The sequence below is a fragment of a genome, unplaced genomic scaffold (assembly GCF_019419815.1).
Source record: "Pyrus x bretschneideri cultivar Hongxiangsu unplaced genomic scaffold, Pyrus_bretschneideri_v1 Contig3, whole genome shotgun sequence".
In the NCBI taxonomy this organism is placed as follows: Eukaryota; Viridiplantae; Streptophyta; class Magnoliopsida; order Rosales; family Rosaceae; genus Pyrus; species Pyrus x bretschneideri.
In genome coordinates this window covers 2418457-2490545 of record NW_025999612.1, presented here as the reverse complement: position 1 = coordinate 2490545, position 72089 = coordinate 2418457, and the positions used below count along the sequence as shown (strand labels likewise).

Genomic DNA, 72089 nt, shown 5'->3' with positions numbered 1-72089 from the left:
CTGCCTCCAAGCTTTTGATATGGGACTCAAGTTCCTTTATGGTAGCCAACGAATTTGAAAAATCTTCAGACTGCTTCTTCAGTTCTGTTTCCAAATCCTCAACTTGGCATTCGAGTTCATTTATGCTAGCAGAGGGAGACGAGCATTCGTACTGCATCTTAAGTTGTTCTTGCAGTTGGCTTTGCTCTAGTTTATATGAGATGTCATGGTTTTCCTGTTTCAGTATCTCATAGTCCAGTGCAAGCTGCTCCATTTGCATCTCGAGCTCATCTTTGTCTCTCCTATAGATTTCTATTTCACCATAGAGTTCGGCAATCTGTTTCTCGAGCATGTGTGTTTTCTTGGCATTGCTGTGCTCCTGAACAAGATCCTCCAGCTCTAATTGCACCTCATCCTCACTTGTCCCACCTTTAGAGATGGTTGCCTTCAACCCGGCAGCTTCCCTGCAGGATTCTGGCCTGTTGGAAAGATTGGCTATTTCACTATTTTTCTGCTCCAAAATTTCTTCCAGGTCTCGTACTGCAAGAATTAAATCAGAATTTGATTCTTGCGTCTTCTGGAGCTGTAAACGGAGATTGAAACTCAGGTCCTTTTCATAACTCAATTCTTGTCTAATTTCATCAACAAGAGCCTGCAGATCCCCGCCTTCTAACTGGAACCTGTTTCTAATTTTTGCATCATCCATACGTTTCTGAAAGGACTTTAGTTTCTCACATTCCGCCTTGAAAGAATCTCGTTCCTCTTTCAAGCTAATGACTTCTCTTGAAAGATCCTGCCCCCTTTTGCTCTCCTTTACTATCTGCTTCCTTAATGTTTGTAATTCTAGCTCTGACATATCTGCCTGTCTAGCTAGAACAACAAGATCAGCCTTTAGCTTTTCAATATCGTCATCTGAAGACTGTTGAGACCGTTCTCTTGGAAGGGTGTCATGAGAACTCTTTGTTGAGCAATCAGTACTTACTCCATGTTCTGAACCTGCAGACCATGCCCATTGTGATCGCTGATTGTCATCATAGGTTGTTGTTCGGGTATAAACAGCATGTTGATGTTGTACTGAGGTGTGACTCAAAGACGACAAAAAGTTGGAAGGATCTCTTGATCCAAGTTCTCGCGGAGTATCAAGTCCAGAGCCGCTATCAGAACTTGACAACGTTATGTCAGATCCAATGGATGCTCTGCGGTTGAGCTCTGCAATTTGGGTGGTTCTATTAATCCCCTCATCCTGTGAATTGACATGAAAACTTTTTAAAAAGTAGAAAGAAGACGTTTGCATTAAACGAAAAATGAATTTTACTACCACCTATCCACCCAGCCTCCAACCATCTCAACGGAAAGAAGCAATAACTTTGAAAAACAATAACGAAATGAAAACTTTTCAACAGAAAAACAAATGACATTTGAAGCTTTAAGTGAAAACTCACAATCGAAACGCTTTCATCCGTATCCTTATTGCTTAAGAGGTTCTTGAAGCTTCTATCCGGGGATTTAGCATTTGCATCTTCGCCGCCTTCTACCTCTCTTCAAAATTTCTCCAACAAAACAAAATAAAAAATCAGATGACATAAAATGGAAAACTTCAACAAAAAATAAAGAACATAACCACAACATTTTGTATATACCTCGGATCAACATTTGCTTGCAACCTTTGAATGGTAACCTATTCGAAAACATAAACAAGAGTTCGATAAGAAACAGCAATCAAACGGTTGTCCAACATTCAACAATTTGACAAAGTGGGAGAGTACTAACATGCATAATTGCATTAGAATTTGAATTCTTGAGGGGGAGAGATACACAGGACGATTTAGTAGCCTCGGCATAGTCAGCAAAATCGACAGAAACCTCCCCAAGAACACTAGCCTTGGACGGTCCCTACACAAACAGAACACAACCAAATCAGATACTCATAAACAGAACCAAATGCTCACTACACAAAATCTAACAAAACAATTCATACAGCTGAGACAACAAAGTTGTAGACACTCTCTTTGATCTTCCCGGTTCTTGGCTCGCGGACGAATTTAACTGTTTCATAGACCGGATTCTCCCATCGACAATTCCCGTCACGAACTGTAGCTTTATCTGATTTCACAGTTGGCTTCCCCACATCCACAGGAACCACAGATACCAGCAATGCATCCACACCCAACTGTGTCACCTGAAATCACAAAACCAAACACTACCTTACATATAATCCTCCGGAAACCTCAATCACATTCACACACACACACACACACACACACACTCTTTAATTGCATATGAATTTTCCAACTTTTCTGTTTTTAGACACTCAATGGTAGAAAAATATTGTTTGTGTTTCATTTCCTGCATTTTCTCAGCCACCAAACAAACCCAATCGGGAAAAAACAATCAAAAAGCTTGAATTTCAATGGACATTGAGTTTAGACCAACCTGAGTTGCACGGAACTGCAGTTTGAAGACTTCTTTGATCCTGCTCTTGTCGGTTCTCCATCTCGCCGACTTGAACATTTTACACTAACTCAAAAACCCACAACAAGCCTCACCGGAACTCCAACACTCACCGGAGTTCCGGCACAATCCGCCGGAAAATCGCCATTTCTGCAGTAACCAACTCCCACTGAGAACCAAGCTCTGTGCTTTTCAAGTTCTAGCTCATTGGCTTAAAAAACAGAGTATGAAAACAGAGTGTGGTCGGTTGAGTTGACTCGGTTAGACCAGTGCGAGTTCGACTCGGTGGAATGGATTTCAGAGAAGCTTGGAGTCTTGGACTGTCCGTTTTGGGAAATGGGTTGGAAAATATGTAACAAAAGAGAAGAAAACGAAGCAGATCTGGAGAGCTTTTTCTTCTCTCTTTGTAACAATCTTTGGGAAAGAGATGACACATGTATTCTAACTTTTTCAAAACAAATATTGGGAAGAAAATATTATTTATAACTTATGTAAAAAAAAAAAATTGAAGGAGAAGCTTCACTGAGATAATTTATTAATTAATTCAAATATAAATTTAATTTGGTAAATGGTTTTTTATTTCTTAATTAATTTTAATAATGGTTCTGTATTGGGTTAAGGGAACAGTAAATATGAAACTTTGAATTTGACATACAGGCCCTTGTGCTTTTATGGTATTCTGTTTTCAGGAGGTATTTTAGTATTTTTCTTGGTCAAATTCCAACAAAGCACAGCACTTGAGATTTTATTTGGATTTGATTCAGATCTTCAAGTTTAACATTTTCCTTCATGTGTGTCCAGTTGTATCTAAATTTCCTATAAAAATTTGGAAAGTCATTGGTCATACATTAGGGTCCTTAATTCCGTTAGATTTATTCATTGTGATGATCATTAATATAGACGGGTGTGAGAAGCTAAAAGAATCTCCAAAGAAAATGTCAAATTTAAAACATCAAAATGATATTTGATGGCCTGTGTGGCAATTTGACATTTTATACAATTTTTTGTTCCACGGTGTGTTAAATAATAATATCATTCTATAATCTTTTTTATCTCTTTATGGAGTCCAATTATCTAGATAACCAATCAAATACTTGAAACAAACAATAACTTCTATAATATATTGCATCACATTCATTAAATAAATTTAGCATTTGCTGTCAAATTTGACAGCAGAAGGCCTTGCCTTCAAATGACTCAGCGCCACGTAAGAAACTGAAGCCTCGATTGGAAAGAGTTTGCTACCATTTTTTACAATTGTATGTTTATTGGGCACTTTAGACATTTCATTTGAAGATGCTTTAAAAAATATGTAAAAATCACGTCTCCTCTTGTTTATCTTTAAATTCCTTTTTTTTTTTTTTTTTTTTTTTTTTTTTTTTTGTCAATGTTTACCTTGAAATTCTTCATATTTAATAGTTTTTGACAAAGTCTCGTCCTCCTTTTACCAACTTGTCTATGTAAATTCTACAAATAAGTAACCAACTTAAAACGTGTAATTTCCAACTAAATGAATGTTTTTAACTGCTTTTACAACCTTATGCACTATGTGAGAGTGTAGTGTGGAATACTTTAATTCCTCGTAGATTATGAGCAAGTGAGTCGCGGATATTTTCCTTGTAACTTGTCGAAGAAGAAAAACATAACTATTTCGTTTTTTGTTATAAGAATTCACAACATTATCTCTTCGTGATAAACATTGTTTTAACTTATATTTTGTTTTCTTTAAGGGGAAAAAAGAACTAAAAAAACTCAAACTGGTTCTGTTACACTTCTCTGAAGTCCATTTAAGTTTGTATTACCTGAATGCTTAATCATAGGTCTATTATTAGCAAGACATTTTAGCTAAAATGGTTCTTGAAATTGGCATCACTTTTTATTTTGGTCTCTGAAATTTGAAATCGATAGAAACGACGCTTGAGTTTGTCCACTATCACTCATTTTAGTCCTTCGGTGAAATTTTTTTTGTTAAATAAGGAATAAAATAACAAAAATACCCTCAATTTCATAAGCGATGGGACAAAATGAATTGACAAAAATTGAGGGTATTTTTGTCATTTTATTCCTATTTAACGGATATTTTTCACAGAATGACCAAATGATTAATGGTGGATAAACTTACAGATCAGTTCTATCGATTTTAAATCTTAGGGACTAAAGTAAGGAGTTATATTATTCTCATGGACTATTTTAACTAAAAAAACTTATTATTAATCTAGGTAAGCTTGTATTTTCTCAAAAAACCTGAGCTTGTATATTTTGCCCCTATGGGATTATCATATTAAATCATTTAATTCTGTCACTATCATTCTAATTGAATTTTTTGTATGATAAGGACCCACATAAGCTTTACGTACATATTTTATCGTATATACCCAATCTTGGTCCAGTATTTTAATTTCGTCCGAAATAAAACAACTGGCCACTGCCCAATGGCCGTTGTCACTTGGCTGCCAGCCTTCCACAAATGCCCATCACAAACAGCAGAGCCTTCAGAATTTCAGATTCCCACCCAATGTACTTCATTTCTAAGGAGTAATACTAAAGGGATCAAATTTTTTAAACTAAACTTACAAATCAAATGTTATGATTATAGATGTTTGGATTATTACTTAAGTGTCAACGTTGTGGATGCAAATTTTCGCTTTCTCTTTCTTTGACAAAATTACACCTATAAAACAATCAACACCTTTGATTAAGACCAATAGCCTCACGTGCCCACGATAAATGGGGGAGGCTTTGGCCGAAGAACCTCCGATGCCAAAGTCAGAATTTAGAGAGAAAAGTGTTTAAAGAGTTTTTGAGAGTTTTTGAGAGTTTTGCAAGAGTGTGTCACTTAGTTTTTTAGAGAAAATGGGGTCCAATTTATAGAGCATGGCCGGCCCTTGAGGGTAATTTTGTCATTTTAACCCAAAAATCCACGTGTCGCCTCTTGATTATTTTTGACTCTAAAAACGTGTTTGCTTCTACTGGTGACACATCATTTGATTTAAAATTTTGGTCTTCCTAACATTATCTTTTTTGAAACATGCACCTCCAAAACCATTGAAATGCATTAAATTCCATTTCAGTCCCTCAGTTCTGCTGCTGGGTTTATAGCAGGTGACAAAGACATGAATTTGCACTTGCAGCATCTGGGTTTGTTGGGTTTTAATTTACCACAAGAGAATTTGAAGATTGTGATGTAAGGGATGTGGTTGCCTTTTTCTTAACTTTACTAGTGTCAATATTGTCATTTTAAGTGGGTGAGCAACCCTAAAGGGAAACACCAACGGTCGGTCAGCAAATGACTAATTAATTTCCATGATTATATTAATGGAAATAAATTCCTTGATTATATTAATCTTAAGAAAATGACATTTAACCAAATTGAATACTTTTTTTAGCCTAAAAGCAACAAATTATTATACATCTTTTTATAAAGGTTTCAATTATGGATACCACTTAATTTTCTGAAGGTTAACCGTTAATGCTACCAACACATGCCTGCCGACTTATACGAATGCATACATAAAATTCTCAAAAATTTATATAAGAAATAATTCACTTTAATTTCCCACTTAATTACAAGTCCGTCCGCGTGGTAGAGTCGCTAAATTTGTTTATCATATTATGTTTACACGTATTAATATCATACTTGTGTCTAGTAAATAAATTTTAAATTGAAGGATTGACTACCATATTTACATGTATTTAATTCAACTATCATTTCAACTATCAGATTGTGATTGTATTAAATACATATATATTCACATGAATATACAATGACCATCAGATGAAAATTATAATAATACATATAAAGTATTATAGTCAAATCTATATTTGTGCTGTAAATAAAATGAACCTCTATTTGAATTATTATATATTATAGATTTTTTTTTTCCTATTAAAAGAGTCTTAAATTTGAATTCCCATCCGCATTGATAAAAATAATATACATCAATAACATCAGCCTCTCATTTTAATATCAAATGTGGTGTTAGAAAAACTTGTTACAATTATATATAATGGTACGTTAAACATTTGACTCCTCCCCTGGGAATCCTTTAATCACTAACAATTACATATTAAATGATAGTTCACTGTGACGATCCGTCTTCAATTTTATGTATTTTTTTTTCTTCAAAGCTGTGAAATGATGAAAATGATCATGTTGGACAAAATAGAATCCTACGTGGACATATACGCTCACTTTGTATTTTGTCTCCTTTCTTGTTGTAATATTGTAGTAATCATCGCCTTAAATATGTGAGCACAAACGAACAAAATTTGAAGCTAAAATGAAAATTCTACGAAGCACAGAAAGTCAAAATATTTTGATAAATCGTTATGTACACTTTGTATTTTTGTTTGCATTGGTTTGCGTGCCAACAGGACCCACTTTTCCATTTTCCCGTTGCTTCTCTCCTCTCTGGCTTTTTAAGAGAAATTTTTAGTTGTGACAGGAACACGAGTGGTACATACTTGTTTTTATGTAAGTGGTAAGAAATTTTATTTTTTAAGTTCTTAACTTTTTAACACACATATCCTACCATTTTTATAACGACACGTAATGTACCACCTTATGTGACGGTCACACTGAAAAATCTCTCCTCACTCTATCTCATTCTCACTCCTCTCTTCCCGTAAATTTTCTCTTCTCTCTCTTTCTTCTCCGACGAAGACAAAACCAGAACCTCAAATTCTTCGACAAATCGAGCTCCCAAGATCACCATCGTCCTCCTTTTGTCATCACAAATTTAAGGGTAATGAACAAAAATATTTCCTCTAAATAATGGCAGTCCCATTGATGAAAAGCAGAACATAACCGATCGAGTGCAAAAGTACCATTACTGGTGACATTGAAGTTTCACCAATATGATATTTTAATTTGCTATTGAAACATCAGAGTAAGAGACAGTTTATATATTTAACTTGGAGCCATCTAATAATTATTTCGTAATATTAGTGACAAAACACTTGAATACCATAAAAATCGATTGAATACCTATATCCGTAGGCATGGTAATCTTGCTTTACTTTTGCAACGACTTGCATTGTGATTTTTTATTAAACAATGTTAGATTGATTCTCTTACAATGTTTGTTAATCATGTTAATTATCTATTTTTTTATTCGGTTGTTTAGGCACGACCGGACCAAGTTGTGCAAGCAGCCACAGCTAATCGGCATTGTTGTTTTTGGTCAAATCCCATTTCAAGTATCATAAGTTTATATATAGTTGTTAAACTATCATTTTATGGTTGTTGAAAAAAAAAAGTATCATTTTATTGAGCACTTAAAAATTACATGATTAATGCGAAACTTGTTAAAAGAATTAGGTAACTTAATTGTTGGATTGTTCTCGTGTATTTTATCAAGCGAATCACGTTTAGGTAACTCATAGCATCACGCATGTATATAAAAATGGAACTGCATGCAATATGACACTGCGTGTTAGGTAAGTTAGGGAACACAAGCCAGATTAAATTTAATTTTCCAAGAATCGTTTATCCCAAAATATATTGCTACTCAATTCCGAAACCATAAATTTCAACACATAAATATATGAGTAATGGTTACCGCAACTGTAAGGTATATGCTCACTCCTCAAACACAAATGCTATTGAGATTTTTTTTAAAAGCGAAATTCTCTATGGACTGTTTGTTACTTTATATTTTTGTCACAGTGTTTTATCATGTAAATACGAAAATTGATATTAAACTATGAAGTGACAGAGAATCTATTAAAAATTACACTTTGAGAGACTCTCCTTAACATTTCTCTAAATTTAAACATCTACTAGTGTCGTAATTTACAAATCAAATCATTACACTTATTCGAAGGTTACCCTAAACTCATGTATCAATGAGAAATAATGTAGAATTTGTTTCGTCGCCTGAAACGATTCTATCTTCTATACTTTCTAGGTTTTTCATAATCCCGATTAAAAAATAATTTAGCTGCAGCGCCCGATGCTTGCAGATTACTAAAAGGGCACAAAACTATTCCTGGTGGATCACAACACCTAATTTATTGTCCACATAAGCTATAACAGTTAAAAAAGATAGCCATTAATTGTTTCCAACCAAAATGCCAAATCCTATGTGGCATGACATGAAATGGCAGCAAAGAGGCTTGTTGTCGAATTTGACAGTAGCTTCAAAATTTTTTTACTAATTATTTAATGTATTTTATTAATATTTTAATGTCATTTATTAAAAAAAAAAAAAAAAAGCCAGACTAATTCCTTTATCTTAATCATTCCAGCAACCTTTCATCATAGAACAACACAAGATCAATGCCTCAAAATACGATCGATTTGTAAACATTTTTGATTTTTGATATTCCAATTCTCACCTAGAGAGAGAAAATTACACAATTCAGAAACAAACCCAGATGTAGAAACGAATTAGATGATCCAATTAAATCAACCACAACACACAATTCAATCCAATCTCAATTGATTGAAGGATAAAAACCCAATTTTGAACAGAACCCAATTAATAAAATCGAAAAAAGGGAAGCAAACCTTCGATAAAATAAGCAGAAGAAGGCCACCCTCTAATGGTGCTCATAGACATGGTCTCCTCCTCACTCAAAGGTTTGGCCAACTTATCGACCAGTTGAGCCAAGCCGTGCAATCTCGACCGTGGAGGAGGGACCCAGTAGGAGGCGTCGGGCAAAAGGGGGGCCAATCGGGCACGGATTGGCGGACGATGATCCAGTGGATGGCGTCCTCGAGCTTGCGCATAAGGGGATTAGAAGGCGAGTCGGCGGAGGAGAGCAAATGTAATAAAATAATAGTTTAATTTGATACATAGGGTGGAGAGAAAAATATAAAAATATGTTAAAATGCCACATAAGCTGTCAAATTTAAATTTTAGGTTCAAATTGCTTCAACTTTTCACTTAATTAGTATTAAACTTAATTATACAAAAGGGTTTAATTATTTGATATTAAAACAACTTTTTGCATGTGGTAGTGAATCTGAATTCTTGCTATAAAATGTGGTGGAAATAGTTCCTTTTAATATTTATAAAAATATACTTTGTCTCAGTCTATACAAAATTGCGATTCATTAAAAAAGATAAGAAGGAAGGGTAGATTGAAAGATACAGACGGATAATATTATATGGTCTAGGTGTGGGTTGGAAGAATGGAATGCTGCTGTTGTACACAGTAATGTGGTGTTGGTGGTACATGGAGGACAAAGGTGGTCAAAGCTTGTAAACGGGAGGAGGATAGGGGCGGTTGCTGTCCCTATTTTCTTTGCTTTAAAGCTGCCTCATCTCTCTGTCTCTGTCTCTCTCTCTCTCTTTCTTTTTTTTTTTTCTTTTTCCTGTTATCTTCCGTTAGGGCGTGAGAACTGAGCTAGCTTAACCACGGTAGTCAATAAGTAGTCTCTACTGACTCCACCACAGCTCCAAAGCGTGCGTCTGCAGCCACCACCAAACAGCTCCACCTCAATGCCTCCAATTACTTGTGTATTGTGTAATTTACAATTCGTATGGCGCTGTCTAATTCTAGGTTTCTGGATCATACTTGCTAAATATTATATTTTCACCTTTTTCTCTATGACTTTTAACTGCTAACCCAACTGCCCTTGCATGGGACCTATACCCAACCCCATGCATGTACATCTTTTGTTTTTGGCTCCCATCTGGTGGCTGTGTGGTCCTTCTGTGTTTGTAGATTCGTATATAAGTGTGTGTGTGTGTGTGTGTATTATAGAGACGTTCCATCTAAGTAAGCCCTACATCTAAGTATAGAAAATTTTGATGATACTCTCACTAACTAGCAACCGATTTCTTATTGAATGTGGCTTGATTTAACATAAGTTAAGTTATGGTCAGTTGTTTATCCACTCGTAAACAATTAACATTAGGAAAAGTTTTAATATTGATAATCATAAAAGTTTAACATCATTATATTTTAATTTTTAAATCACTTCTGCAAGAGGCTTATAGTTCAAGTGGTTAAGAACATTTATTTTTATAAGGGACATGTTAATATATAAAATCTCATCTTGTTAAATGTGTTCTAAGTTTCGCATTAATCATTTCATACTTTGTGATTCAACAGATTAGTGTGAATCTGTATGTACATTACCCATCGATTTTTGAGCGAATGAAATACAAGTTTAACAAGTGGGGGTGGGAAAAGAGTAAAGAGGAAGCTTCTGCTACAATGTCTTGCTCCACACGAAAACTTAGACCACACATCAGAACCAAAAAGAAAATGAATAAATAGAAAGCCACCCACATAAAAAACGTACTCCATGTGTCTTCTGAACATGTGTCTTCTGACAAACAACTCCATGTGTATTTGACCTAATAAGAGTGTGTGGCCAACTGTATTTGCATCATCCAAACTTACAGAATTCATTCCAAGTGCCAAGTGCGAGAACAGAACAGGGGTCCATTTACTTGAATGCAAAGGGCCATCGCCCATGTGTAAGAGTCTCGTTTTATTTTTCACCTAAATTCGTGGCCACTGAATTTTGAATTGATGTCAAAGCTTAAATTTAGAACATTAAAAACATACTCATCTCTATTCGTTATTCTCGATATCAGCAAATATGAGTGTGAGTGGCTATACATTCTGTGCTCACTTGATGAGCAAGAGAACATTTCTATCAAATTTGAATTTTCATCACACTGACATCCATTATTTTTTCTCTCATGTTTAAGTCTCTCACCTCTACTCGTACATGTGCATAGGAATCCTTGTGAAATCCATTCAATTTACATTCTCCAACCTTGTACAACTTTAGGTGAATATTTTAAATTTGTTGGTTTGCAAATGAAAGTAGAAAATGTGCCAATGAATAAAACGGTAGTGTGAAAATCGCGAGTTTGTTACTATGTACTTACATATGCAACTTTTTGCCCTAAATTACCTCACCAAGAGATTTTCTGTGTTCTTAACGAGGTTCCAAGCCTCTCTTAATTAAGAAATTTTCAGAAAAATATGACAAAGAAGAAGGTTTTGGTGGTAAGCCATGAATTAACAATTTGGAGAACGGCCTCTATCTGCGGAAAAGTAGAAAGGTGAGAAGTAAGAACTATAAAGATGTGAATTGATGCTTTAGGATAATGATATATTTCCAGATGAGATGTAATCAAGATTTGCTAGATGGTCCCTTTACCACCTTTCCAACTTATTATTTATGAGAGGGACCCTTAATCCACTTTGTTGGTTGAGATCGATCCTCCCCTTAAAGTTTGATATGTACATTACATTAATATATATAAGGTTTAACGCCTTGCAATATTAGGTTCACACATCTTAATTAAGTGTGTTTATGTCCACCAAATTAATTACATACAAAGTGGAAGACTTTTAGGGTTCATTATTAAGCTATCAGATTTTGAGAATCTTTGGGCGTTTCCAATCTAGTTTTATCCATTTAAGCATTTAGTTGCCTAGTTGCATATTGTCTAATTGAAACATTTACAAAATAATCTGCAGCAACCATGGGTTCAAAAGACACGAACCACCTTGCTCTATTCACTACGGACTCGTTTAGCGCTTAAGATCGGAGTGGATTGGATCAGTCATGGGATTCCAAACATGTAGAACGAAGAAGTGAAATTTTTTTGAGCAAGTTGAAGGTACAAGATCACTTTCAATCCCCATAACATGATATCTAGAATGTACTACGACGTATACTTATCCCCCTTTAATCTCTATTAATTAGAATGAAACATTCTTCATATCTACAATTCTACCGTCGTTTCTTGCTTCAAAATATCTTAAATCTTATTAGTTATCAAATTCCATCCAAACCATTCTAACTTCTGAGCACCAAACAAGCCTTCTTTGTTTTCTCTTTTAGTTTCTTCCCTCCTCCACCCCCACCACCCCCCCCCCCCCCCCCCCCCCCCCCAACCCCATCTTCCTCTCCTCTGAAATTTGAGTTTAAGCAAAAGTACAATGACAATGTACTCCACATCAACATTGGGGACCTAATAGTTAGGTAAACCTTACAGAAAATGTAGAAGGTACAGAAAATGTTAATGATCCCAAGACATTAAACTTTTCGATCCTCTAAGGTTAGTACTTATCAAATCATAAGCTAATTATTATAGAAGTAACATATTTATCAATAAAAATTATTCCCATTTAAAAACATATATTAAGTGGGTGGTGCTGTCCACACACTCTATTTTACGTTCTACACACACCTCTTAATGTTGATAGTCGAATTGAATGAATTGAAGATAATTAAATGACAGAAATTAACAACGATGTGTGAAGTAAAAGTAGGTGTGGAGATAGCACCATTCATATGAAATCAACTTATCCCACTTTCAAATGGCTTAAACCCTTCAGAAAATTGATAAACCAATAAATCTAGCTAACATAGTATACACATGATATATTGATATTGGTTTAACTCATGATTAAGATAACTAATAATCCCTCCATTACCCAAAAAAAAAACTAGCTTCTTCCATATCTTTTTCAGTAATGTGAGTTCACTTTATCTTTGTATCATGTGACATAAAATAAAAGACTAACATAGTGTGTGATTAGGCATTAGTTAGCATGTGAAAATAAAAAGATTCATATAAAGACAAGTTAATCTCTTTTATTTCATTTACTTTATCTTCGTATTCATAAGATCTTATTGCCATGATTGTCAAAAGTTTGGTTGGACAAGGACTAGGCTGAATCTCAACAAAGGAGATAGGAAATGATGAGACAATGTGCACACATGAGAGACAACAGAAGGTGCCCATGTGAAGGTGGTATCCACCAGAACATATGAAAGATTGGAAAAGATGAAGCACACCACCTAAAGCATAATCAAAGAGATCCCCTATTTGCTTCCTTGGAAGCACCTCAAATCTGTCTCTCTAGTGATTGTGTGTCTCTTGTTTTTTTACAAACGATACAATAATTATATTGAGTAATGATATATTTATCATATTTTTTAAACTAGGGAAACTAAATTTCTTAATTTTTTAAAGTCAAATGATGTGGACGTTAATGATTGGATTATTACTTAAATGTTAATTAAAGTGTGTATTTCCTAGTGACGCATCATTTGATTTGCAAATTTAATCTAAAAATTTGGTCTCCTTAGCATTACGTCCATCTTTATTAAAGAGGTGGTACAAATATGATATGCAAAATTATGATACGAGTAACATTTTTGAATTATATTATATTCATTTAAATGTCATGAAAAGGAATTCGAACATGGGTTTAGATGAATAAGATTGTTCATACCATATTTTATACCACATATTATGAATAGTGAAATACACTACTCTAACTAACTTGATTAAATCCATTCATGCACGCTAATGACTATGTTAGAGATACACCAATTTCATGTATCAAGTAAAAGGTGAAAAAAAAAAAATGAAAGTAAAAACATGAAAAATAAAGAAAATCACGTGCTACGACAGCCAGAAAGCAAGTAGATGTCACGTGATTGAATAAAAAAAGTCCCCAAGTCAGGGTGGAAGGGAGAAAAACTCTACGAGACTGTGGGAATGGGGGGACATTTGACTGGGACGGTGGGACCTAGCAACAAATTCGTGAATTTCTTTTCTTCTTTAGATAATTAGCAAACGCATGCGTCCAATTTAGAAGCAGCATCTTAGCTTTATGCAATGGGACATTTGGGAACAAAAGAAGAATCAAAAGATCTCGAGGGAAGGTGTGTTTGGTTAGTAAGAAAACAAAGAGGTCAAGATTGGGTAATAATACTTGCACAACACTTAGTACCACGATCTAATCATATTTTTGTTTATTTGTATATAAGAAGTTTTAGATTTGAATTTCATAAATAAATTCAATACCAATTTATTCTTCTACCATTAGTAACAAAAATAAAAGATTGGGTATAATACTTGAATAACACACTGTCCTTTGAAAGTACAAGTCCTCTATATCTGCCGGAGTAGGATTCTCTCCCATCCTATTCCTATCCTCTTTCCTCTTTTCCTCTCACATTTTGTTTTTATCTTATTGTCTTTATAAAAAATTAATATAATATGTTGATGTGGCTTAACCATAATCGTTCAAGTAGGATGAAAAAGAATGAAAGAGAGAGATTAAGAGGGAAGATAATTCTCCTTCATTTCTGCAATCACATATTATGCATGTGTATCGTAAGTTTTTCTTTTGTATTTTAACGATTTATGCATGTCAACTAGGATTGGTAGAAATTTAGAATTCCAACTTCCATTAAAGAAGTCAAGCAATATCCATTGCTCTCGGAGTTTCGGGCTATTGGATATGAATTGTCTGGCCCAAGTTTTAGGAAGGAACCAACACAAAAATGAGAAGTTCTATTGGGCTCAGGTTACGGGAAGGTATCCACATCAATACGAATTAGGGGTGCTGGGCGGATTGGACGAGTTAACTGGTCAACCTAATTCTAACTTAACATTCATAATTTGAGTTTGGATTGGTTTGAGTTCATGCATGTTTATTAAGGTCCGGTTTTAATTGAGCTTGAGTTTACTTGGGTTCAAGTTTGTCCAAATTTATTGAGTTCAATCTTATTTTGCAAACTTTAAATCAAACAACGTTAACACAAGTTAAAATTCAATTTTACACATCATCATACATACAAAAGTAACAAAACAATGTGGAGACAATTTCTAATGTTTCAACCATACGAAGTTGAAATAATATTACAAATGATTACCAAAGTTTCAACTAAAAGAAATGTAAAAGCAACATCGTCATTTATTCAACTAAAATAAAAGTAAAATCACAAAATCAAATACCGACAATATATCAATTGCTATTTCTACCAAGTGCAAAATCAAATACCATCGTCATTCTTTTGGCATTGCACTAAATTGGTGACGTTTTCTTCGATAAGGTTCTCTCGCACATTGTTTTTCACGATTGAGCGGTTAAAACTTTCGCCTTTTGTGTTTTGATGCGCAAGGGAGCACCACTCGCGCTCTAATAGCCATTGTTGGACGTGGGATTTTGCAGTTAAGGAAACTTCGCGTTTGGTCTTTTGGTAGGTACAGAAGACCTTTGATGAAGACAAGCCCAACTTTGAACTGGACTTGAGGAAGTACATGGCTCAATATGGCAAATGGCTTGGAGAAAGGTCAGAAATTTCAATATAGCTCCACTCTTTATTTCCATCTTTTCTTTTTAATTAATAGTCTCACCCTTTCAAAAATGGATTATTTTCCTTCGTAAATTGTTCAAAATGATCGTTTCCAAATCTCAATTTTCGAAATCATTAGGGTTTTTTTATTATTTTTTAATTTTTAATTTTTTTCTTTTGGAAACGAAATTATTAGTTTTTCAGTATGTTGTTGATATCTAGTTTTTTAGTGTGTTGTTGATATCTAGTTGCTTTGTTGCCGATTTCGAAATCATTAGTTTACAGTACAACGATGCTTGTGGTGAATATTAAACGTACTAATATCATGTTTTGGAGATATCTTAAATAGATATGCAGGTTCACTTTGAATTGGAACATGACTTGACACTCTTTGAAAAAGATATTTATTTGAGGCTTAACAACCTCTTTGTTATATTCCATTTTATATGGAGGAAACCAATTTTGTTTGAATCTATAATCGTGATATCCCCTTGTGGAAGAGATTAATGTGTTTGGTTTGAGATATCCTGCTATTTGTGGGAGAGACCACTATATTTAGTTTGAGATATCCCACCATTTGTGGAAGAAATTAGTTGGTTTTCATAGCTATGAGAGCTTAAGCTGAATGACTTATGCAATGTATTTGATATAATTATTTTGAGGTAAAAATCAGATCTAGCCTATCCTCCGACAAATCCACTAAGCTAAATGCTAATGATGATTATTACATTGAGGGGGATGAGACTTATGCCTATAAAATCGATGAAGAGTGATGGTAACCCAACCTATGTGAATGGAGATCCCAAGAAGTAGGTTCTATGGGTAAGAACAAGTCACTTGTTGATTAGGCGTGCATTATCAATTAATATGTAATATTATTATTGTTGAGAGTCTATCCCTATAATGTAGATAATGCAACTATTGCAGCGTCCAAGGTTGAACTTATGTTCTTAATGAATACCATAGCCTATATATGGGTGGTGTGCTTGACTGCAGTGCACACTTGATGGATTCACCTATTTGAGTGTATGAGTGGGGCTGCTTCCTATGAGAACTTAGGTAGGTTCTCTACTGCACTCATGAACATTCGAGTTGGCGCATGGCCTATTCGCGCCAACCCGCTAGAACATGCTCGATTCCAAGGATTCAATGTGGATGGGTAGTCCTATGATTCACGCAAAGAAATATTGGTTCATAGAAAATTTAATTTTCACCAAATTTCTGTGAGTTACGGCTAGCTTGTCCTAAGGTTGGTTTATAGTCCAAAAGGCACCAGTTCCGATGTGTTAGATTCTCACTTTCCTTTGGTATTTCCTTGTCCTCTTTAAACTTGTGCTACTCAAATTCCCTTTTAGTGATTCGATTTGTATTCTGAACTGTGTGGGGAATTGTTGAAATTTTGTAGGGTATTTCAAAATACAAACCATGCTCATTATCACAATTCATTTTCCTTCAAATCCATTGATTGATTAAATTGAAATTCTAGCCAATAACGCTGGCATTATTACTCATAATTTCAGAAGAAATGGGACGTTGGCAGTTTTGCAACCTTTCCTCTCTTTATTTGATTATTAATGTGACAATTAATTTCTTTGACTCTCAAAAATTATATACATAGTAAATGACCTACGTTGATCCTATATATATAGCTTTTCCTTCATAAAAACCTAAGCTAGTTGAAAGAAATTCCACCGTCCTCTCTTCTCTTAATCTCTTGTATTCTCTCAAATGCTATAATAATTTCCACCTCATACATGCCAAAGAAAAGAATTGAGTTGTTCACTAGATCAAAGTATTGCGAGTGTACACTTACGAGGATTATAGGTTGTTGGATCCTAGAGGTTGGGGCGTCATAACTTGCTACACAGAGACATTGTCTTAGAGGGGTGAATTCTACTCTTAAGGATAGTGATACTTGCCTCAACCTAAAATTTTGTTCTAATCAAGCATCGACAAAGAGCAGTTTCTAACATATAAAAGATAAGTATTTTATTGTATTTGTTTATTTTATCTAATTAATGTGCCAGTGTAAATTACTATGTACTAATATTTATCTTATGTGATTTGTTGTAGGAGAAGTGACATCCATATTGCCAATATTTCCAAATACTTAACATCTCTAAAATAATAGAATAGCAAACTATATACAATGTTTGTCACTATTTTGCATGTGTTTGATTTTGCAATTCAAAGTGTGAAAGCAAGCCCCTCCATTTGTTTTGGTGGTTGATTGATTATATAACCGCAGAATGCCCCCAACAACAATTTCTTTGGTGTATTTTCAGTCAAACAGACTTCGTAACTGTCTCCTCCACCTTGAGGGATTGCTCTCTTTTTTTTGCTTAAATGAAAGCTCTCATTTCTTCTCCTGCCTTGTGTATTTCCGCCACCTTGTTCTTCATTTTCTCAGCATACTCCGCCTTAACTGTTCTCAGTCGCCAAGGTGTACTACCATTGTTCAAAATGACATCAATGATAAGTTAAAAAATTCAACACACACCTCTTAAAATTATCACAAAGAGCAAGAGCTTTAGCAACTGAAATAGTACTTTCTTCAAGATTACGGGCTCCAACCACAATAGGTGAACAATTACAATTTCTTATGAAAAGTCTAGCAGCAACCTGAAAAGTCTAGGACCTAAGGCAGCAGCTTGCGGTCCAGGGTAACCAAATGAGATAGATCTTACACACCCTCCAGTTGTCCGGCATGCACTTCGATGCCATTGCCACCTGATTCATTGCTATCTCAACCACCATGATTTTCTAGACCCAAGACATGTGGCACCTTAGGTGGCAAGGAAGACTAGAATGCCCATAGCACGTGGTGTTTAGGTAAACAAGCAAAGAAGCCTTAGTCAGGTCGAACCAGCCCTAGTCAGATCAAACTAGCTTTAGTTAGACGAAGTTAGATAGCCGTAGTCAGATGGACTAGGCTTAAACTCATTAAAGATATTACTTGTCTCTTAAGTAAGGAAACCTTAATTAAAGTCAAATTAGAATATCTTAGGGATTAGGCAATATAGTCATAATTCTAGGAAGATTGGGTATCTCATCCTAGATTTCCTCCTAGATATTCTCTCGATTTGATGAAGATTACTTTCCTTACAAGAACTCTAAAGATCCCTATAAATATAGGTATTTATCAGGGACTTTTATCTCTCTCTTTCTCTCTCAGACCTACAAACAAAATATCTCTCTCCCTTTGACTTCTCTTTCTAAGTCTTATATTCTTTACTATATTCTTGGGATGCCTAATAGAAACCCTTACGCCACCGTCTACGGGTAGACACGTCCATAGAGAACTCATCTCCCAATGCCTCGCTATGGGTTATTCGTCAAAGATGGGTCACACTATTCTTTCATAGAAATACACTCGTAGTTTGATTTTCCTTCCAAGAGATATGTAGGTAGTCCTTTCTAGATTAAACCACACCCCTCCAATTAACCCTATTCTCCCCTCGTCAGTGATCATGGACTATTCCGACTGGATTTCGCCTTCATCTGCAGATGTGTGCGAATTTTGTTCCAACACCAGACACCCAACCAGTAGATTCCCAGCCGCCATTGTCATAGTAGCTACTTTGGATATTATAATATTTTATTTTGTTTGTAAATACACTTTTGTGACAGCCCATCCCGAATTATTTTTATCGATGGTTTGAAAAGACTAAATTGCCCTTGGACGTTTGTGGCGTTGTGTGGTTTAAGTTTTGGTTGTGGACCAATATGTTAAGTCCCTAATATTTTGGAACCAATTAGGAACATAGACTTAGGTTTGTTTTCTTGTTTTTGGTTGGTTGCAAACTGGACCACACAACACACACACACACAAATCCTTTTCCCCATTGACCTTTTCTCTCTTTCCTTCTCTCGGACTTCATCCATTTTCCGTACAAGTTGTACGGACACCACCCAAACCATTCCATTTCTTCATGGATCGACGTCGAGGAGGATGTTTTTATGTTCCTTGCAAGCTCAGGAACTCATCTACACTATTATCTGGACTTGAGCCTTCATTTTCCCGAGAAACCATAATCTCCGATTTAAGCACTGTTCATGCAATCGTAAATGTGAAGTTTTGAGGAGATTTTAATCTACTAGGAAGCTTTAGAACATCTTCACGAAGCTCGGAGAAGAAAAACGAAGTGTTTTGGATGTCGGGAAGTTGAGCTTGGTGAGTTTCAAGTTTGGCCGGATTATCGAGGCTTCTCCGGCGAGATCCCATGGATTTCAGGGCTTGAAATTAGTTTTGTTCTTCTCATTGTAAGCTTTAATTTGAGACAAATTTCATGGAATGTGGTTGAGAAATGGAAGAGATATGACAATTAGAAGTTTTTCCAGTTTCCGGCGACGCAGACTGCGGCTCCGGCAAGGATTACCGGAGAAGACGAAGTATATTCCGTCAACTTTGATGGAATATACTAATGGCATCAGGTATATTTAATGGTATATTCCATTTTTGGACGGAATATTCCCTAACGCCGTTAGGATTTCCATACTTGTGCTAGGCACGTGCCTGCACATGGCCGGCGCGTGAGTGGTCGGAAAATTATTTTTAAAATATGGGGATGGTCGTGGTATTGAGTAGATCACGTTGGTATATTCAAACACCCCATTTGAGTAATGTATGAGAAGTTATTAGTTAATTTTGTTTATGTGCTTTAATTTAACGTTTATATAGTTGTTTTGTATATATGTGAGACCTATCCTCAGGACGAGCGTAGTCAATCAAGGCTTGGGGCTACGACCCTTCCACACATTAGTGAGTGGGCTTTTGATTTTCCGTATATACCTATATACTTGAGATTTTTCCCAGAAAATCGATTTAAATGAAATTATGTTTGAAATGCCATACCTATTGATTTATGCTTAGACTATGAATTTGTATGATATGTGCACATTGTGATTTGACGCGGTGGACGTTCAGGTAAGTACTAGGTGAGTTGTAGATTGTTTATGTGAATTGATGATTATGTGAGATGTGTTGAGAGCTCATAAACCTAAACCTCGGTGTTAGTGCTCCCGCCCAGAGTTAGGGCACAGTCCTTCACATGATGTTCACCTCCCACACCATATGCTCATGTTGGATCCAAGTTAGGTGCACAGTCCTTCACATGATGTTCACCTCCCACACCATATGCTCATGTTGGATCCAAGTTAGGTGCACAGTCCTGTCGTACAGACCACTATAGGTGGTTCCGACTCGTAGGTGACCCGCGATTATTTGCACAGTCTTCATGTGATCGTAGCACTTGAGCGTATTTATTTACACCCAGTCCTGTCGTACAGACCACTTTAGGTGGTTCCGACTCGTGTGCAAGTATACTTGTTGAGATGTGGATTTGAGCCGTACAGGTCACGTTAGGTGACTCCAGTTAGATGGATGAGCTCTAGATTCAGCCTTAGGTGACTCCGGCTGATATATCATTTGCAGTGATATATATCACCTGGCTTACATATTTTTATGCTGAGATATTCGACATGGCATATTTGTGAATTTTGCTATTTTGAGCATGGATGTGGTATAGATATGTATTCTATTTACAGCGAGGGGTTACAATCTTTGATAAATGAAATGGCTTTGAAAAGCTTTGTTTTTGCCCACTCACACTTTCTATTTTGCGCCTCTCCAGGTTCTAGTTAGGAGTGCTTTTTTGGTGGCTTGCGAGGAATCCACGGCAGCTCTGACAAATTATCACCATTGTAAGATTACCTTTGGGGTTGTATAATTAGTATTCGTCCTGCTGGATTGCACTTAGACTACTTGTGCTCTGGTTGTGAATTCACACTTATTTTGTCTTGCACCTTATCTTATTTAGTGCTCTAGTTAGTTGGGTTTTTATTTATTTGCATTTCTTATATTATTATTGCTTAAGCACTGTGCACATGGCAACGTCACCCTTACGTGACGACCAGCACGCCTTGATTTCGGTCGGGATGTGTCGCTTCTATATAATATATTTAATTTGTTCATTTTTTTTCATTTTTTTGTATTTTAAATACCAAACTCTTAGATTAATTAAAATATCGAATTTAATTAAAAAATAATTATGTTATTACAAATACCCTAAAGTAAAATAATTATTAATTGGAAAAACTTTGCGTGATAAAATATTTTCTTCACCTAAAACATAAAGCTACGATATATTTTGTTGCATAAAGTTTTTTGAGAACGAAACCTTTTCATCGCCTATAGTTCCTCACGACGCAGATAATTCATAGCATCAAACTCTGAGTAACAAAATCATTTGTATCAAAAAATTTCGCGTGACAAATTCTTTTATCGCGTTTCTAACCTAGAGTCGCACAAACTTCTTGTGTGACGAATTATAAATGTTCGCCATGCAAACTGTGCGTCTCAAACTTTGGTCGATTAATTCAGCGTGATGAAGTTTTTTTCGTCCGAAGGTTTTAGCGACGAATAAATAATTTGCCCGACGAAATCTGTTTCGTTGACCAAACACTTTTTTGTAGTAGTGAAGTGGTATATTTAAGAATAGGTACATTTAAGACTAAAAAAATTGAAAAATTATATGAATGGGTATATTTATGATTAAAAAATTGAAAATCTTTTTATATAAAATTAATAAGTACAAACTTATTTTAATTTTCTTTTTGTATTTTAGAAATGTTTTAAAGTGAAAATGAGTTACAAGATTAATGATGGTATAAGTATTAAAACCCTAAATTAATTACCAATTTTTATTTAAAAAATTTATGTAGCTGACATGTAAACTCAAACATTAATGTTAGAGACTTTGATAAAGTCTAAAACCAATAAAGTATCAGTCAAATAACATTAACAATTAAGTACCGAATACTATTTCGTTTCTAATTTTTATCATACTAAAAAGCCCAAGCGAAATATAACTTACTTTTTTTGTAGCAAAATGAGGAGACGATTCAGGCTTTCTCATGTATCTGTAGTTACCCGATAGCACTAATTTATAAATTACCGTATTGAAAAGCCAAAGTAAATTCTAAACGGTTCCATCTATATTATTATTTAATACATTATGTATCTATTGTAAAAAAGGTTCCAGCACGAGCCCATTGCATGTAAATGACCCACTGGTCTCTTGTTTTGCATGTGACGATGCCTTAAATATATGGCCGAAACCGTGTTCTTCAGACATGAATGATGACTTTAAGAAAATGCATGTCAGTTGTTTCTCAGCTACACCACAGTAAAAGCTACAACTAAACTAAAAAAGGATCGGGTTTGGATCTCATCTGGATTCAAATTGTAGGAATTCTATAGATTTTCATATCTTAACCATTCATCGTGTATCGTGCGGTAAAAAATCATTTGACTTTTTTTTATTTAAAATTAAACATAAATAATATTTAACGAAAACTGATCACATGATAGATGATGAACAAAGAACCTCATAAAATGGATCAAGAGAAAAACCTCTTTCAAAAAGATCAAGAATTTTTTGTGTACACATTGGCAACTTTACAGTGGTTACTATATTATCTTCAACAAATCAGTAAAAAAAATATCAACCGACCACAAGATGGTTCGATGAGCTTGGAGAGTTGAATCTGCCTAATGCGAACAAAATCACATGCTTCATCAATAGTGACAAAACCCTTTCAGATTAACTTTAAAGTTTAACCAGATTTTTTCATTTTGGGTCACATTAAATTACTTCCATTAAATAAAAAGTATAAGGAAAAGTGAGTCCAAAAAACAGCCCATAACTTAAATGCAAGCCTAACAACAAATAAGAAAATACAGTAAATAAGCCTAAAAGTGGACAGCTGAACAAGAAAAAAACCTAAGGTTGGAATGGAAACTTGCAGCCATCAGATGAGCCTCCATTGCAAGGCCACCATCACCACCACCAAGAGAACGAACCAATGGAACAATTGGATCATCGAAAAATGGAGATGAGCGAGCCACCTGCGCAATGAATGCTACCATAATCCTACTAGATGGTGCTAAAAGCACCTTAAAGTTTAACAAGATAATGCTAGGAATCTTAGGGTGAGAAAAATAAATTCACACAAAAAATTATCTCGCTAAGATAGAAAGAATCATGAAAGTCCATGGTTCATCCTTCTTTGTTACATAGATGTTGACCCTAAAAACTACTTAGCTTAAGTGGCACACATGCCGAATAGCTAATGAACTAACTATGTCATTCAGTTGGATGCTGGGTGTGCCAACTCGACGATCGAGCTTGGTCAATGATTAAATGAATGTGGTGGTGGTGGTGTTGAACTCGTCGCTGACTTCTTATTCGAGCGATTGTAGCCAAGGAAGGAACTTGTCTCGGCCTTTAGGTTCTAAAGTCTGAAGACAAGGCTACTAATCACTGTGAAGTTTAAGAATCGTCCACACTGGGCTCAGCTGCTTCAACTATATTTGTGAAAATATAAATATATCGAATCGGTACTAGACTATATGGACACAAATACTCAAAAGAGATAAGTGTCTTGATTGTAAATATGGTTTGGCCGTTAGAGTGCCGAACTTTGAAATGCACTTATGAATATCCAATCATAAAATGAGTTCGCCATTTTCAATGTGCCGAACAACAGAACCTGGTAACACCTCACTCTCCGAGAAGCTGATGAAGTGACCTCTCTTAACAAAGGCTCAAAGATCCCTTGATAAAGACTTGGATAGATAGTCAACCGAACTTGGAGTAGACTAATTTCTACAAATTGCGAGGTGCTTTTCGATCAGTTGACTCTGCGACTTCAGAGCTATTTCTACAAATTGCAAGATTTCACCGGTTGGCAAACACAAAGTTATTTCTACAAATTGCAAGGTATGCTTGATGAAGTTAGGGAGGTCAGTGTTTTCTCAAAGATGAGAGGGTTTTGCGTAGAGTGAGAGTTTGTGCAGGGTAGATTTGTGTGTTGAGTTGAAGGTCATTTGAATATTGCAAACCCTCTTCTATTTATAGGAGTGATTCTCACTTGGTACCGAAGTAGAATCCTACTTGAATTGTATTTCCTCGACATATCTTGAACCAATAATAGGATTAGACTCGGCTACTCTCACTAGACTGAGGACTCTGAACATAATCCTTCCCTTGTACTTAATTCATTCCTTGTTCAAACCAAATTCACAACCAAATACTTGGAATATTACGAATCTTACTACGCAATCCTGATCTTTGATGACTCCTGACTAAATCAGGACTTAGCCAAATTCACTTTTGATCTTTAACAAATCCATCATTAATTCAAACTCGGCCAACCCACCTGGGTTGGGCTTCTATCTTAACAGACCTGGAATTTTGGAGTTTGTCTAACTTTGGGCCTAGCCTATAATTATACTCAGCCCAAATCCATTATTTTGGTTCCAAACAATAACACTAACAAAACTGTGTGCAGAAAATTTGTCAGAGCTGTCTAGAGTAGTTTTTTCCCTGATTTGTAACCGTTTTAAATTCTCATTTTAATTGCGGACAACCCAAATTATTTTGTGGATGTCTCTAGGCATTGAGCATGGCTTTGTCGCACAACAAACTATTTGGTGTACTTTTAGCAAGGCCTGACTAAAGACAAATGACGAATTGTAGAGACAAATTCACATCCTCCCATGAATAATTTTTGTACTCAGTGGATATAACCCACTTAAAGATTTCAAACTTATTCTTGCTAAAAATAGAAATTATTTGATTCTATTTTTAGTGGTTAAATTTCATCTCCCACATTTTTTGACCTAGGAAGAAATTACTGGTTGAGTTATCTCTCCATAATTTGTTTTTATTTCATTTTATTGTTTAGCACTTTTATTATGTTGATTTCAATTTTGTATATTATTATGAATTTGTTAATTCAATATCTTTTACTTGAGAAGCTCATACTTTCTCTTATGAGTTGTATCACATAACAATGCAAGTAGTGTACGCTTATATTGTCATGAACCAAAAGTTCATTGATCGAAATGCTTGCATGATTAACATGGCCATTCATGGTCCACAATGATGGGTTCAATTATTACAAAACTATATAGACATAATTTGAGACATCAATACATTGCATTGTGCATGTCCTTGCAAAGATTGCTCACATGGTAAATTGGTCTCAGACCATCTAAGTCAAAACTGACCCTGGATACCCATTTTCTTCTCAAGAATTTGAAGCGTATTAGTGAGCTTAATCAACATCTAACTGTGGACTACTTGACCAAGGTTTTAGAAAATTTATGTTATAAGCCCACTCACCCTTATTTTCCACCCCTCTAGGACCTAGAGATTGAGCTTGTTGGAGTATGAGGGAACTTGGTGGAATCTAGCTGACCTGAGCTACGATTGAAGTAGGTTACTTTCTGTAATAATAATTATCCTTTATGGATGAGACTACTTTATACTTTCTGCACTATGCTCTGAACTTTATGCTTTGCAATAAGGTTTGCACTCTGGTTTGTTTAATTAAAGTTTAAATTTATTAGCACCTTTACATGTCAACCGTATTTTGTGGCTTTGTCACTTTCAAGGTATCGACCAGCACATCACAATTCAGATGGACACTTGGACATTCCGGATAGGTATGTGTCAGTTTGGTATATTTTTTCCTACAAAAAACATGTCAAACTTGAACAAGTTAGACTTCACCGTTTAATATCTCTAGCACCAACTATCTTAAGTGGGCCTAAGATGTCAAGATGCACATCAGGGCGAGGAAGCTGTCTGAAGCCATCTTAGATGATGCTACCGATGAGTCCCAGAAAGTAAAGACCCTTATTTTCATTTGGAAGCACACGGCAGAAGCCTTGCAAATTGCATTTATGGTTGAGGAGGACCCAAAGTCCTTATGGGAAGCCCTAGTGGACCGCTTTGATCACAAGAAGCTGATTTTTTTGCCTTAAGCAAATAATGGTTAGAACATTCTCCGCTTCTAGGACTTTAAGACTGTCGATAAGTATGTCTTTGAAGTCTGCCGAATCCAATCAATTTTGAAGTTTTGTGGCAAGAACTCACTGATTTTGACCTGCTTGAGAAGACCTATTCCACTTTAGCGCCTTTAACATTGTGCTTTAACAACAATACAGAAAGTAGAACTATCTAAAGTTCTCAGACCTTACAAGAGTTCTCATTCTATCTTAGAACATCAACAACTTACTAATGCAAAACCATACTTTAGACTTCCTGGCTCTAAAGTTGTTTCGTTGCCAGAAGTCAATGAGAATGTTTCCAAGGGAAGGAAAATGAACTGAGTCATAGAGAAAGGTCAGTTGTCCTAAGGTCTAAAGAACAACAAGGGGAAAAACAAGCAAGGTTTGAACCAAGGGTCCCAACCTCACAAGAAGTCTAGGAACAACAGGGATAAGGCCATTTGTCTTGAACCAAAGAACAAGCTGAATATTTGCTTTTGTTGTGGTGGAACTGATCATTGGCTCACACCTATAGTGCACCTACCGATGTTGTTGATCGCTATCACAACCATCGTCAAAGAGAAGCCAACCTCATCGAGCATGACAACATGAAAATCGAAGATGTCTAGAATGGCACGGCTTTAGTCATTTCAAATTTCATGGAGCAAGAAGGCTACTAATAGATGTGATTGGCAAGTCGCCAACTTAATATTTTCCTTAATATTTTTTTGGATAATTTCTATATATATATATATATATATATATTTTTGGATTATTAGGCCCTTTTGGGCAAAATATCGGTTTCTTAAGCCTTTTATGGTTATTATTATTATTTTTTTGGAATTTTTTCTTTCGGATAATTTAAGTTATTAAAGTATACCTTGGAAAGGTTGTTGTAGGACTTAACTTAAATTTTCATAGGCATATGTACCATGAAGTTGATTGTGTTGCAGATAATGGTACCACACACATAGTTTTACGTAACCGCATTTATTTCCTCAACTTCACGCCTATTGAATCTTCACTGACAACAATCGTTGGCCTGACGCCATGGATAGAGGGGTATGGCAATTAGGGATGGGCAAATACCCATTGGTTATGGGTAACCACGGTTACCCACCCATTTAAATTAAACGGTTACGGTTATGGGTAATAGTTTAGATAAATAAATGGTTATGGGTATAACCGTTTACCTGCTAAATTTAAATGGACAATTATGGGTTTTAACCCCGGTTGTGAACGGGTAACCGTCTACCCATTTATTTTGTATATGTAAAATTAACACAAACCATGTTCTTGATCCAATAATACTTAGCACCCAATAAATTAGCAAGGAATTCATCGGTCATTCTCTCAATAACACTGCTACAGGAATGATGATTCTCATCATCAAGGAATTCGCTAAATTAATTTAAATTCCTTGCGGGTAACCGTGAAATTGACAGAAATGCTTTGATAGAAATGTCTTCTAAACAATTTTTGTAAACCAATAATACTTAGCAAATATTATATTTACCTTCATTGGTAATAGTTAAAAATATCGTCCGTAAACTATTATTTCAATTATTTGAATGGTATAAGGACTTAAAAAATTAAAATACGGAAATGTATGATGAATGTACCTATAACAGTGTTTAATTGTCAAAAAAAAAAAGAAAATTATGACAATTTTTTTTAAAATTTTCAAGTTGTAAAACATGTAGACGGGTGAAAAAGGAGTAATGGTAAAAAAAAAGAAAAAAGATAAACGGGTTAAAAAGGGTAAATGGGTAAACGGGTATTAAACGGTTATGGTTAAATGGGTATGGTTAACCGTTTATAAACGGTTATGGTTATGGGTATAACCGTTTAGACAATTACCCAATGGGTAAATGGTTATGCGGGTATGAGCATAAACGGTTATGGGTAAATAACCGCGGTTACCCGCCCGCCATAACCGTTGCCCATCCCTAATGGCAATACCCAACTGGTGTTACCCAATGGCACTCTTCTTACCATTAACCAACCATTATATTATCCTTGTTTCAGTCAAACGTTGTTGAGTGTTAAGGACATTCGAGCTAACAAATTTCATTGTGAAACCATAGAGGAAAATGACGTTGAATATCTTCGCATCACTTTCACTTCATGCTGCCAAAAACTCATTGAGAAGTTGACAACACTCTAGTCGGGTCTTTATAAGACATTATTGAACGATCAAGGCAAACCTAGTCATTCATTTGAAGCCATAAGGCGCCCTATTGTTCACAAGGAATTTTGCATTTGTAAGACTTCTTGCCCAAACCACTAAGTTGAGGGCACAATACCAGGATTATCCAATAAAATATATAAGATTGGATAATACACATAGTTTATATCGAAAAACTTTAAAAATTATTGCATGAGTTTGGGTATTGAAGTTGAACATCCAGTCGCATATGTTCACACCCAAAATAGCATAGAAGAAGCGTTCATCAAACGTATCTAAATGATAGCTAGAAGCTTGGTAATGAGGTCCAAGATTCCAATTTTTGCTGGGCTATGCAATAATGCACGCATCGAATTTGGTTAAATTGAGGCCCACTGCCACCCATCCCTTTTCTATGCAAGAATTGGAGATTGGATATGAGCCAGATGTCTCAAAATTATGCGTATTTGGGTGTGTTGTATATGTGTCAATTGCACCGTCATAACGTTCCAAAGTGGGCCTTTAACAGAGGAAAGAGATTTAGGTCGATTAAGTGTTCTCTTCCATCATTTGTTACTTGGAATCGTTGATGGGATTTCTATTTATTGCCTGGTTGGCAGATTGTGACTTTGATGAGTCAACTTTCCAGTTGTGAAGAGGAGAGGATCATACTCGTGTTCCCGAAAAAATGCCTGAATTGACGTGGCTTGCCATCACTTTGACTTATCTTGATCCTTGAATTGTAAAATGCAAAAGCAAAATGAGTAGAATCTTAGATTGAAGCCTTTAATATATGTTTTGAAACAATCTGGACGGATGTGGTACAAACTCCTAAGTGAGTACTTGATCGGAATGCGATATGAGAACAATGAATTATGCCCTTATGTGTTCGTTATGACCAAGTCCTATTTTGCAACAATTACAGTATATGTCGATGACATGAACATCATTGGAACACCAGAAGAGATCCAAATGATTGCTATGCACTTGATGAAGGAATTTGAGATGAAAGATCTAGGTAAGACTAAGTATTCTATCAGCTTATAGATTGAGCACTGTGAAAATAGGATCATAGTCCACCAATCGAACTACATTCACAAAGTGTTGTGTTGATTTAACTTCCTAAAAGTAAAGTCATCTAGTACATTTATGGTTGTTCGATCTTTTGATCCTAACACCATTTTAGTCCTAAAGAAGATGATGAAGAGATCATTGGACCATAATTCTCCTATCTTACTGCGATTGGAACTTTGTTATACTTAGCCCAGTGTACTAGACCAAACATCTCATTTGCTGTGAATCTCTTGGTTTCGTGCTAACACGCCGCCGATGGAATGACATTAAAGACATATTTAGATACCTTAAGGGTAATATGGAAATGGACCTATTTTGTACCTACCCATCTCAGAAGTCTGATGCATGCTTGTTGGATTTGCCGATATTGGGTACCTATTAAACCGCACAAAGTACTTTCCCAGACGGGTTATGTCTTTATCGTCGAAAGCAACGCTATATCCTGGAGGTCTACAAAACAGACTTTGGTTGCTACTTCGACTAACCATGTTGAACTCGTGGCCTAGGCTTATTATGAAGCTACCCGAGAGTGTAGTTGGCTATGAGTTATGATCAAGCATATTCGAAGTACGTGTAAGTTGACCTTTGCTATTGATGACATACTGATCATCTATGAGGACAACACTACATATATCAACAAGTTAAAGTTAGGCTTAATCAAGGGCGATGACACCAAACATTTTACACCTAAGTTTTTCTTCTCACACGACAGTTGCAAGAGAAGAAAATTGAGGTCCGTCATATTGGTTCCTAGTATAACGATGTTGGCTTATTTAAGAGCTCATTTTAGAGCACCATAGAGGTATTGGGTGACACAGGCTTTCGAAACTAGCGAAGGTATCTTGTCGATGCAGATGTGTGTTGGGTTACGCAGGCTTTCGAAGCTAGCGAAGATATCTTGTTGATGCATATGTTTAGAAGCACCTAGTCATGTACTAGTAACGCGTTGGCTCATCTACTTTTTTCTCATTCACTAAGTTTTTATCTCACTAGGTTTATCTTATTAAGGTTTTTAATGAGGCACCAGTTCTGGCCTTCTGACCAGACAGTAACGGTCATACGTCACTTGAGCCATGCTCGAAGTCATGGAAGTCCTCCTTAGGAGTTTTGCTATTCTCAGGGGGAGAAATCCCAGGAGTACGAAGCTTCTCCCACACTATCAGCATTTCTCCCTACTTGGGTTTTTTCGGATAGCCCCTGTAAAGAGCATACACTTCATTCTTAAGAGAGATAATGATGAGGCATTAACATGTAGTTCTCATGATTATCAAACTGAGCAATTTGTGAAAGTCCAAGAGGGAGTGTTGCATGACATTTATGTCCGTGCACTAATTGGTGATTGTTTGAATGAATACATCATTCATTCCTCAATTAATTGTTGTAACCGTTAAGGCCATTGATTCCTCAAATGAATAAGCCATTCATTTCTAATTGATTAGGCGATTGATTCTCCCTATTGAATTAGGAGATTTGTGTGATTTCCATGATAACCACACCACTCTATAAAGGTGATTATGCCTCACATTGTAACATATTACAACAAATTCTTGAATAAAATTCTCATATCTCTCAAATTATTTTCTTTTACAACACTTTTTATATTACAGTTTTTTTATATTTTTTTATAATTTTTTATATTTACACCCACACAGTGTGTGGGGCTTCATATAGTAAAATTAAAATTAAAAAAAATCCAACAGGACACAGAATCCCACAAATTTAGTCGGTTGCAAACAGTACTTGTCTGGAAGGGAAGCTTTACACATGCACCATCGCGAACGTTACGCACAAGCACATAGAAAGCCAAAACTTTACCATAACCGTCCATTTGTTTCCACCACCGTGGTGATTTGATTACAAGAAAGTATGGATTCGCTTTGTTGCCTGTTTGAATAAAAACATGGGTCCAATCCAACGCCCATGGTAATTGGCATCTCTCTCTACTTTCTCTTCCTCTATATGTACTTCCTCACCTGAACTTTAATTTCTGCAATTCCACTAAAAAAAAAATTTAGAAAGAAATGGATGTTTATATTTCAGAAGAGTATGTTATGAGGAGAAGGATGGAAAGAAAGGCTGCTGCTGGCAATGGCAATGGGAAAAGTTCAAAGATGGTGCTGCCTGAATCTGGAACGAGAAGGAGTGAGAAGAGGGAAGCTCGGCCAGTACCAGGTCAAGCATTGCGGCTTGAAAATAATAGTGGACTAAGTGACATTGTTTTTAGCTGCTTCTCAGCATAATTTACCACTTAATTAGGCTTGTATGTTTATAGCGTGTTTAATTTGTAATGTGTCTTGATTTAGACGTACATTGATCCCTCTATTTTTTATTTTTTATTTATTTTGTCAAACATTGATCCCTCTATTTCACTTCAGTAGTTTTGTAATCTTTACTGTTGGACGGAAGTGGCGAAATACCCCGGATTTATCATAACATTTTAATAATTATTGTGCATTAACCAGGGATTCAAAGTTCAATTTTACTTTGTTATGTGTACTGGAGCTCCACATGACATCCTTTAATCTTTCGGTCATGTAAAGTGTACTAGTGTTACTGCATCGCTACATTTCTGCACACCTTTATTAATTTTTGATTATTTAATTATTCTTTAATTTATTTAATATGATAGCCAAAAAAAAAAAAAAGGTATATAGAAGTGAAAAGAGTGCAAAAAAATCATTTTCCTTTTGAAATAATTGAACACACTTAAACAAAATTTCTGTCCAATTTATTATTTGATTGGCAAATATGTCTTCGAAACTCCCATGAGACATTATAAGAGTGCAAGGATTACAAGAAATTTTTTCCACGTGGTGTTACAAATTTACATATTCAATATAGCTTTTTATATGCGTAAGAAACTCTGAGTAAGGTGAAATTTTATTAAACTGAAAAAAAAAATACCACTTGAAACATTTATATACTATTATATATTGAAATGTATGTACACATACACACACTCTTGGGAATTTGTGATAGAGATGAACTATGACTTCTCCAATGTTTCAATTTCCACCGGTGTGATGTCTTCAGAACAGCACGACCCCGAAACCAAACTGACAAGAAAATCGAAGATATCAGTGGCGACGACAGCCGACGCTACATCGTCCTTGTGCACTGTCCTTCTCTTCCCTTCGAGGGTGGTCATCCAAGACCTCCGAGTGAGCTCCTCTATGAACATCTCACATGCCTTTGAGAACACAATCGGAGCCTCCCCAGATATCATCTTCACATCCTCCCCAGAGTTCTTCATGATCTTCTTGATCCTCGCCAACGGTAGCGAGTGGGGCCCTGTTCTCCCTGATATGCCACCACACATCGTCAATCCCGAATACCTTCCCGGTTGCCTCATTTCTACTAACAATTAAAACTCTCTGATCTCAGGTATAGAGGTAAATATTTCTTTTTACTAACAAAACGAAGTTTAAGTTGTTTACGACTTTTCAGTCTATAAGTAGAGGTGTGAGGAGAATGAATAATGCTGTGGGATATGAAGGTGCATATATAAGGAAGCAGCCGGCAGGCCTGGCCAGCCGGCTAATTAAACCTAATGACCAAGCATTAATTTGTTAATTAATGTATATGACTTCAATAACCATGTTTATTTTTCAAAGATTGCAATTAATAAGGATGAATTGTTAAAATGGTCAAGCTTATATATACGTGGGACGTCAGCTTAAAAGTGGCGACAAATTTCTCAATTGTGTGCTATAGCATGCAATTATGGACATATACAAATTGATCAAGGTTCATTTTTATTGTATTTTATTGAGCTTTGTATTGGTTTCTTATGTTTGGCTTTTGAAGCTCAATTAGAAAAGTGTTCGATCGGTTGGGATTTGGTCTAGTTTTGTTGAATAAATAATTTTAGTCTAGGCATGCAGCAGCTCATAGTTATGATGCTTGTTGAGATATGATCTATATATATTAGTCTACTGGTAAATGATAATACAAAATTTGAACTGATTGGGTTTGAAAGCTGGCCAAGATTTCAATTGATAATATATAAATAAGAATTAAGAAATCTATTAATTAATTTGTTTTATTTTGTTTCTTTACGTAAAATTTTCTTTAGGTAAATTTCACAATTTAATCAAGAATTCATAGAATCAAATGAAGCTGATTTTTTGTGATCAATTACATTATATGGTCATTAAAGGCTAGGTAGGTTACACTGTTCTAGGTCGGACTAACCATGTTAGCCGTCCGCCCACCACCAGTACCACCGCCAGCCTTAGCCAGTGCACCGCCTGTAAAACTGGTTATGGTGAAAATATTGAACACGTGGGACCGCCACAATATTGAACACGTGGTGAAAATATTAGAAGACATGCACAGACTGACACACCCCGACCTCAGTCGAGGCATGCTGGCTGTCACTTGAAGGTGACGTAACCATGTGCGTTGTGCGGAAGTGGTAATGATATGAAAATGCGAATAAAAAAAACCTGCTAGTTATCTTACCTTAGACTAGCCTATAAGTAGGAGTGAAAGTGATTAGAGTAAGGACACACACAACCAGAGCATAGGTATCGAAGTGCAGTCCAAAAGACTAAGTAATTATTATACAGATCATAAAAGAAACCCTACACTGGTGGATGTCTGTTAGAATCGCCGTGAAGTCCTCGTGAGCCACCGGCACGAACTTCTATCTAGAACTTGGAGGGGCGCAAAACAGAAAGTGTGAGTGGGCAAAAACAAAACTTTCAAAACCATTTATCTTTTCAAATGTAATAAGCCCTCACTGTAAAACCCGTATAAGTTTCCTAGAAAATAATACTGTAAACATATATGAAAACTATACTAGAGAATAACCAAACCATGTGTATGCCATGACAATTATCTTAACCATGAATAAGTAAGCCAGGTGAATTGCACTAATATAAAGTGGCATATCAACCGGATTCACCTAACGTGACCTGTACGGCTAAATCAATAACTCAACAATCAAATAAAATCCTGTACACGAGTCAGAACCACTTATGTGGTCTGTACGACAAGCTAGGTGTAAATAAGTACGCTCAAGTGCTACGATCACGTGAAAGCTGTGTGAAGTATCGCAAGTCACCTATGAGTCGGAACCACCTAATGTGGTATGTACGACAGGCTGGCACTTGCCTTGGATTCAAGGTGAGCGTGTGACGATCACGTGAAGGCTAGGCCCTATCCTCGGGTAGAGCACTAACACCAAGGTGCATGATATAATTCACTAAAAGCAATTCATCATACTCATACACATTACCGTCGCAACCATCACTATATACTCACCTGAAGCTTACCTGAGCATCCACATCGTCGAGCAGTAATATGTACAATTATATTATAACATATACTAATATGTAATGCATATGACATGGTATTTAAAACATAAAAACCATTTAAACAGTTTCTGGGAAACATAAGGCATATATAAGTATATATATAAAACCAAAAAGCCCACTCACTGGTATGTAGCCGGGTCGTAACCCCTAAGTTTCGCCTGGCTACGCTCGTTCTCTGGAAATGTCTCACCTATACGTGAAATGACTAATTTAATGTTGTTTTTAAGCACATAACCATCACTATGAAATAACTTCTCATACGTTGCTCACTTGGGGTGTTTGAATATACTATCATGGCCTACTCAACACCCCGAGCATCCCTATATTTTTAGAATAATTTTCCGACGACCCACTTGTCGACCACGCACAGGCACGTACTTGGCACGCTAACGGTAACCCTAACGCCGTTAGGGAATATTCCGTTAAAAAATAGAATATTTTGTTAAATATACTTGACGCCGTTAAGAATATTCCGTCAAAGTTGACGGAATATGCTCTGTCTTCTCCGGTGGTTTGTCGGAATTCGTCACCGGCCACCGTTGCACTTGCCGGTTTCTGGAAAAACTTAGAATCTCAATATCTCCGTCGTTTCAACACCAAATTTCATGAATTTTATACCAAAATGAAGCTCTAAACGAGTAGAACATATCCTTACCTGTTTAGAGTCCTAAAACCAATGGTATATGGTCATAAAATTTCTTTGATAGTCCGGCCAAATATGTAACTTGACAAACCCGAGTGTCCCAATGTCAAAACTGTTCTAAAATTGTTCCAAAGTGCTAGTGGAGCAAGAATAGTACCTTATTAAGTCCCAAAACTAGCTAAAACCTTCACAATTATGTCGAAGAAAATTACACCCCTCGCCGGAGCTTATGGAGTCTCGTGTTTTCGAAGGCAAACCACTTAACAAAAGGTATCACCGTGTTCTAGGGTTCGAGAAGAGTAAGAATCTGGAAACACCAAGTTCGATCCGTAGTGTTTTGGTTTAGTTTGAGGGTGAATGCTCTCGGTTGTATGGACGGGGAATAAAATTCGAGAAAGAAGGAGATGATGCAGGTTGCACGTGTGCATGTGTGTGTGGCCACAGGTTGACCATAATAAAATAGCCTTAAGCCCTAATTGGGCTGCATGCTTTGGATTCACGCAATTAAACCCAACCCAATTCCTTTACAACATCTCCACTACGTACCCAACTCGGCCCTAAATTACATCCATGTTCCAAGGCCCACAAGGGCAAAATAGTCATTTCAGCGCACTCGAGGATATAATATATTATAATTCAGGATGGGACAGACCACATTCAGAAGTTAAAGAAAATTTTCCTCTCTTCGATTCCTTGAAATTAAGAGGTAGTTTGATAATTATATTATTTTTAGTTTTAGATTTTTTTTTTTTTAACATGAAAACTAAAGTAAAAGTTACATTCTTTTAGTATTCAAATTTTGACTTTTGGTTTTAGGGTTTCATTTTTTTAAAAATTAAAAATAGTTATTGAATAAGTTTCAGTTAAAAAAAAAATAAAAATGAAAACTAAAATTGAAAACAAAAAACAAAATGGTTATTAAAGACCCTAAAATGAGAATTGGTTCTTATTAGGCAGTCCTAATACAATTGAATTTTCGGGCAGCTATTTTAGCAGTACCCTCTTTTGTATCTAAAGTTTTAAAATTACTTCAATTCTACTTAGAGCAAGTTCACCCATTAGGAAGACAAGGGTAAGGGTAAGGGCAATGCAATGAAATTGCTATGACTATTCACTCAAAACAGTAATTGCCTTTACAAAGTCCATCTGTTTGGAAAAAGGAATGACAATGGCGATTACTATTCAAAAAAAAAAAAAATATATATATTATGTTTTCTTGGCCTTGTTCTCTATATTGTTGTAAATGGAAGTGTGAATGCCCATTGTAATAATTAAGCAACTAAGTATGACCACATCTTTACAACAGTGTCAAAGAGAGTAGGTTTGGTAGGTTTGTTAGATATTTTGCCTATAAAAGATTGAAAAACAAAAGAAAGATGAGAAGTGAGAAACATATGGAGGAAAGGAAAGAAAAGAGGAAAGGAAGAGAGAAACGATAGATAAGGTATGCATGAGAAAATATTAGTGAGCCAAGATAGAGAGAATAGAAAATAGTAAGTTATTTTATATACCTATTATTTCAGATAATGAAAAAAAGTTCTACTGCTACCTTCGAAGACGTAGGAACACTTGGCACACTTGCCGAACCTCATAAATATTGTGTCTTATTTGCTTTATATTCCACTGCACACATATCCTTAATTTCACAACACGTTATCAGCATGAGAAGCTCTCGTGTCGATAGAAAGCACAACACCATAAATCCGGTGAAGCACTACCTACCTTTCACCTCTGCCGATTGGAATCTCACATATAAGAAAATCCTTTTACTGTATCTTCATACTTCTGTACAACTAATTTTCTTAAGGCTAATATACATCTGATTTGAAAATCTTATAGCCATGTAAACAGCCTCTGAACTCTAACTTCTTGACCTAGGATTGAAATACTTCCTTCTTGAAAGTTGTTCGTCCCCCCAATAAGTATAACATATCCAAATTTCAGAAAAATCCAATAGTGTGATTGTTGCAGATGTTTAAAACACCAACCCAGTTTCAAATTTTGCAGAAAACTGGACATCCATTTTATGAGTGCCAAAACCCCAGTTGCAATAGCTCATATTGAAATGGTTTCCTTGCAGAAGCTATTCGTATCCCTATCTATATCATACTAAAATTTGAGCTAGATCCCACATTTGATCTTCCTATTATTCTCATACATTACTGTTGATACATGACCACTGTTAGAAAGAAAAAATGAAGTATGGTAAGTTAATATTTACATTTTCCTTATCATTATTGATCTTGTTATTATTGTGATTGGTGTGATATAATTGGCCACCATACATTAAAGCAATTCAATTATAGTGGTTGGAATTACCGCCTTCTCCTTTAATTTACTTATTGTACTATATTTTGTTATGATGAGTATATACAGAACCCGAAGTTCCTTGATCAAATTAGAACCTGAAGTTCCTTGATCCTCATCATATAAAAAGATCGGACTTGAAAATCCTTGATCGTCATCATATAAAAGATTAGACTTGAAGTTCCATTATATAAAAAGATTGAACTTGAAGTTCCTTGATCCTCTTCATATAAAAAGATTAGACCCGAAGTTCCTTGATCAAAATTAAAATCTAAAGTTTTTGAATTAATTGAGAGATCAACAGCTCCTCAACTTAATTGAAATGATAGCCATAATCACCTCAATCCACATACTATTAAATAAGGACCAGAAGTTCCTTGATTCATGTAAATGAGAACCATAAATTCCTTAATCCATGTACAGATTAAGCATAAGCATGAATTTCAAAAATATGAACCGAAAGGTTATAATGATGTCGTTATTGAAAATAAATTTTGAGTACATACGTATAATGTTTTGACTTGAAGTTCAAAATATAAATAATGTTAAGAACATGAAGTTCTAACATTTTGTCGACATGTGTTAAATATGGTATGAATTAATTATCGCAAGTTTTGTCATACCTGAACTTCTTCATTCGGAAATAAGAAAATGGTGAACGTAGCAAAACTCGATTTTGTTACCATTGACATCTTTTACAAGAGATACTTTCATGAATTCATTGAAGACAAATGTCCCTTGATCATTGGTTATTGTGTAACTAATGCCACATCACCCTAAGTTGTTAGAATGTTTGTTAGGTGGTTAAATGAGTTGTTAGTTGGTTAATTAGTTATAGGAAATGTTATTGGCACTCCAAAAATCTCATTCTACGCTCCTCACAAGTGTATTTTTCTTTCCTAATATAGAAAGTTTGGAGTGTAGAATGAGATTTTTGGAGTGCTAATAACAATTCCCTTAGTTACTTTGTAGTTATTGTTCAGAGATTTCAATTTTTTTTTTCTTTTCATCATTATGTAATTTATGGGTTATTTTTCCATCTGGATTGTGCACATAAATTGTTAGGGGTATACAGGTCTTTGAAATTATGGTGTAATCTGAATGCAGTTGGCTAGTGGGTACTTGCCTTTCACCTGTTCAATCTTATGCGTCAATGAAATTTAGTGTTAGAACAAGTGATCTTGCATGCCATGTGTTCGAGATTAACTATTTGATGGATTGCTCAAGTCAGAGATTTAAGAAAGGTTATATTTTCTGTCCTCTGTGATATATTTGGAGTTTGGGTATGATTCGTTTTTGAATTCAAAAGATATCCAATTATTTGAATGAAAAGCTCATATCTTTGGTTTTTGATTATGGGTTTTCTTTGTGTATGATGGAATTGCCAAAATTTCATGGAAATTCGTGAAACTTGTTGATTGTTTGCCATGGGTTTGTCACTATGCCTAAGAGAACTGGGTTTTTTTGTTGGCCTTTTCATTTTTGCTGTGAAGATTTCAATGGAGTGAGAAAGTGAGATCAGAGATGTTATGGACTAGATCAATTGCCAAACACTTGATGGTTCTAAGAGACGATGTCTAATTGCTTTTGGAATCAATCCATTTGGAAGTAGTGGAACAAGAGGGGAAAATTCCTCCAATTGGTGATTTCTCTGCATGATCCTCTAGTGGTTGCTTCTGCATCTCCCAAGTGTGGTAACTTTATCTTAATTCACCAAAATCCTAATTCTTGATAACTTCATGTACTTACCAGTGATTTGTGTTAGTTGGAAATATCGTCTATATAATCCAATTGCTCATGTTTCTCTACTTGAAGACTGCTTGATTCTTAATTGCTTCTTGAATCTTGCAATTACTACTGCTGACTTGTGCCATACTGAGAAGTACGATGTTTGGGAAGATTTTTAAGAAGTATTATTGAAGAGTGCGTGGAAGTATTTGTATTCCATCATAGCCTATAATATCAAGTCTAACAAGCTTAGTTGTTGCATACTATAAGTCCGGTTGTATGTTTCTTAAAACAATGAAATTTGAAGAATTTTTTTACTGTAAATCCCACGAAAGGTAATCCCGTGTTATGAGTAGGTAAATCCCACAAAGGGTAATCCTACATAGATGTTAATTTTTCTGTTGTTGAAAATGTGAAGGTCAATGCCATTGTTAAAAGAAGTTGTTTCCGGTGAAATTCACAAAGGGCGATCATGTGATACTATAGTTAAAGCCGATGCCACACTATAATTTGTTAATTTTCTGTTGTTGTAAATATTAAAGGTCGAAGCCAATTTTGAATGAGATTGTTAACGGTAAATCCCATGAAGGGTAATTTTGTTTAGAAGTTCATATACCGGCATGTGGATGTGTTCCAACTCTTTTATAGAAGGCTATTATTTGTGAAACTCCGGTTAGAGGCAAATGAATCTTTGGTTAGAGGTAGAGGAATACAAGATGTCATGGTTTCTGGATATATGCATCATAATATTTTCAAGTCTTGGAGAATTGGTTCCTTCATTTTGTTTGTAAGGGTTTTGGTTTGCAGAAAGATTTTGTGTTCCCAGAAACTGCAGCGAAGAAAACTGAAAAGCAGCTCGTTAAGAAATGTTTGAATTCTACTGTTGCTGTTCATTTATCTAACTGTTTGCATGCTTAGGTTCAATTGTATTAGCTTTTCATGATGCTAGTGATGTGTTCCTGGAGGTAGGGAAGATGTCCAGATACTATGGTGCTGAAAGGATTACTAGCTTGGCATTTATTCTTTTTGTATTGCCTTGGATCATACTACAACTCATTTACTATCCACTCTGGATCCTTTGGAGTACAAGCTATGGAGTCATCCTGACATTGGACAAGAGCAGACACTCTATAGAAGGGCCAATATATTACTGTGTTAAATACTTTCTTATACTGCTACTTTTTTTTTCACATTTTCTGGTGGGTCATGATTTATCAGATGCTTATTAAACAAATCCAAGTAAGAGGCCAGCTTAGTGATGGCCTTCGATCAGATAAAGTCTCCATACTCTTTCACTTTTCTGTCAAGGATGCTGGAAAATGGACTAAACATCAGTTTTTTTAAGAATGAAAGTCTGAAGCAATCTTGGGCTCAACAGTTCGCTCACATTGCTGCAACCTCACGCTTAGTGTCTTAGTTGAGATTGATGGGGGATGAAAATAGATGTCTCTTGATCATTGGTTATTGTGTAACCAATGCCACATTAGCCTAAGTTATTAGAATGTTTGTTAGGTGGTTAAATGAGTTGTTAGTTGGTTAATTAGTTACTTTGTGGTTATTGTTCAGTATATAATGTACTTCAACTTACAAATGTAATCAGTTGTCATTTTCCCTCAAATATACAGAAGTTTCATTTCTCTATCTAGTTCTTCAATCTTTCTCAATTCTTTAATGTTCTTTGATTCTTTCTCAATGAAGTTAACATTCATAATGCCCGATTTATATTATAAAACATATTTACTTAAAAGCTTATCGGATCATATTCATGGAACCAGAAGTTTCCAACATTTATTCATTAATGCATATTAATGGAACCAGAAGTTTCCATAGTCTCCTATATCTAACAATCTTAACCAGAAGTTTCAGACATGTTAAAAACCAGAAAAGACGAAACTTTTCTATTCATACTCATGCATACACATGAATTACAGCTATAAAAAAAAAAAGAAAAAAGAAAAAAATGGAAGCTTTCACAAATGTTGCTCATGTAAAGCCTCAGTACTTGACGATTTCCCAGAAAAAGGAAACACTGGAGATTGTTCATGTGAAGCCTCGGTATTTGGCAGAACTCCAGAAGGATGAGGCACTAGAGATTGATCGTTTGAAGCCTCAATACTTGGTAGAAATCTAAACAATCGAGGCAATGGGTGCCTTTAGAATAGAGCCATGAACCTCTGACGATCCTTTTGAATCCAACTTTTGGATTCCTGCAGTTGGTCAAGCTTTCTCTTCATGCTTGTTGAGTAATTATTTGCAAGTATGTGCAACTCTCTATTTTCTTGCTTGAGCCCTTCAATTTCTTGTCTAAAGCTTGCCACCTTAGCAATTAGTGATTCAACTTCCTAAGTTCAAGAAAGTAGACGTTAGTCCTTATTGGTTACAGGACTTGCACACTGAATACTGAAAGCTAATGAGTCATGAACAACCAATTCGTCAGATCTTTTTGAAAGTATTCTTTTATTTTTGGGAGTGAGAAGGTTCTTAGCTACTACTGTGGTGGTTCTATCATTCTTCATCATAGATTCCCCAATCGTAAAAGGACCATTAGAGAATAAGAAGGATGGGCGCCATATATTGTCCTAAGAAGGCATATCTACATCTTCCGCAACATTCAAATCAAAACAATGGTTAGATGGGCAAACCATTTTCAAAGAAGATGAAAGAAAAGGAAATCAGATAAAGTGAAATCTCAGGAATACAACGGAAGCAATTTTCGTTGATAGGCAACTTTCTAAGCTTGCATTTTGGATACAATTGATGCCTTTTTAAAAGAAGTGGCAACAAGGCCACTTGTTAAAAAATCGAAGAAACCCTGCTATCCAAATTTCAAAAGCCAAATTTTCCTGAATAAAGTTCATAGGTACTTCTCAAACACAATCTCAGCTTTCTGGATATCAAGGACAACTCTATTAAAATATCTCTGACAAAGTTGAAACGCTTCAATTTTACTGGTCCAACTACAGCACTGTTGCCGACAAGCATGAAGGAAATGGTCCTAGTAGCACCACTGCCTGCTATTGGGAAATCCTTATATATGTCGACCTCTGTCCTCTATGGCAAGGTAGAGCTCCAAAAATTTCTAACTCTTCTTCTTTGCCGAGAATGCATCTTCAACCAAGCTTATCAAAATACTCAGCTTTCTTTATCTTTAAGAATACCTTTTCAACCAAGTCCTTCAAAATGCCAGACACATTTCCTCAGCAAGAAAATAATTTTGATTAAGAAGTTTTACATCCGCATTAAAGTCTTCTACTGTTTTTTTCAAGAGAAAAAGTATCTTATATCATGTTTTTCCCTGTCTTTTCCTTTGTCTTTACTCATGTCTGCAAAACAAGAAGAAAAAGAGCAATCAGTAAGAACCTGAAATCAAACTTCTGGTCTGCAACTAATTGCCTGGAACCTTTGCCTTATTTCTTACCTTGCATTGCTCTCAAGTAGTCATCTGCAACTGTTGTTGGAGCTGAGTTTCAAGTCACCACCGTCACAAAACAGTTGGTATGATGTTGGCTCTTTACACTGAAGTTGTCAAGTATGGATCAGTCACCGAAAAGTGATGTTTTGAAGGATCATTCAAAGGCAAACGTTGCACACCACTTCTGTTGTGAAGGAGGTTGAAGCTGAAGGATCAATGATGAACACATAAAAGTTCAAAGGGAGAAAATGAGTAGTTGACTAAATGGAAGACCAAACTTTAATAATGGGAATCTTACTCACATCCCAAGCAAACTGTACCAGTTTATATCATTATGATGATGTATAGGTAATACATTCTTCACATTTACTAAAAAACTATCAAATGCATTAACAAGTTACAAAGATACCGCATGGATGAATGTCTCAATAAAACTATCCATAGACTTGCCACTACTAAAATGTTGCATGCCTAATGCATGACAGTAGTCACATAAATTCAAGTCCCAAAAGGACAATCCATGGAATGTCAATTTTAATATATCTCATGCCTGAAGCACGATAGACATATATGTTCCAATAATTCAACTCTCCGGAAGTGGAGATTAAAAATCCAAGCTCTATAACGTTCTAGAAGAGGTTATGGTCCAAATTCTCCAAACAATTCATCTAAGAAGATATGATTGTCCTAGAAGAGATAATGTAAAACCCCTGAAGAGGTAAGGATATCCAAAGTAATGAAATGCTTATAAAATATGCATGCGAATGCACAAGATAATTATGGGATCATGAATCGATGATTACCAATGTTAAGTTTGGTTTTACTGTAGCTACTAAATTGATCAATTAGTTGTGTTGATATTGAGCCATGTTTATTTGTTCATTGATGAAAAAGAAAAAATTATTGGCCAAAATAGAGAAAGGCAATCCCTTACAATTTAGTAAGAATGTGAAAAATGGACCTATAGTACAAATCGCCAAATGATATTGAACCTAGAAGGTTACATATGGGCATTTGTAATATGGTGAAATATTCTCACATGATATGACACATGGTTCATAGTTAAAACCTGGAATTGTAATACACTTCTGGAATCATGATTTCCTATTGTGAAACTTGTCCATTTAAATGGAGAATTATATATTACATGAAGCTTTATGAAATGCCTGAAGCATATCTCCATAAGTAAATCCCTCAAGTATACATAGAAGAAAATTGCTTTGTCTAAATTCTAAAGGAAAATGTGACATGAAGTGTAGAAAATCCCTAAAGGATTCAAATTGCTTAAAGTCAACCCTGGAAGGGTAAAGCATAAATTACATACTCTATACCAGTGGATGGTATAAATTACCTTGAGTGCTTTCATCATGATATTGTTGCAATTTACTAAATCTCTTGCAATAGTTGATATTAGATTGAGACTTCTGAAGAGTCTAGAAAAATTATAATGTGTTGAAGGGAATATTATCTTGAGCTACAGATCGAACAATATGCCAAAATGAATTCTTATCCACCGAAAGGTTTATGGTATTAAAAACCATGTAGTTTGAAGATCATGAGTTGAACACTTAAATGGTTAATTAAATTTTAGGCACTAAGAAAGATCATTCATCTTTGTGAGGGAAATGATGAATTGATACTTGGTCCAGAAGTACCATATCTTAGTGAAGTATGTGCCTTACTGTATTAAACATTGAATCGAACACTACATTTCCCATGAAGCACAATACCGATATATGGGTATTAGAATGAAGTAAAGTTTACCTATTGATATCTCTAGGGAATTATAGACATGTGCTTGTTCTATTCCAATGAACTCACCAAAAATCGTGATCTTATTGGGCAAGCAAAATCTGAAAATATCTTTGTAGCGTGCATACTTATCGCTCATAGAAAGGATTTGTGTTTACATATGGAAATAGCTTGATCAACAATCAAGGAAGAAAACATTTGTTGTTGCATCTTCATATCTCTTAGAAATACATATCCTCATGAAGCTAGTCATGAATATATTTGGCTAATACTTGTGGTCCATTAAAATTTGGAGTGCATGTGATCCACCTTTAGAGGCAAACACTCCAACTATCATGCATAATATCGGATTACGTCGACTTAGTTATCAGTCAGATTGAAGAACACAAAATCAAGAAGAGATACTCTTCAGGGGGAGCATCCTGGACACATGCATGTTGAACTATTTTTCCTTTGACTAGGATTCTCCCCACCAAGTTTTTCCATTAACTAGGATTCTTCCCACCAAGTTTTTCCTAGCAAGGTTTTAACGAGGCTACCGATATTGATATGTGCATCCAAGGGGGAGTGTAGTAAATGGAGGTGTGAATACCCATCGTAATAATTAAGCAATTAAGTATGACCACACCTTTACAACATTGTCAAAAAGAGTAGGTTTGGTAGGTTTGTTAGACATTTTGCCTATAAAAGATTGATGAACAAAAGAAAGATGAGAAGTGAGAAACATATGGAGGAAAGAAAAGAAAAAAAGGAAAGGAAGAGAGAAAAGAAAGAAGAGCTATGCAAGAGAAAATACTAGTGAGCCAAACTAGAAAGAAGAGAGAAAATAGTGAGAGTTATTTTATACTCCAATTATTTTAGATAATGAAAAAAAGTATTATTGCTACCCCTAGGATTTAGGCACACTTTCTGAACCTCATAAATACTATGTCTTATTTACTTTATATTTCATTGCACACATATCCTTAATTTCACAACATATATATCAGTGTCACCTTAGATTTGTAAGTTTGTTTAAGTGTGAACTTGATAACAAAAGGATTTGGGAATTGAAGTAAAAAACAAATATAGGAGATTGTAGTTAAAATAGGGGTGTGCTATCCACACACCCTATTTTACTTCTCACATACCCCTTGATAATTTCTGTCCATTGATCTTCTTCAATTCATCCGATCCGACAGTCGAAAATTAAAAAAGTGTGTGAGAAGTAAAATGGGATGTGTGGATATCACACCCCTTAAAATAATATTGAGTTGTGGTGTGGAGAATAAAGAAGATAGTTGGGTATTTATGAAAAAAAAAAAATGATATTGTTTGGATTTTAAAGATTTTTTACCTTGGATTAATCTTGGTTGTTGATTTCCAATTTTTTTTTTGTTAAAAAAAAAAAAAATCAATTGTTAGCATTTTTTCAATATTTTTTACCATTGAAATTCCAATTGCTATGGCGCACGAAAATGGAGCCGTTCCGCTCTGGGCACAACATGTGGGTTGGCCCCACTCTGTCGCTAGGCTGACGTCACCACTGCCAGCAGGCTTAAAGCCATACAATTCATGTCTCGGCAGTCCAGCAGACTAGTGCCCTTGGCCAGACAATTCTGTTGCAACTTTACCCAATAGAATAAAGCATTTGGTCGGGCAAAAGTAGTCAACATTTTAGTTTTCTTCAAAGATTTTGGCCTGACGAAATCAGGTTAACGGGCAAAGTATTTGCGCCAAGGGAAAAAAATTAGCACATAGTATGCCACATGTGGCACGAAGAACTCTTCAAGTTTCTTCAGGCCAAGATTCATTTTTAGATTTAGGGTTTTGTGTTTTGGGTTTATAGTTCGTTGAGCAATGAAATATTTCGTCTGGCAAAATTGAGGGACATTTTTATATATTTAATTCCTTTGTTGATTTTTGTAGTCTGCAAAATTAATTCCAATAATCCAAGTGTCAAAGTAGTTGGTATATACTTTAAGTCTACAAAATCCTTCAACAATAAGAAATGTATCATAACGATTTAACAATTATTTTAGCTCTGATTTTGATGATTTTTTGCAACTACACTCTTGGATCCTAGAAGAATAAATGAATAAACTTTAAGTGTTTGTTGATTTATTGTGTTGACGGGTTATACTGTATACGAAACTAATTACAACGATCCAACCGTCACACTTTTTTTAATAGTACGATAAAAATTATCTAAACAAACTTTCAAGGATTAGGTAATGGGATAAAATCCTTTGACGGTTAGAAACGCATCATCACTATTTAATTGTTATTTTAACTTTGATTTTGATGAGTTTTTGGACTATACTCCTCGATCTTTTGTAAGAAATCCCAAATAAGTGAGCTGCTCGCATCAGTATATATTGTGATGCAACTGTATGAACATTATGGTGGTATTCAAAAGACTTGAAAGAGTGGCACACATCAGATAAATGGCAATATGAGAGGGAAAATTAAGAAACTAATTATTTGAATTAAGAGGCAGTTGCCTGAATGAAAAACTGCTTGTAATTGACATCCTTAATGGAAGGATAGGTTATAATATATATCCGGTCTTGGTCCTTCTTCTCAGGTGTGTGATTTCAATCACTTGCAAGAACTTGTTCCATTGAGAGTTCAGAGATCCATTATGTAACCATGAGTAGAGAAGGCAAAGATTATCTTTGATAACCATGTCTTCGAATACCAATAAGTGACCACTCTTAGTCATCGAAGCCCTAAGCATGCATACAAACTACTCCTTAGAAATCCTACACGTGGTATCAGAGTCACACAATACAAACCCTAATTATGATTATGCTTATGTATAAATTTCCGCTGTGCAATAATGGTTTATATTGAACTTGTGTAATGTATATTGGTTGCTAGATTCAAACCCTACTATTGCATGTCTTCATAACTTATACATATTACACATATATGCATTCTATTATTCAAGAATGTGTATCTGCACGCATCATATCTCGCTATACATATTTTGAATTTCTGATAAAGTATTTGGTTTGCAATTGAGTACAATTATGCAGATTACACTGTAGTAATCTTGCAAACATAACAGATGAAGAGATTTTGGGACTAATTTAGTGTAACATCATAGTGTATGACTAGATTATCATCTCAGAATTATATAATGATATTAATGATAGTGACCTACAATATTAACAAGTAAAAGAACTTCCAAAGAAGTCCATTTATTGGGTGCATTTGAATGATCAGTGTATAGTGAGTGATGGAATTCATGCTATATGTGTACTCTAACTTACCCAAAGGTACTGTAATACATATAGTTTTGTAGTTTTATGACTTGGATGTGCATTTAAAAACTCATAGTTATGTATGGACAATTTTTTGCCTTAAGGTGTGGCTAAATCCATAAATTAAGAATGACAAGACATGTTATACAAATTTCTTGATCATATACTTATGAAGTTTTTCATATCATTTTGAGTTAACATGTTTCAATATGATGAGTTTGGTGAATATTGAGAAATTGAATGGCAACAACTTCAAAACCTGGAAGTAGCAGGTTGAAATGAATCTTGGAATGTTGGAGTTCAATGTTGCATTCAGAGTTCCGCAGCCTGCAACATTAACTGAAGAAAGCACTGCATAAGAGAAAGAGTTCTATGCAAAATGGGAAAGGGCCAATCAAATGTCCTTCCTCATAATGCAAAAATCAATGGAGGAACATGTGAGAGGTGTAATTCCTAGCTGTGATTTGGCTAAAGTTTATTTGGACAAAATAGAGGAAAAGTTTAAAAGATCGGACAAAGCTGAAACTGGTGTACTTTTGTCAAATTTGATCAACACCAAGCATGATGGTTCTGGAAGTGTTCGAGAACACTTATTGAAGCTGGTAAATGTTGCCAACAAACCGAATGCCATAGACATTGGCATTACTGATCGGTTTCTTGTGCATATGGCACTTTACTCACTCTCCACTGATTATGAGCAGTTGAAGGTGAGCTATAACACTCAAAATGAATCATGGAGTGTTAATGAACTCATCTCCATTTGCTGCTAAGAAGAAGAAAGATTGAAAAAGATGAAGACAGATAGACAAGAATTTGCCAATCTTGTGAATGTTGGAAAAGGCAAGGGAAAAATCACTGCAGTTCCAAGGAATGACAATTACAAAAGGAAGAAGCCATTTGGATTCAAAAGAACTGGTTCTACTTCTGGAACAAAGAAGCAGTTCAAGTCCACTATAATGCTTGTTAGACCAGATGCAATTTCCACGAGTAATGAACCTAAGTTTAACAAACTAGGTGTCAAAAAGTGTCGTGTTTGTCAATTTGTGGATCATGTTAGGAAGGATTGTGTTGATTTTAAAGCTTGGTTAATCAAGAAAGGTATCAAAATCTTTGATGTTTTTGTCACAGTAGAGTATAATATGGTTTTTATACCACAAAACTCTTGGTGGTTTGACACTAGTTGTTCTATACATATTACCAATTCTTTGCAAGGATTTCAAAGCCGGAAGAGAACCAGTATGGAGGTCTACAATGTTTGCGTTGCAATTGAATTCGTTGGTACAGTCAAACTAAGATTGTCAACTGGCTATGTTTTAACTTTAATTAATGTACTTTATGTTCCTTCCATGAGAAGGAACTTGTTTTCTGTAATTCAATTTGCAAAAGATCGTTTTTATTTTATTTTTATTATGTTTTTATTGGAGACATTAATCAAATTAAGTTTTATGTTCAAAGTCATTTTGACAATATTATTGGTTATGCATTTCTTTATGGTTACTGATGGCAAATACAATGCACATACCATTAAGAGTGTCTCAATGTTGAACATTCAGTTACTAAACATATGCTTACCAATGATAAGTCTTTCATGCTTTGGCATCTACTAGGGCATATATCCAAGGAAAGAATTATGAGACTAGTGAAGGATGGCATGTTGCCACAGTTAAATTTTACTGATGCAATGAAATGCATTGACTGCATTAAGGGCAAAACCACAAATTCAACAAATAAAGCTAATGCTACAAGGAGCTGTAATCTCTTGGAAATCATACATACTGATGTGTGTGGTCCATTTCCAACTAAAACAATATGTGGAAATTCATATTTTGTTCTCTTTGTAGATGATTTATTTCAAAATGCACTTTCTTGTATTTAATTTCAGAAAAATCACAAGTATTGAATTGTTTTAAAATTTTCAAGTTAGAAGTTGAAAATCAGTTAGATAAAAGGATTAAGATTGTGAGGTTTGATTGTGGAGGTGAATTCTATGGCAGAAAACAAGGTCCATTTGCTTTGTTTTTGCATTAAGAAGGTATAGTGGCTCAATATACTACTCTTGGAACTCTATCCCAAAATGGTGTAGCTGAACGCAAAAATTGTACATTGAAGGATATGGTTCGAAGTATGATCTCTCACACTCACTTACCTGATTTCCCTTGGGGTGAGGCACTTAAAACAACCAATTACATCTTAAATAGAATTCCCACTAAAGCTGTGACTGTTACACCATTTGAAAAATGGACAGGAAGAAAGCCTAGCTTGTCTCACCTTCATACATGGGGGTTGTCAGTGTGAAGCAAGTCCAAGGGAAAAGAAATTGGATATGAGAACCACAAATTGTCATTTTTTTGGTTATGCAGAAAAGTCTAAAGGTATAGATTTTACTGTCCTAGTGCACTGACTAGGATAGTTGAAAGTAATATTGCTGAGCTTATTAAGTTATTGAGGAATGCAGTGACTTGAGTTCTTAGTCCAACAATCTCTATGTATTTGAAAAAGTGAATGAAGAGGAGCAGACCATTGAACCATCCATAAATGAAATAGTCTTGCATGTGCCATTATTTATTTCAGAGTTGAATGACACCACATTTGTATATTCACCACCATGACACATTGATTTAGGTATCTGCCAAGTTTTTCTCAGCAGCCGTCACTAGTCAATTTTATCCCAACAACTTCCCAACAGCCTTCTGCATTAAGTACATCACTTCCCATTGCAAACAATTCATTAATAATTTCTTTAGGAAGTCAAGTAGACCTAAGAAGTTAGCTATTCCCAGTGATTATTTGTGTTATTTACAGGAGATAAAGTATGACATTGGTGACCATGATGATCCAACTTTTATTAAGACATCTATGGAAAGCACTCAATCTTCAAAGTGGCAAGCTGCTATGGAGGATGAATAAGAGTCAATGCAAAAAAAACAAATTTTGGCTTTTAGTTCAGCCATTAGCCAATGTCAAGCCAATTGGTTGTAAATGGGTGTACAAAACCAAACTTGATTCACAAGGGAGAATTGAGAGGTACAAGGCTAGGTAAGCCAAGGGTTTCACACATAAGGAGGGATTGTATTACAATGAAACCTTCTCTCCAGTTTCAACCAAAGAAACATTCGGAGTTATTATGGCTCTCATTGCTCATTTAAATTTGGAATTACATTAGATGGATGTGAAAACAGCTATCCGTAATGGCAATCTTGATGAAGAAATTTACATTCAATAACCAATTATATTCATTGAAATGGGGAAAGAAGTTGTAGTTTGTAAGCTAAACAAACTGATATATGGACTTAAGCAGGCATCTAGACAATGGTATAAAAAATTTGATCAGGTTGTAACATCTTTTGGTTTTTGTGGAGAACAAAATTGACAACTGCATCTATTTGAAAATGTAGAAATCAAACTTCATTTTCATGGTTTTATATGTGGACGACATCTTTCTTGCTAGTACCAGCAAGCATTTAATTCAAGAAACCAAGGAAATGTTGTCACTGAGTTTTAACATGAAGGATTTGGGGGAAGCACATTATGTGCTAGGCATCGACATCACTAAGGACATATCCAAAAAAAGGTTAGGCTTGTCTCAGAAGGCATAGATTGATAAGGTTCTTAAAAGATTTAATATGGAGAACTGTAGTAGTGGTGATATTCCGATTGGAAAGGGAGATAAGTTGTCACTCTCTTAGTGTCCCATAACAGACCATGAAGTGCAGTCAATGAAAGAAAAGCCTTATGCTTCCTTGGTTGGTAGTGTCACGTATGCATAGGTTTGTACCACACCTGATTTGGCTTTTGTGCTTAGTGTTCTTTGGTGCTGCGATATTTAAAAATGACTCAGTCATTTGTTATAGGTTATCAACATGTAGACAACTTGGAGTTAGTCTGTTATACAGATGCAGATTTGGGGGGATGTGTAGATGATAGAATGTTTACTAGTGGTTATGTTCTCATGCTATATGGAGGTGCAGTCTCATGGAGAAGTAAGAAGCAAACCACAAGAGCAGTGTCCACTATGGAGTCAAAATATATTGGCTGTTTTGAAATTATGAAACAGTGTAATTGGATGAAAAATTTTCTTTATGACATGGAAATACTGAAGAGCATTGAGAGACCAATTAAGCTCTATTGTGACAACACTGATGCAGTGTTCTTCGCCAAGAATAACAAGAGATCAGAGGCTTCCAGATTGATGGATATCAAGTATTTGAAAGTTCAAGATCAAGTAAGGGAATGTGTCATTGATATTGAACACATTAGTACCATGATATGGTTGCTGATCCCTTAACAGAGGCACTCAATGTTACAGTCTTCAATAAGCATTTAATGAAAAGGGGTTGCAGTTCTCATCTGATCTCTCTTAAATGTGGGAGTAAGGTACAAAAGCTTATATATGTATATATGAGAAACTTTTAATCAGTAATGTAATCATGTTAATACATGTACTGTGATTTCTGTCGGTTTATGTAATTTCTATAAGTATACGAGATATCTGCAGTATATTAGGACAAAAGAAATGTGGGAGTAATTCGAATATATTCATTTTGTATCCCAGATATTTAGTTTCCTTCTATACAATGTTAGTATATCATAGATTATTTGTATTGTGGTTTTCAAGTACTGATGCTAACACTAGCATCAAATAGCTTAAAGACTCAATTGGTAAATCAAGTATATGATTGTAAAAGTCATTAAGAGAATGCAATCAGTGATCATATTTGTTTGGACAATTGCAATTAAGTTAAATGAACAGATTCTGCTTGTGTGGGAGAATGTAAGAAATCCCAAATAAGTGAGCTGCATCAGTTCATATTGTGGTGCAATTGTATGAACATTTTGGTTGTACTCAAATGACTTGAAAGAGTGGCACACACCAGATAAATGCCAATATGAGAGGAAAAACTTAAGAAACTAATTATTTGAATTAGAGGCAGTTACATGAATGAAAAACTGCTTGTAACTGACATCCTTAATGGAAGGATAGGTTACATTATATATCTGGTCTTGGTCTCTTTTCACGGGTGTGTGATTTCAACCACTTGCAAGAACTTGTTCCATTGAGAGCTTAGAGATCTATTACGTAACCAAGAGAAGAGAAGACAAAGGTTATCTTTGATAACCATGTCTTCGAATACCAGTAAGTGACTACTCTTAGTCATCGAAACCCTAAGCATGCATACAAACTACTTTAATAGCATTGCATGCAACATTGTAATTAATGCTGTAACTTTAGTTCATTAGGATTTGATTGTTTTTCGATCCTTAAGAATCCTACACGAACCCAACCATAATTGCACTAGTGATTATTGTTGACAATATCCAAAGGTTGTTAGAGTTGTTATCAAAATTAGTTAGTTAAATAGCTTAGGCTGCAAGTTAGTCATGATGACTATATAAACTGTATTCTCATAGTTGTAAAGTTTAATTCAGTATCAATGTAATCAATTATTTTTTCTCTCTCTTTTATTTTCTTTCTGCATTTCTGTGCTTCTCTACACTACTGTTAAGATGGTATCAGAGCTCACGCCATGGATTCTGGTGGTTTCTTCGTAGTAGTTTGCAAATTTTTTTTTTTTTTTCTCCTAGTTTAGTTTCTTTCCAAATTTCCATTAAATTTTCAGTGCTTCCGCCAGCCTCGCCAAGTCCCGACTGCAAACCCTCTGACGCTCCAAACCCAGAAACGAAAGAATCCGCGACTGAACCATGTTCGGCAGAGTCTGTATAAACATCACCCTGTTTGTGCTTGGAGGCCAAGCCGAAGACGAGGGAAGAGAATCGTCGGCGACTATCGAGTCCAGAGGTTTCATCAGCAACGAGAGGAAGGAGCCGGTGGTGATTGGGGTCGCCGATGACGATGAGGCGCTGAAAGATTGGTTTAGCCACGCAGAAGCTTTGGATTCGGGAGTCGGGGAGGTCAAGAAGATGTCGAAGAGTGGGACCCATTGCTCCATTTCTCCCGCTCCGGCTCTGCAACTCTCTGTTAGGTTTTGGGGGTTTTTTCTTGAGAACCCATTTGATGGATTTAGATCGAGCTTCCAAAACCCAGCTGGGAATGATAACATTTTCGTCTTTCTTGAACCTAAATTCCATCTCTCTGTTGATTCCGTATCAACCCCGTCGCCATTTTTGCGTCTCCGGGCTTCAACAACTGCGAACAGAGAGGGAGAGAAAAGGATAAGGAAGTGTCTGCAAGTGATTCGGAGTAAGGACATTGTGTTCTGGGTTTCAAGGTTCAAGTTCTCAGGTTTTGTCTTAGATTACTAATTTTCTTTCCACCATATCAACTGTTTGTGATAACGTCTCAGTGAGAATTTTCTTGGGAATTTTGGAAGTGTCAAGGCCGATAGCCGTATACTTCAGATTTGTTCAGATTTGTGCACTTGAAAAAGGCCGATTGCCAAGAGTGTGTTGAATGCATTTTGTTTCCTCCATAAGGCCGATAGCCGGAGTGAAAAGTTCTGTCTCAGATATTGTGTGTTATTCCTTAAAGGCCGATAGCCGGAGTAACGTTCTTGAAAAAAAATTTTGTTTGTTGTTATTGTGTGCAACTCCATTAAGGCCGATTGCCGGAGTGCAGTTCTTGTTCCCTTTCTTTGTTGAAGGCCGATTGTCGAAGAAGGTTGTGTTTCTTGATTTCTGTGATTGTAAGAAGTTGATTGCTGGATGGTCTGCTTCAATCTCAAACTGGGCAATCCCAGTTGAGATTGAGGGGGGATGTTGACAATATCCAAAGGTTGTTAGAGTTGTTATCAAAATTAGTTAGTTAAATAGCTTAGGCTGCAAGTTAGTCATGATGACTATATAAACTGTATTCTCATAGTTGTAAAGTTTAATTCAGTATCAATGTAATCAATTACTTTCTCTCTCTCTTTTATTCTCTTTCTGCATTTCTGTGCTTCTCTACACGTTAAGAATTACCACAAAATCTTGCATTCTGCTTTATAAAAGTACAGACTAAATTCTAAGTGTTTATTGAATCTATTGTGTCGACGAGATACGCAGTCTACGAAACTAATTTTAGTGATTCAACCGTTACACTTTTTTTTTTTTTTTATTATAGTATGAGATCGCATATGCCAAAATTCACTTAAAAAAAACTTTCAAGGATTAGGTAACTGGATGAAATAATTCTATGGTTATAAACGTATCATCATGATTTAACGATTATTTTAACTCTGATTTTGATTATTTTTTGCAACTACACTCCTGGATCGTAGAACAATACAATGAATAGACTCGATTGTGGGACCATAATTTTCTATGACAAGAGTAAGGCGGATCGGAATACGCATATCTCATAAGTCCAATCATGGAACGAAGCAGGGATGACACCATCATTGGACTTACGAGATATGCGTATTCCGAAGTAGCGATGACACCATCATCCTGTTATGGAATTAGTGGGCGAAGTTCGATGACTTCACTAAGATTGACCGTGTTTGTTCCGCAAGATATAGAAACCTAATCTAGCAAGGAATTAACGGGTTTCAATAATCTTAGAGTTCTTACAATCTAAGGATTGATGTGCACTGCAAGTAATCACACTTCTAAGAGGAAGCAATATCTACTTCCTAAATATATCTTGGGATTCTCACAGTTTAATAAGGGTTCTACTATTCTAAAAGTTCTCCTCCTCGACTAATATTAATACACTCTTCTAGGGTTCATCTCTGGTGACACAATTATCACATACTTATTTTCTTACCACTTCTTGAGTCTTATTTTGCTTACTAACTTGACCGTTGAAGAGACATTGATCGCACACCTCCTGGTCTTTGGGTAGCTCTGTTGTTGATACCAAACAGGCTCTTAGAAATTTGTAAGAATTTTATAAATTGTCACATTTTTAGGAATACTATAATTTGTAGAAATAAAAAAAAAACAAAATTTATGTAATTTGTATGAATTTTATGAATTAATGTCATGTTATGAAATATTTAAAGAGTGAGTAAGTGGCACTAGCGATTGTCGCTCTACCTCTGGTTTAAGTCAGAGTGAGTAAGTGGCAGAAATACCGATCTGCCACACATGCATAGTCGGAGATGGCACGGCAATGTGCCAATCCCATCCCTTCTAGACGCCACGGTCGATGCCGTTACGGGGGCTGTGCGTTAGAGGGAGACGGAGACGGAGACGGAGAATTCCCAGCTGGGAAGATGGTCAAAGTGCAGGGATATGTAGATGTTCGTTCTCGAACATGATCACCACGTAGTGAAAAACAAGATCGTTGTCGACAACGACCCGCTCCATCGGCGAGAGAGTCTCAAAGTCGACATCCTGTTGATTCACGACATAAGAGCCATCATCCTCACCAAGTGCCCCATATTCGTCCCTTCATGGAAGAAGCTCTCCCCCAAGTGCGGGAAGAGATGATGAGACAGATCTCAGTAAGTGTGTATTTTTAAACTAATACACTTTTTTTGGTTGTTGTCTTTTTCAGGTCAACTTCTCCATCAACATAGAGCACCCGGATATGTTTGAGTACATAAATCGAATTGGACCGGATGGTACAAGGAGTGGAAATAAATACGAGCTACATGTACGTACTACCACACTTGTGCATCTACTGCTAAACCTCCTACTGATCCATCCCCGGAGTTTACCGACAAGATGGCCCAAGTGAGAGTGGCTCTGCAGTCATTTTTAGAGCCCGAAATTTATAGTAATTAAGTTTTTTTTTTATTTCATTTAATTAATTTTTTTTTTAATTTAACTAATTTTATTTATTCACAAGGGAAATCGAGGGCAAAATAAGGGTAACTAGGAAGCGAAGTGGTACCTTTATCACTTAGGGGATATGCATGCCAATTATGGCAACCAGGTGTTTGACAACATTTATGTAAGTACTCTGTTCAATATTTCAATTTGAAAATTCATTACACTTACCAATTATAAAATCATGATTGATAATCTTAATTGGTTTCTCTTTCTTTTGTAGGCTTCCATGTCACAAAAGAATGACGAGTACCTCACCAACCTTTTCCAACAATAATTGGACATGCCAATAGAGGAGCTAACACCTAATCTAAAGGTATCTATACAGTTGATGGATGGGTTGGGCGAGGGATGGGTTGGGCGATGGAAGGGTAAAAAGATACGTTGCTTAGAAGTAGGTGTCAGGTTCGAGACCACGGGGTATCTTCTACATCTATCTCTTAGACTCCAAGTGAGACATCTTCGAGACGACAGCAAAAAGAAGATCAGGAAGAAGAGATGTGCCAGTGAGAAGAGGAGTTTCGGTGGTACATTGCTGGGATGGCCCATGCAATGGTAGTCTCTAGCATTTGCCTCCCCCAAATCCTCCACGCCACCTTCAACCGCCATCCCGCGAGCCATCAACAGTAGTTAGTTTAGGATATTTTACATACATTTGTATGAATATTTTAGTTTTAGAATAATTAAATACATTTTTTAAATATTGTGATTTGTTTTAGATTAATATAATCAGAGTTTATTTATTTATTAAAATTAAATATAATTTTTAAATTACGAATTATTTAAACATATAAAACTTTTGGCCAACGAATTTTTCCATCGAGCTTCTGTTTTGTATTTTTTTCCTTAGATTAATTGTCTGATGGCCTTCTCGTAGGGCAAAATAAGTTTACATCATTTTATTTTCAGAAACCCGATGAAATAGTAGCGTTGGGCAAATTTGGTTTGTCGGGCCAACGATTGAGCGACGCCGTTTGCTAGACTAAAATTGCCCCGACGAATTGTCGTCGGACAAAAAATAGGCGACAAAACCTTATTTGGCTTGACAATATTATTTCGTTTGGAGAGGGTGTTTTTTTAGTGGAATTGGGACCTGTGGAGGTTTTTATTTTTTTTGGTGTAGGGCAACTCAATCCAGATGCTTGGGCATTTGGAGGTCTGCTGGACTTGCTCTTAACATTGAGTAGTGCGAGAACGAATAGTTGAGATTGAAGAAAGTAGATCTAAAAGTTGTGGAAATCAAATCTATTTGTAACCGCTAAATATTCGTAACATTGAATGTTACGTAGCTTTAAAGTAAGAGACTAGTTGGTATTCATCTTCACTTGTAAGTGAGATGTTTTATATTCGATTCTTGCCAAATGCGAATATGAACACATTAATATGGCTCGTCCATTGTGAGACTTAACCCACTCTCCCGTCTTTTAATGTGGATAATATCACTTACTCAAAAAAATACAATAAAAATAAAAATAAAAAACGTAGCTTTGGAGCCACACCCCTAATTTTCTTCTAACTATAATTTCATGTTTCTGTATTTTTGCTGTTTGTATTGCGTTCCGTCCCTGTTTTGCCTTTTTGGCTGTTAACAAATATCCCATTCGACCGAAAGAGAGAAGCTAAGAAAATTTAACAAGTTTTTGTTTTTACTTTTTACCTATTTTCAAATGTAACTCACTAGCCCAATAAGGCCACTTCTTTTGTTTCATTTCTCTAGTACATATTTGTGTTAACTTGGTAAAACACACAGATACTGTATGTGTGCTAATTTGAAATATTTATTTGTATGTTAGTATGCACACATACACTTCGGATTATGACTCGTCTAATGTTTCAATTCCCACTGGCGTGATGATATCCTCCGAATTGCAAGAATCCGAAACCAAACTCACAAGAAAATCAAAGATATCGGTGCCTACGACAGCGGATTCGATGTCCTCTTTGTGCAGTGTCCTTCTCTTCCCTTGTTGGGTAGTCATCCAAGACCTCCTGGTGAGCTCCTCTATGAACAATTCACACGCCTTTGAGAACACAATTGGAGCCTCTCCTGATATCATCTTCACGTCCTCCCCAGAATTCTTCATGATCTTCTTGATCCTCGCCAAGGGCAACGAGTGGGGGCCCGATCTCCCCGTTATGCCTCCACACATCATCAATCTCGAATACCTTCCTGGTTGCCTCATTTGTTTTGAACGTTCGAACTTTGTGTTATCAAGTTACCGAAGTTACGAAACTTATAACGTCTGTCACTTTATGTAAATATGATAACAAGGGAGCAGCCGGCAGGCCATGCCAGCCTGCTCAAGCCGGCTAATTAAATATGATGACCTAGTTATTAGTTTCTTAATTATATAAACGATCCCTTAGATAAATTCCCTTATACAATTTTGTACTTACATTTTTTCAAAGCCTACAATAATGATATTGAAATGTTAATAAAGTCAAAGCCCATATATGAGACGTCACCTTAAACAAGCATATGCGTTTGGTGTCCACAATAATAACTAATAAGTGGAACAAGGATCCTTGGCGACAAATTTCTATATAGTGGCATAGGATGCAATACATATACAAACAGATCATGGTTCACTTTTATTGTATCTTATTAAGCTTGATGTTGGTTTCATGTTTGGCTTTTGAAGCACAATTCGTAAAAGGTTCTGTCGGTTGAGATTTGGTCTAGTTTCAATATTAATTGAATAATAAAACATAATAGCTTAGTGTGGATCATTGCCCTTATATACTGTATAATATAAATAGCTGATATAGTTAGCTCGGTACATGAATGTGAGTTTTGTTGGGTTATAGATATAAAATACATGAGTGCTGAAGTATTAATCAGTTAGTGACTTAATATGATTGTAATCACTAGTTTAGGCAAACTACATAGTGTTATTTCATGATCCAAACTGTTTTCTTAGGTTGTCATTCAACGATCATGCTTGCAAAAAGTAAGCCAAAACAGAAATCATTCCACTATTAGATTGTGTTAAAATGGAAATTTTCATTGTTTGCAGGAAATTGTGTTAGTCTACTTGTATGATCATGAGAGATTTTTAGGTGCATCTAGAATATTGTCGGAGCATCTCCGATGCAAGGACTCAAATCTTATATTTGAGTCAAAATATAAAGCAAAACATCTTCAATGAACATGAGACTTGAAACTTATATTTGAGTTTTGAGGCAAAATGAGACCCAAACTTGAGCTTCAATACAAGATTTAAGACCAAGGTGGAGCTCATGTCAACTAGAAAAAATGTTATTCAACCAAGAAAAATGAGATTTGAGTCCAATCATCTCCAATGCACATAACCAAATTGTTACAACTCAAATATGAGTATTGAGTCCAATGTTTCTTCTCCAGTGCAAAGACTCAAATCTTAAGACTCCAAATTGAGTCTTAAGATTTGAGACTTAAAATTGAGTTTAAGATTTGAGTCTTTTCATTGGAGAAGAAAACCAAAATACATAAATCCACCACCATTTTGGGACCAAAATATGAGAATAGAGTTTCGGACTTTGAGTCTTTGCATTGGCGCTCTCACATGGTGTAATCATTCCACTCAAACTATGATATTTGCATTTGTTATTTATTAGTATACCATAAAAGTAAGACCTATTAGCCTATGTTATTCACTCATGTTATAACAGGTGAAATATTAGACGGAGTTTTTGAAGTTTAATCCTTGAAAACCTAGTGTTAGTTACATATTGATTCTAGTCCTTTCATTTATTTATTATAGGAAAGAAACTTCATTAAAGGGAGAAACCCCTCACACAGCCGGAGCTGATACAATCAAAATGGAAGGCCAAGTTTGCGTCCACAAGAAGACAAGCATCCCAAATATAAAGGTTATCTATCTTAAGCCCAACAGACGCCACAACATCCGCAACAAAATTTGCTTCCTTTAATGCATGACCCCACTTGATATCTTGGAAGGACAAGGCACACCACCTGATGTCTTCAATAATAGATCTCAAATTCCATGACACTTCACAGGCACCATGGATAGCATCAATGATAAGCTTAGAATCACCCTCCACAAAGTGTGTCAAGCTTCTCTTTCTAGCCCAGATCAAAGCCTCACATAACGCTAGAGCCTTACCAACGTTAATGGTTGTAAACCCTAAGTTTATAGCACCGGCGAGGATAGGTCTGCAATGCCATTTCCTAATAACGAAGCCTCCGGCAGCCAAGGAGTTAGACACCAACCCGTCGAAATTTATTTTAACATAAGGAGACATTGGACATTTCCACTTGATCAAGTTATTTTCAACTGGCACTTTTGCACTTTCTAGATTAGCAACATTAACCTTGAAATAATCATTGACACGCCCTAGCCTTGATATCCCCACATATCAGGGTAGGCACGTGCTGGCCAACACCCAAGGGTGACGAAGCCATTTAAAACACGCATATAACTCAAAATATATGCAATTAGGACGATTATACCAAAGTAGGAACGTGCTCAGAGCATACAACTAACTAAGAATAATATGAAAGAACTACTAGGAAAAGATACAAACAAGGGAATGATACCTATACTGAGGAGCTCAAAGATACCTATGCTATAGAGTCCTAATGCCGGGATCAGGTGCCTCGACCCTAACTCTTGAGGGGGCGCAAAATAGAAAAGGTGAGGGGACCAAAGTTTATTATAATAATACTAATAATAGAAAAACATTTTATTTCTGAACATACTAACCCCCTATTTTGAAAACACATATATAATACCCCAAAGGTGAAGCTGTATAAAATAGCATACATCCACACTGACACTAGCCGTGGCTAGTGAAGCTGTCCGACACTGCTTTCGATGAAGCTGGGGGTCTATCATATATCATATCTCACTCCTCCATCTTCAACAATGTCATATGGCCATAGACATATGTACCCGTGGTGTGCAGATGTGCTATATGATAACCCACTAGGTAAGTACCAAAAACATATCTCAAAATCTCGTATCAAACATCGGAGCTCAAAAGCTCAAACCTCGCCTCATAAATCCAGCGTAAATCATATTCATAATCCAGAACAAACATATACGTGAATCCATAGAATGTCATAAACTAAAATCCCATGATTCATAACCTTTAGTAGTATATAAATCCGCCATATCATAATTTTTTCGTAAAAGCAATTTAATAAATCATAAGTATGAAAATCCGTAAAACATATTATAAATCATGCTCCATTCATAAAATATGCAATGCATGCTAGACTAATATTTTATAAAAATATATAAGTTTAGAAGGGGTTCACTCACAGATATTATTGCTTGAGAATCGCTCGAACTATCGAGGATGACGTCTCTTCCCGCTAACGCACCTAAACACAATTAGGGACCTTTTAGTAAAACTCTACTAAAATGTTAGAATTGGGAAAATGGACGACGTATTCGGATTCAGCCCATCGAAAAAACCTAAGGAGGGACCTCAGGTTTTCCCCCACGAGCCGCCGCACATGGCAGTTTGCCGCCCCGACTAGCTGGAAAATCAAACAACTCCAAAAATTTTCAAAATTTACAGGAATGAAGATCTTGATGAGTGAAGCAAGTTTCATACATGTAACTAAGCCCAATTTGGCCGAGAAAAGCCCCAATTTCACTCAAACCCGCTAGAAACACTAGAAATTGGTGACTTCGATCTGTCACTTCCGGTGCTCCCTCGTCCCCAAACATGTTTGGCCTTTGTTCCTGACCTCTAGAGGAGTGTTTTGGTGGTGGTAATTGAAGGAGATCGTTTCACAAATGGTGGATCTTGGGCAAGGTTTCCCGCGACACCCACGGTGATTTTTGCACCAAACTACAACCAAATTTCTTCTAATCTTAGGTGGAAATGGAAGAGGGAAGGTCGTGAAATGTTTTCCAAGGGGTGTCTCGGCTTAATTTGCCATAAATTGGTCGGGAAAGCACCGGGTTCCATGGTTCTCGCCGATCAGGTCGCACGAGTCAAGAAAGACTTGGTTTTCCCCTCCTTTTTTTCCCTTTTTCCATTGGCCCATCCTCATCCTCCCTTTTCTATTTGACCACATCTTCCCCTTCCTTTCTCCTTTCTCTTTTTTCTTTTCATTTCATCCGTCCACGTGTCACTTCCTCACTGCTCCAGATTTTGCTGGAGCCTTCTAGATTTATGGTCAAATGACCATTTTGCCTTCAACTTCGTTCGTTAATAACTCCAAATTGTGTTTTTCTTGTGCCCACGCATTGGTAGTGACAAGTACTATAAGGATAAGCCAAGAAAATGGATCTTAAGTGAAACGACAAGGTGGTCAACAAAAGTCAACGTATTTGCCTTGAAGGGCATTTTCATAAATTCATGTTTTAAAATTATAAAAACTATAATTTTTGGGGACGGGTCATTACAATCATTAACTGTAACTATCGCGCGAAGAAAAGATCTACTATGCAAAGGCTTTCATTCCTAAAAATTCTACCATTTCTATCATTCCATATTCGCTAGCAAATAGCCAAAGATTTACTTAAGTTACTTGCAACATTCTTATTCCGATGAGAGAGGTTTTTAAGCCAATCATTTATCTTGAGGTTAGTATCAATATTTGAAAATAATGTATCATTGGAGCAACTCCAAACTTGCTTAGCATACTGACAATGGAGAAATAGATGATCTTGATCTTCCACGTGGTTATTGCACAAAGGACAATTAGTATCCATATTTGTTATGAACTTGCTTAGTTTCTTCCTAGTTTGTAACTTACCCTTGATAAGGCTCCAGGCAAACCACTTTACTTTGGGAGGCAAGATTTGCTTCCAAACTCTATTGATAAGACCTTGAATCGGCGAAGGGCCAAGATCCTCCATTTGGAGCCAAGTCGCGGATTTAACTGAGAACCTAGCATTAGTACTTGGACCCCAAACAACAGAGTCCTTGAAAGAATAATGAGGGATAGGAATGTCACATATTTTGTTAACAATATAATTGTCTATCACTTGATTTAAATTGTCTCTATCCCAATGACCATCAACAATAAACTCTACAACCTTAGTGCCCTATTGGATTCGATGTCTTCGATTCTCTGGTATAAGATGGACGAGAGGGTGAAGACAAACCCAGTTATGAGTCCAGAACATAATGTCTTTGCCATCACCTACCACCCACCTCATACCCTTAATAATAATGTCTCTGGACCCCAAAATACCTTTCCAGGCTAGTGAGTGGCTTTGTTTAGTTTTAGCCTCCAGAAAAGTATCATGTCTAATGTATATCCTTCTGACTATATTAACCCACCAGTTATCATTATTGAAAAGCACTTTACATCCCAGCTTAATAAGACACACCGTATTAAAATGGTCTAGGTTCCTGATACCTAAACCACTCGCATTCTTTGGTCTACATATTTTTTCCAACTCACATGGCTACAATTACGATTATCACCCCAAAAAATTGTCTGCATTCTCTATTTAATTTACTGGTTAGTTTATGAGGACATTTAAAGTAAGACATTATATGATTAGGCATACCTATAAGGTTGGATTGGACAAGCGTAAGTCTCCCCACCTTTGAAAGGGTTTTTGCCTTCCAACCTGCAAGTTTTTGCTTAACCCTCATGATCATCTCATTTCCATTCATAGAGTGCTTCTAGAAAACAATATTATGTATATGCCAATGGTGGTTTTATGTTGAATTTGGAGAATATTAACAATATTGTTCTTTAGAAGATCATTTGCAAACTTATTTAAAACCTCTAGCACATTCCTGGCACCCTATATAGTTGCCTTGGCAAAGATAAGGCAATCATCTGCAAAGACTAAATTCGAGACTTTGTAGCCAAAAGGCAAAGTGAGCAAACTAATATGGGTTTTAGGAGTATAAGCTAACTCATTCAAACTCCTAATAAGGGTTTACATGCAAAGAATGAAAATTTAGGGAGATAAGGGGTCACCTTGTCTAATACATCTACTTGGGCAAAAGTAGCCACGAGATTCTCCATTAATATTGACTAAGAAGGATGTAGAAGAGATACATTCCATACTTAAATTGATCCACTTATGACAGAAACCAAACCTTACCAAAACACACTTGATATAATCCCAATTTAGAAGATCATACGCCTTTTCCAAGTCTAGCTTGACAGCTAGATCCCTTTTCCTGCCTTTCTTCCTGTTAAAACTAGAAAACAATTCATGAGCAATGAGGATGTTATCCTGTATAGATCTGCCCGGAGCAAAAGCTCCCTAGTTGGGCGAGATACACAAATGAATGAGGGATTTCAATCTAGTAATCATGACTTTCGTGATAATTTTGTAACCAAGATTACAAAGGCTAATTGGTCGATAATTATTGACAATCTCTAGATTCTCCACTTTTGGAATTAGAGCAATATTTGTATGATTAATTAATTTGAGACTGGTATTATTGTCAAAGAAGTCTTTCACCATGTTGCACACTGAAGGTCCCACTAAGTCCCAACATTCCTGGTAGAAACTTGCATGGATTCCATCAGGCCTTGGTGCTTTAAGAGCACCAATGCTTTTAACAACATGCCAAATCTCAGCATTTTAAGGAGTATCAGTTAACATGTTATTATGCTCATTTGAAATACAAGGGTTTATTACTTGATTGATTAAGTTGATGTGATCAGCAGTAGGATTAGAGCAATTAGTGAATCGCAATTTAAATTCCTACACAAAGACTTGCTCCAAACCCTCACCTCTAAACCACCAAAAACCATTGCCATCTTTGATCTTGTTGATTTCATTGTGCTTGCTTCTTATCGTGGCACTCAATTGGAAGAATCTCGTATTTTGATCTCCATGTTTTAACCAATTTGCTTTGACTTTATGAGCCCACATTACTTCTTCCTCCTTTTTCTAGTCCTTTTATGTGTATTTTAATATTCTGCTTTTGTTTTAATATTTAAAGTGTATTTCATTCAATGTCTCCCATAATTAAATATTTGAATTTATATATTAATATACACATTCTAATTTATTAATTATGTTTAATTCCCTCAAAATATTTAAAATGAATTAATGTACCAAAATATATTATAATGAATTAATGTACCTAAATGTCTGTACCAGTATTTATATAACAAAATTTATGTACCGAAATATATTATAAATAACTAATGTACCTAAATGTTTGTATCAATGGATATGATGAAATATATTAAATAAAATAATGTACCCAAATGAAGAACCCAAAGTGTACTATAATATGTTATATAAAAATTTAGTTTACCTAAACGTGTACTACAAAATATTTTATGATGAATGAAATGAAAATGAGAATTAAATATACCTAATACATAAAAATTAGGAAGAAAAACAAATAAAACATCAAAATATAATTATAAATCAGGTGATTAATATATTAAGAGACTAAAAATTAGATTTCAAATTTTTGCAAGGATTAGAATGAGGTTTTCTAAAAATTAGTATTTATGAGAAATAACTTCTACACTTTTGTGCACACCTTTATTTATTCTTTATTTTTGTCCCTGAGTTTTCATTGAATTTATTCAATTTAAAAACTAAAATTAAATATGATATAGATGTGGAGAAATGAGATGTGCATATAAATTACTTCTATATGTAGGGAACCACTTTAATCTTGACATGCTAGTTAATTTGCCATAGCCAAAAGCTGAAGATGAATAACCGGGTTAAATAAAAAATTAAAATTAAAAAAATTAAAAAAAAGGGTTAAAAGTAAATAACTGGGTTGGTGATCCATTAATCATTAATCTTTGTTAATTTGCAATAATATGCCTACTTTGGGCATCTCATTTATGCATCGGTGGCATGAGAATCTAAGAGGGTTCTGAGTTCCCAATCCTTAATTTATTTATCTCGATACTTTAGGATATTGATCTCCAAAAACTCTGGATAATTAATCGAATGTGTGCTTATTTTGTACAACTCAGATTAAAAGTCAAGTAATATCAACACAAACAGAGAATACATTTTGCTCTTATTTGGGTACAGACTATATATTGCTATTTCATCAGAAACTTACAGTTTTCATTGGACTCTTTCTTACTATTTAAAACAACATAGAAACAAAACTTGTGAAAGAATTACCAAGAATGCCACATAATTCCACCACCCATAGTCCGAAATTTAGGAAAGCGCAATACCACACGGATTTTTGGCGACTTGTGTCTTTGTTTACCTCCAATCGCAACTGGTGGTTTAGATTAATTTTAGGGTCTTTTAATTCCAAACCAAATATTCTAAATTACTCTCACTAGCACAATAATAAAATTTCTTTTTTGCATTACCTTCCTTCTCTCTTAGAGCCCCTGGAAAGAACGAGAAAGAGAGAAAGAAAGCAGAGCTAATATTGAAGCGCCTAAAATTATTTTCTTAGGCCTTCAGGTTTCTCTTCTTCATTGTTTATGTGATCTAAATTAATTTACTACAAAGGTGGTAACACACATTGGGGTGCATTGAGTTTTACATTCATAACACACTGTTTACAAGACAACCCATAATCTGGTGGCTTTGGCCAAAATCTCCATGGCGAGCCCAGCGCCAACACCACCTGAAAAAGAAAAGGCTACTCCTGCAATAGTTGAAAGTAATCTCTCTCTCTCTCTCTCTCAATGTTTTCTCATATATATATAAACACACACATATACTCTGCTACGGATTTTTTTTTTAGTTAAATTTGATTTTCATAATGGTTTGTATCATTTATTTCAATCTTAAATATTCAATTTTCAGTACCATTCAATGCTACACTGCATTGAAAGAAAAATTGGTGTTCCTTATGCTCCTATTTTCTTAGAGATTTTCTTATATAATTTCCTAATTCATATATGAATGTTGTGATGCTGTTTTATTTTGAAGAAATAGAATTTTTTTTTTTTTTTTTTTAAATATGGGCCATTTGAGGAGAGATTCTTGAATGTGCCAATGAATGTTATGTCCCTATACCTCAAATTTAAGTACAAACCAATAATACTAGACATTAGAGTAGTTCTAATAAGGCTCATTTGGGAATGCTTCTAAATGACTGAAACTTTTAGAGAAAATGCTTTTGCAACAAATCCTTAGTAAAAATGTAAGTTAATCCTAGAAAATCACTTAACGTACTTTCTATAAGAAGCACATAATGGGTGCTTCTTCCAGGAAACACTTCTTGCTTTTGAAACTCAAAAATATTTTCTCTCAAAACACTTTTTGTCATTTCCAAACTAGCCCTAAATTCTTTAAAATTTTAAAGTCCTATATATGATGCAATGCAAAACCATTTGTTATATATAGGCAGTTTCAAAACATTTCTATTTTTTTTCTTTTGCCCTTTTTAGTTTTTTATTGTAATTAAGAGTGAAAGTCTACATTATAACAAGGGAACGAGATCAAGAATGATAAAAGTGGTAACAAAAATTAGGGAGAAAACGTCACTATGTGTGTAAGTTTTTTGTTATTTTCATTTCTACAATTTTTTTGCTCACTTTGTTTTCTTTTTCTTTTAAATGAAAAAAAATTACCAGTCGGGTAGTGAATTTATATGTATAAGTTGGTATATGATGAAGACTGGTACTTGCACAACACTATGAAGTAGTTAGGTCTAACTTCTAATTATGGATTCTTTATTTCTGTTTGTGCAGAGGATGCTGGTGCAATTAGAAAAGGTAATTGGCCGGAACACACTATCATGAAGTTTCTTAATTTATGCCTGCATTACGTACTAATTTGATTATTTAAAGTAACTAACAGTTTATTTCCTCAACTACTTGTATCATTTCTTGTTCTTACACAACAGTTTTGTCAACCAAGTCATTGGGTTTAATCAAAGCATGGGAAGAACGCGAGAAAACAAAAGTAGACAACAGGTAAGATATTTAAAACCATTTTAGCTTTTTAACACATTTACTTATTTGGTAGGAGAAGCTTGGCACATTTATACAACTTCAGTTAATATGGATTATCATCTGTTCATTAACTTTAAGATCCATTGTTTAACACTCAACTTATTCAAATTGTTGAACAGAGCAAATAAAAAGTTATCTAATGTTGTGGCATGGGAGCTAAGCAAACAAGCGGCTATTGATGCGCGTCAAAAGAAGTATGAGGTAATTAATAGGACTATGTTAATTAGGGAAATTTCCCACACCCTTTTATTCCTCGTGCACACTTCTATTTATTTTTTATCTTTGAATCAAATAAAATAAATTTAATAGACAAAATATAAACAGGTGTGTACAAAAAGAGAAAGTGGTGTGCAAAAATCATTTCTCTTGAATTAGGGTTGCACATTGTGATTACCCGTAAGCTGTTAGAGATGCAATAGTACGTAGTGATAGTAGTGGTTCCCCACTGGATGACGAAATTATAGGGACTTCTGAGACGGACCACCCTAGACATACTAAATCCTTCCTAAGCACTCATGGTAAAAAAATTAGCATTTAAATTCTCATCGTGTAGTTTGTTAGCAAATTTAATTCACAAGTGAAATTTCAGTTAAATACAGAGGTAAAAATGTATTTTACCTCTCTTTCTAGTGATCACATTCTCTCTTCATCTCTCTGTCTGTAATTTGTATCTTCACCTTCTTCCCTCCTATCTATCTTCAACTATTGTCGTGGGTATTCTAACCGGCCAATTCCCAACCTTGTTGCAGCCAACCTTTTTCATCTGTTTTTCATCCAAATATAATATTTGAAACTAATACGGAACAATTAGATTCAAGTTAGCGTGGACTCTCTAACCAATCGGAAGTATGCATATAAACCTCGAAAGCCACGATTTCTAAATATTTTGCCAAACGCAGACCTCATAGTTCGATACACCTGTGAAGCTAATAAGGTTCTTAGACTATCAAGATTCAAACGGATATGAGCCGATGTAAGACAAAGAAGGACTCAAATGAATAAAAATTGGAGTATAGTTGAGATTTCTTGCTACCAGGAGAGAGAAGAAAGTGAAAATACAAATTATAGAGAGAGTAGAGAGATGAGGAAGAAGGTGCACACACCAAAGTACATTTTTACACCTACATTTAACGGACATTTAACGAAAAATTTACTTGTGAACTAATTTGCTAAAGGACTAAACCACAAGGGTTTAGATCCTAATTTTTTTGCACGTAGATTATATTTCGATTACCTTATCACCATGATGATTTTATATCCGATTAGGCCATTTTCTCTGCAACCAAATTTGCACGCATCTACAAACGAAAGCGATGTTTCTTCGGAATCACCCATGAACTCCAGTCATGGGGTTGATTGGGGGTGTGATTGAATCCGTGTTCGATTGCCTATAGGTTTGCCCTTCCATAAAAGGAGTGGTGTGATGTGTGCTACATCATGAACCATCCCTGGTGAATATGCCTTGGCTTAGGAGTGTAGGAGATGCTTCTCCATGTCTATCCACTAGTGACGACATGTATGAGAGAATACATGTTTTGTAATCTCGTAGACAATTATGTGTTAAGAGATCAAAAGACATGTCCTTGGTAAATACCTAGACTAGGGTATTTATAGAGATCTTAAGAGTACATATAGGGACAGATATCCACTACTTAAATGATTTCAGGATCGTCCCTCTGATTATTCCCTTAAGTGGCTAGAGCCCAGTTTTGAGTGTGTAACCACAACCCTTAAGTTGTACAAACTTTCTGGAAGCTGGATGGTGCACTGTAGCTTACCAAACAACAGGGCCATGTTCCAATGTCTGTAGTCTGCCTAACGTAACCGCGCTTAATACAGATCGAGTCTCCATGTTGGTAACCAGAAAACCATGAAATGAGCTACATGAGACTTCTTTGAGACTAACACTTTGAATTTTTTAGATTTGCAATGGTTGCGTAGTTACAAAGTAGTAAGGCAAAACTATGTCTTGTGAGTACTGAAAAAGATTGTATAAGAAAGAACAAACAAAGACATATGAGGATCAAAACTTTCATGCCCTTGCAAAGGAGAATGGGAGTTTCTTGTGAGGATGGCAAGGGTGCACATTCATTAGCGATCTGTAGCGATGATATGAAAAGATCATTCCCAACTCTGGGGTTTCTATCCTGAATATGCAGTTTCCTACGTCGGCCCATGTTAGGTGCCTAAGTCATTGCATGTGACGTCATTTATTTGACCAAGCTGACTTGCTTAAGGTCGATAATTAGACTTAAACCAGTCAGACGCTTATTAGATAGGAACCACACATGATTGAGGCTAACTCAAGTCGGAGTTGTAGCTCATGTGCCTAGCTCGTTATGATTCTGTGCCTCAACCTTGTTTGAGAATCTTTAAAGCATGTAAAACTTTGCATTTAATCATGTATACAACTAAATAATCAAAATTACTTACCTCTTGAAGCGCTACCATGGTTCTGACCAAGGTTGTTCATTCGTTGGATGGGCTTTCGAGTTGTTTTCCTCGTCTTTAGTAAGTACCTTAGCATGAAAGTGAACTTCCATGCTTGTATGGGATCACGCTTGTGCCACAGTTACTAATGCTTCGACCGTTTTACTCGTTGAAGTTCAAACCTGAAAAGGTTTCTTTTGCAAATATGCAGAAAATCGCTATTTGTACTATACATAGTAAAATGGCGATATTTTGCTCGTTAAGGACTAGAATCATAAGCCGTAAAGTGTTATGGAAAGTTGACATTTGTAGATTTCCAACGATATAAGTCCCATTGTCCAACTATGTTGGAGGAATTCCATTTTAGTCCACAAAGTGGACTGATATGCACAGGCAGTTTGCTAGTTGTCTTTACACTCCAGAGTTGGTTCTTGTCCCGTGCTTACATTCCGTCTTGGAACTATGCTTGGGCGATCCAGAATTACAGACACAATTTTCATGTCTTGGATTGGCCATTCTTTCCTCCAGAGGTGCAAACACACTTTTCATGTCCTTCGAATTAACTAATACTTGCACTTTAACTTAACATGTTGTCTAAGTTTAATTCCTCATTCATTCATTCTAGATGAAGCATCCGTGATTTGCAATATTGATCTGAATATAAGAGTAATATGATTACTTATGGCGCACGTCAATTCCTAGGTGGTAGGAATTTTAAGAACATAGGAAACACGTTTGGTCCCTAGTCGGATTATGTGTCTTGCGAAACAAGTAGAAATGTTTGGAGCCTAACAAAGCATGGTGGCACTGTAGGTCAGCTTGTTTAGCTTATCACAACCGGAGCTAGTTACTCCATGATCACAGTACGAAGGCGTACTTACTCTAATCCGTCTTACTCCAACCAATGAAAAGTTCAAGGACCATGTTTTTTTAGAGTAAGTCGAAGTAACAATGTCATTCAGATTTCTTTTATGTGTGTGAATCTGGGTCCAGAACTGCTATATGGTACATGAGTCATTTCGTATTCATAAAAAAATCTCTTCTTATTCCACATAGTATGCCTTTGTCCTTTTCCATTATGAGCTAGTAATGGAGGATTACAAGT

At 35.7% G+C, this 72089-nt stretch overlaps 4 protein-coding genes and 1 long non-coding RNA gene across 5 annotated transcripts in view; 2 read left to right on the top strand and 3 right to left on the bottom strand.

The window, feature by feature from the left end:
* Window positions 1–2881, bottom strand: part of LOC125479743 (myosin-11-like) — a 5281-nt gene extending 2400 nt beyond the window's left edge. Inside the window, exons 1-6 of the mRNA XM_048589538.1 lie at window positions 2413–2881; window positions 1958–2158; window positions 1750–1872; window positions 1620–1657; window positions 1422–1518; window positions 1–1222 (exon numbers count right to left, since the gene is read on the bottom strand). The exon at window positions 1–1222 is cut by the window's left edge and continues 1184 nt beyond it. Coding sequence (XP_048445495.1) covers window positions 1–1222; window positions 1422–1518; window positions 1620–1657; window positions 1750–1872; window positions 1958–2158; window positions 2413–2490 — 1759 coding nt within the window. The 5' untranslated portion in view covers window positions 2491–2881. The remainder of the gene's footprint in view (window positions 1223–1421; window positions 1519–1619; window positions 1658–1749; window positions 1873–1957; window positions 2159–2412) is intronic.
* Window positions 2882–11752: 8871 nt separating this feature from the next.
* LOC125479640 lies at window positions 11753–13174 on the top strand. Its single transcript, XR_007260141.1, has 2 exons — window positions 11753–12026; window positions 13065–13174. It is a non-coding gene; the product is annotated as an uncharacterized LOC125479640 (long non-coding RNA).
* A 19120-nt stretch (window positions 13175–32294) lies between these two features.
* LOC125479849 (nuclear transcription factor Y subunit C-3-like) lies at window positions 32295–33285 on the bottom strand. Its single transcript, XM_048589939.1, has one exon. The coding sequence runs from the start codon at window positions 32936–32938 to the stop codon at window positions 32573–32575; it is 366 nt and encodes a 121-aa protein (XP_048445896.1). The 5' UTR covers window positions 32939–33285; the 3' UTR covers window positions 32295–32572.
* A 25238-nt stretch (window positions 33286–58523) lies between these two features.
* LOC103942171 (nuclear transcription factor Y subunit C-3-like) lies at window positions 58524–58892 on the bottom strand. Its single transcript, XM_009352380.2, has one exon. The coding sequence runs from the start codon at window positions 58890–58892 to the stop codon at window positions 58524–58526; it is 369 nt and encodes a 122-aa protein (XP_009350655.2).
* Window positions 58893–67004: 8112 nt separating this feature from the next.
* Window positions 67005–72089, top strand: part of LOC103942169 (remorin 1.4-like) — a 7746-nt gene continuing 2661 nt past the window's right edge. The window contains exons 1-4 of the mRNA XM_009352378.3: window positions 67005–67254; window positions 68291–68314; window positions 68446–68515; window positions 68674–68755. Of these exons, the coding sequence (XP_009350653.2) occupies window positions 67194–67254; window positions 68291–68314; window positions 68446–68515; window positions 68674–68755 (237 nt within the window). The 5' untranslated portion in view covers window positions 67005–67193. The remainder of the gene's footprint in view (window positions 67255–68290; window positions 68315–68445; window positions 68516–68673; window positions 68756–72089) is intronic.

Bases quoted from the DNA above. Each gene is read 5' to 3' on its own strand.
- LOC125479849 (XM_048589939.1), bottom strand. From the start codon at position 32,938: ATGAGGCAACCGGGAAGGTATTCGGGATTGACGATGTGTGGTGGCATA.
- LOC103942171 (XM_009352380.2), bottom strand. From the start codon at position 58,892: ATGAGGCAACCAGGAAGGTATTCGAGATTGATGATGTGTGGAGGCATA.